Source organism: Vitis vinifera, chromosome 18, assembly GCF_030704535.1.
Source record: "Vitis vinifera cultivar Pinot Noir 40024 chromosome 18, ASM3070453v1".
NCBI classification, from domain to species: domain Eukaryota; kingdom Viridiplantae; phylum Streptophyta; class Magnoliopsida; order Vitales; family Vitaceae; genus Vitis; species Vitis vinifera.
In genome coordinates, this window is record NC_081822.1 from 22,944,267 (window position 1) to 23,016,355 (window position 72,089).

The 72,089-nt window shown below is 30.6% G+C and overlaps 5 protein-coding genes across 20 annotated transcripts; 3 read left to right on the top strand and 2 right to left on the bottom strand.

The window, feature by feature from the left end:
• The first annotated feature begins 14,524 nt into the window (after window positions 1-14,524).
• On the top strand, window positions 14,525-16,996 carry LOC132253140 (uncharacterized). Its single transcript, XM_059734548.1, has 4 exons — window positions 14,525-14,754; window positions 14,829-15,127; window positions 15,385-15,523; window positions 16,285-16,996. Exons 1-4 carry the CDS (start codon window positions 14,525-14,527, stop codon window positions 16,994-16,996), a joined length of 1,380 nt encoding a protein of 459 aa, XP_059590531.1.
• A 13,257-nt stretch (window positions 16,997-30,253) lies between these two features.
• On the top strand, window positions 30,254-47,241 carry LOC100250966 (type IV inositol polyphosphate 5-phosphatase 3). Of its 15 annotated transcripts, XR_009465073.1 has the most exons (13): window positions 30,319-30,494; window positions 32,696-34,847; window positions 35,000-35,159; window positions 35,329-35,400; window positions 36,475-36,547; window positions 36,689-36,793; window positions 37,143-38,076; window positions 40,153-40,337; window positions 42,184-42,292; window positions 43,430-43,572; window positions 46,139-46,373; window positions 46,598-46,691; window positions 46,928-47,241. XR_009465073.1 is itself a non-coding variant. In XM_059734898.1 (12 exons), exons 2-12 carry the CDS (start codon window positions 34,818-34,820, stop codon window positions 46,625-46,627), a joined length of 2,076 nt encoding a protein of 691 aa, XP_059590881.1. In that variant the 5' UTR covers window positions 30,254-30,494; the 3' UTR covers window positions 46,628-47,241. The 15 variants fall into 15 exon arrangements, 14 of the variants coding, with proteins under 14 accessions (XP_059590881.1, XP_059590877.1, XP_010665078.2 ...); XM_059734898.1 differs by having other exon boundaries at window positions 30,254-30,494; window positions 34,818-34,847; window positions 46,598-47,241; XM_059734894.1 differs by having other exon boundaries at window positions 46,598-47,241.
• Window positions 47,242-49,126: 1,885 nt separating this feature from the next.
• LOC100266259 (uncharacterized) lies at window positions 49,127-54,792 on the top strand. The gene is made up of 10 exons (XM_002265790.5): window positions 49,127-49,258; window positions 49,379-49,440; window positions 50,113-50,232; window positions 50,334-50,433; window positions 50,618-50,698; window positions 51,245-51,294; window positions 51,411-51,561; window positions 51,650-51,706; window positions 54,208-54,329; window positions 54,450-54,792. Exons 1-10 carry the CDS (start codon window positions 49,190-49,192, stop codon window positions 54,667-54,669), a joined length of 1,032 nt encoding a protein of 343 aa, XP_002265826.1. The 5' UTR covers window positions 49,127-49,189; the 3' UTR covers window positions 54,670-54,792.
• LOC100243934 (probable choline kinase 1) lies at window positions 54,756-57,970 on the bottom strand. Of its 2 annotated transcripts, none has more exons than XM_010666774.3 (8): window positions 57,836-57,970; window positions 57,235-57,647; window positions 56,467-56,588; window positions 56,177-56,372; window positions 55,906-56,023; window positions 55,717-55,764; window positions 55,184-55,284; window positions 54,756-55,093 (listed from the first exon to the last, which is right to left on the bottom strand). In XM_010666774.3, the coding sequence occupies exons 2-8, from the start codon at window positions 57,577-57,579 to the stop codon at window positions 54,947-54,949; spliced, it is 1,077 nt and encodes a 358-aa protein (XP_010665076.1). In that variant the 5' UTR covers window positions 57,580-57,647; window positions 57,836-57,970; the 3' UTR covers window positions 54,756-54,946. The 2 variants fall into 2 exon arrangements, with proteins under 2 accessions (XP_010665076.1, XP_002265759.1); XM_002265723.4 differs by having other exon boundaries at window positions 57,774-57,962.
• A 5,595-nt stretch (window positions 57,971-63,565) lies between these two features.
• LOC104882669 (probably inactive leucine-rich repeat receptor-like protein kinase At5g48380) lies at window positions 63,566-63,907 on the bottom strand. The gene has a single exon (XM_010666786.1). It carries the CDS (start codon window positions 63,905-63,907, stop codon window positions 63,566-63,568), a length of 342 nt encoding a protein of 113 aa, XP_010665088.1.
• Window positions 63,908-72,089: the final 8,182 nt, after the last annotated feature.

Genomic DNA, 72,089 nt, shown 5'->3' on the forward strand with positions numbered 1-72,089 from the left:
AGATCCGACTTTCAAATAATTCTTCAAAATCCCAATTTTCTTTCAAATCTAATTTCTAAAAGTTCTCATTCTTACATCTAATTCCTAAGAATCCAATTTTCAAATAATCTTTAAGATTCCGATTCTCAAATGAATTTCAAAAATTCAGTTTTCCTTCGAACAATTTTAATCCCTATTTAGTGATGCATGTGATATGTTTTGTGCTCTATATGGTGTACTAACCCTCTTTATTTATAGCGCATGGTGGCTCGTGGCCCAGGTATGTACCCATTCTCCCTCTAATCGTTGTCTATGCATGTCTCAATTCTTATGTGTGCATGATCATTCAGGATATTCATTGATTTACTCATCAATTGCCACGTCAACTTCATTTTATTAGTAGAGACCTGACTTTAGGGACTTAGAGGGGTGCTACAGTCTTTACCGTACCTTCCCGATAAGTAACCTGACCCCCGAACCCGATCCGGTTTTTCGTAAACCACCTTTTCCAAACTAAGGAGTCACACTTAGGGTTTTTTCTTTCTTATTTTGTTTACCCTTTAAAAAATAAAACAAAAGTAAGTGGCGACTCCAAGTCATTTTTCAAACAATAAAATCATTTTCGAAAATAAAATTGAGCTCGCCATCGAGTGGGAAACGCATGAGCCGAAATGCGGGGTCCACACAACCCATAATCTTAAGTTTCCAATATTTTGATCTTAAAAATAAATAAATAAATAAAATAAACTAATCCTAATTTAAATTTAAAAAAATTCAAAGAATATCTAACGTGGTCAGAACTAACTAATGAATATAGTATATTAATTTAGGATTAAAATCTTACTTGGAAAAATCTGAACCTCTAAATCTTCAACCTTACGATCTCCAATTCTCTAATTTTGGTTAATAGGGTTTTCTGAATAAAGAAGGCAAGAGGAAAATCTAATTTTTACCTAGGATTATTAATTGTAAAAGGACTTTTTCACCTTTAATGAGTTTAATTAATTAATTAATTACTTTATATCATTCATACTTTCATTCGTTCATGTACAGAGTATATATAGAGGGTAATCACCATTCTAAGAATGGGAAAAGATGATACAAGGAAAGAATAATATAAGGAAATAACAACTAATATCCTAATATCTCAACTTTCCTAATTTTTCAATATTCCTAATATCTAAACATTCCTAATATCCAAACACTGAATGACATAAGGAAAGAATGATATAAGGAAAGTATTCCTAATATCTCAACACTACCCCTCAAGTTGGTGCATAGATGTCACACATGCCCAACTTGTCTAAAAATTTTAAGAATACTTGACTTGAGACAGCTTTGGTGAGGATATCGGCCAATTGATCTTCTGATCGAATCTTAGGCAATTCCACAATCTTATCATCCAACTTTTCCTTAACGAAGAATCTATCCACCTCGACATGCTTTGTACGATCATGTTGTACTGGATTATGAGCAATGTCACATGCGGCTTTATTGTCACAAAACAATCAGATTGGTTGCCTAGATAGGTAACCTAAATCCTGTAAAAGGAGTCTTAACCATAATGTCTCACAAAGTTCTAGAGTCATACCTCTAAATTCCTCTTCTGCACTTGAACGAGCGACGACATTCTACTTCTTACTTTTCCACGTCACAAGATTACCACCTACAAAGGTAAAGTAACCAGATGTAGATCGTCTATCATCCACTGCACCGGCCCAATCAGCATCAGTATATACTTCTATACTCTGATGATCAACATTTTTAGCGAACAAAATTCCCTTCCCATGAGCATTCTTCAAATACCTCAAAATACGCATGACTGCATTTACATGTTGCTCTTCAGGATTATGCATGTATTGACTCACTACACTTAATACATAAGCAAGATTTGGTCTTGTATGAGCTAAGTACATTAATCTCCCCACAAGTCTCCTGTATCTTCCCTTATCGGTTGATACTTGATTAGACTCAACACACAATTTCAGACCTTCTTCTATCGGTGTATTAACAGGTTGACATCCCGACATTCCAGTCTCTTGTAAAAGATCTAAGGCATACTTTCTTTGAGACAGAAAAATTCCTTCACTTGATCGAGAAACTTCAATCTCAAGAAAGTATTTCAGAGGACCTAGATATTTCATTTCAAATTCTTTAGATAGATAATTTTGCAGAGTTTTTCTTTCTTCAGGATCATTTCCTGTAACTACCATGTCATCCACATATATGATGAGTGTCGTAATCTTACCATGTTGCTTTTTCAGGAACAAAGTGTGATCTGAATTACTTTGACGATAGCCAAAAGCTCTCATTGACTTTGTGAACCTTCCAAACCATGCTCACGGGGATTGTTTCAACCCATACAATGACTTCTTCAATTTGCACACCTTTTGACATTGCTTTTCTGACACCATGCATCCTGGTGGAAGATCCATATATACTTCTTCAGATAACTCGCCATGCAGAAAGGCATTTTTCACATCGAACTGTTGTAATGGCCAATCTAGGTTTGCAGCTAAAGACAGTAATACTCGAACTGTGTTGATCTTAGCTACAGGTACAAATGTCTCTGTGTAGTCAATTCCATAAGTTTGAATGTACCCTTTTGCTACCAATCTTGCTTTAAATCGTTCAATACTACCATCTGCCTTGTACTTCACAGTATAGATCCAACGACACCCAATTGGCTTCTTTCCTAGTGGACATTCTACAAGTTCCCATGTTTCATTCTTCTACAATGATTTCATCTCTTCATTCATGGCTGCTTTCGACCTTGGATCAGTTAAGGCTTCTTGCACACTGTTAGGAATAGCTACAGTAGATAATTGATTTACAAATGACTTATTTGATTCAGACAAACGATGGTTAGACACATAGTTGCTCATGGGATATTTGACTTTGGTAGACAATTCAGGTTCATATGTGGGTTTAGGAATACCTCTATTATGACGGTGTGGTAACCGTTTCATGAATGGATCGGGTTCCTAATTAAGAACACCCTCGACAGACGACGATTGGTTTGGTATTTCAGTGAAGACATCTTCGAACCCAAATTGTTGACCACTCATATCCAACTCACCCGCTTCTTGGTTCACTAGTTCAGATTGTCCAGATTCCTCCTCCTCAGAGATATGATAATCATAATCGAGAGTCTAAATTTCCTTATGGTACTCTCCCTGAAGTTCAAACTCGGATGAAAAATACATCGAATCTTCATGAAACACTACATCCATTGTAATAAACATTTGTCGAGTTGGAGGATGGTAACATCGATATCCCTTTTTGTGCAATGCATATCCAACAAACACACATTGCAATGCATGGGAAGTTAACTTGGTGCGTTGGTGTTTGTGTTGATGCACAAATGCCACGCAACCAAAAACATGAAGAGGTAGATTTGGGACGGTTGGGGCAACTATGGCATTAGTAAGAGCTTGGAAAGGTGTTTGGAAGTTAATTGAGCTAGAAGGTACCCGATTGATCAAGTATGCGGTAGCTATGATTGCTTCTCCCCAATAAGATAGCGGTATTTTTGTTGTTATCAAGGAAGCACGAACAACCTCTAACAAGTGTCAATTTTTCCGTTCAGCGATTCCATTTTGCTGGGGTATATTGGAACAAGTAGTCTGATGAATGATGCCATGTCCTTCCAAATACTTTTGAAGATCAGAACTTTGATATTCTCCACCATTATCACTACGCAGAACCCGAACCTTTGCATTGTACTGAGTTTCAATCATTTTATGAAATTTTTGAAACAACAAGTTCACTTCATCTTTGGTCTTCGTCAAGCATAATCATGTCATTCTGGTACAATCATCAATAAAAGTAACAAACCAACGTGAACCACTCAAAGTTGGGACTTTGGATGGGCCCCAAACATCAGAATGTATAACCATAAAAGAAGACGGACTTTTATTCAAAATTAATGGAAACGAAGCACGATGGCTTTTAGCCAATTCACAAATATCACTCTTTGTAAACAAACTAGGAAACAATTTTTTTAAATAACCAAAGGAAGCATGTCCTAGACGTCGATGCTACAACCAAATTTTAGACTTTTTCTTCTCCCCCTCATATCCATCCGCCATCAAGGCTTGTCGCAACTTATTTGAATCCTTTGACTGCAGGTCCAAATAATAGAGTTTTCCCCGCTTAATACCACAACCAATCGTCTGTCTTGTTTGGATGTCCTTAAAAACACAAAATTCAGACCAAAAAATGACAATACAAGATAAGGCTGCAGTGATTTAAGAAACTGACAAAAGATTGTAATTTAAGGATGGAACAACTAAAATAGAATCCAAATTCAAAGTATCAGTAAGAATTAAGGATCCTTCTCCAATGACTAGGGTTGTGTTACCATTGGCTGTGGAAACAATTTTTTGTGAGGAAGGTCTAAGGAGTGAGACCTGTCTAGAATCAAAAGTCATATGATCTATAGCGCCAGAATCAATTATCCATGCACTATTAATAACAGGTGTAGAAGTATTTAAAAACTTACCACCATAATCTGTAGCGGCTACCAATGCAGAGGCTTTCTCATCAACATTAGCCTCTGTTTTTATTTCGACAACAGCTGCAGTCGAGGCTTTCTTGGAATCCTTCTTCCATTGATCACGATTGTGATCCCACCAGTCTGGATATCCTACAATTTCAAAGCAATGACTCTTGGTATAACAAGTCTTATTACAGTGAGTGCATTTGAAGGTTGACTTATCAATATTAGGGTCTGTCTTAGGATGGTTGATCTTGGATTGGTCCTACCAATTTCGGGTTGATTATTGTCGAACTACCATAGCTGAGGTGTCAGGGTTGTCAGATTCTGCTTTCATACTAGCATGACGTACTGCTTCTCGTCGAATCAGTGCATGCATTCTTCCAAATCGGGAAGAGGATCTTTGCGTAGAATCTCTCCTCGAACTTGCTCAAAGTCACCACCCAATCCAGCAAGAAAGATGTGCACCCGCTGTCGTTCAATGGATTTCCGGTATGCTGCAATGTCCTCAGGGTCTTTCATGACTACCTTATCCTAATGATCCAATTCATAAAAAATTTTAGTTAACTCTCCATAATATTCAGAAAGAGACCTGTCGTTTTGTTTGGCAGTGAAGGCTTTTTTATTCAAAGTGAAAACTTGTAATTCATCACTTCCATCATAGAATGCCTTTGATAATGCACTCCAAATTTCTTGAGCGGTGGGTAAGCGTAAGTAACGCTTCATAATTTCTGGACTCATGGACATTAACAACCATTTCTTCACCTTTTGATTCTCAGCATACCATTTTTCATATCCATCTTTTGACTCTTTTGGTAGATTTGTCTTACCTTGAATGTAGGAAATTTTTTCCCGTTTGGTAATATGCATCTCCATGAGTTGTGACCAAACATCATAGTTTGATTCAGTCAAAATAATTCCTGAATTGAAAGTACCTTCATATTGAAAAACAATAGTATTTTTTTCACTCATTTTTTTTTTCTCTCGCAAAGGAGGGACGATGGTTGGCCTTACTGACAAAATATCCAGGATTTCAATTCCATGGCTCTGATACCATCTTCAAATTGATGAATGGTAGTTTTTCATTCATACTTTCATTCGTTCATGTACAGAGTATATATAAAGGGTAATCACCATTCTAAGAATGGGAAAGGATGATACAAGGAAAGAATAATATAAGGAAATAACAACTAATATCCTAATATCTCAACTTTCCTAATATCTCAATATTCTTAATATCTCAATATTCCTAATATCTAAACATTCCTAATATCCAAACATTGAATGACATAAGGAAAGAATGATATAAGGAAAGCATTCCTAATATCTCAACAAAAATTTGTTCCAATTTTATTTTTTCATTAATTTTGAGCCCAATTTTAAATCCCGATTACATGTGTTTTTTTTTTTTGCCGACTCACCCTTTTAATTCTTAATTTTTATTATTTTGTAAATTGTTTTACTTTTATTTTTATTTGTTATTATTATTATATTATATTATATTATATTATATTATATTATATTATATTATATTATATTATGGTATATTGTATTTTTATATTTTATTTATCACTTTCTCTCTACTCTCTCCTCTCTTCTCTCTCTTCCGCTTTCTCCTCATCCTATCTACCCTCACCTACCCCACATACCCCCCACATCCAAGGCCCCCCCAATCTCCATTCTTCATGTTTTTTTTCCTTTTATTTTTTATTTTTTCCTACCCACTTTTCTCTCATTTCTCCCCATTTGGCCCTCCACTTTCTCCCTTTTTCTTTTTGAGATTGAATGACAGCCCCCATTCTAAGAAACAGCGGGTGCCCTCCCCCCCTCCTAATATCTCTTCTCCCCATTTTTTATTTTTTATTTTCCCTTTCTTCAGCTGCTCCCCCATTTTTTTGGGTTTTTTTTTTTTTCCTTTTTTTTCTTCCCTCCCAAACACCCATAGAATGACCGTCCCCTCTTCTAGTTATTTCCCATACTTCTTACCTTTTGGTTGAAACCCTTTCTCTACCCAAAGAAAAACTCTCACATGGACCCCATTTTTTTACTCAATTTTTTCTCATCTCCCTCTCCTTACCTATTCCCAACAGTGGTTGGCTCCCCCATTTTCCCCCATTCTTCTTCATTTTTTTCTTTCCTCAACACCACACTCCACTCACAGCCAACTCCCACACCCAATCGACTGCTCATCTCCTTATCTCCTCTATTCTTTTCTTTTTTTCCTTTTTTTCTTCAATTTCTCTTATTCCTACCCACACACTGCCACTCACGAGACCGCTCTCACAGCCCATTTTTCTTTTTATTTTTATTTTCATTTTCTTCTTCCATTCCAACACACCCAAATCTTCCCCAAACAACCACTGCCTGCCATTTTCGGCACCCTTACATCCCTCTTTTTCTTATTATTTTCATTTTTTATTATTATTATTATTATTATTATTATTATTATTATTATTATTATTATTATTATTATTATTACTATTTTCTTGATTTGATTTTAATAGTAATCGTTGTTGAAATTGGGTTTGTGTATTTATGTTTGTTTATGGGCCTTATGTTTGGGCTTTGTTAATTAATAGGAAATTTGGGTTAATTTATTGTTGATGGATTAATTTGAAATTTGTTAATTTGGTTTTGTGGTTATATTAAATTTGGTGATTAATTTGGGATATTTGGATTATATTAATTACATATTATTTATTTGGAGTTGGGCCTATTGTTAATTGGTTATTTGTTTGGGTTTATTAGATTAAGCTCAAAATATTATTTTTTTTGGCCATGTGTATTATTAATGTGGACTTGTTAATTGACTATTTGTTTGGGCTTATTAGATTGGGTTTGAGATATTATTTTCTTTGGTCATGTGTATTATTAATGTGGGCTTGTTAATTGATGTGAATTTTGGGCCAACAATGTGGGTGAGATTTGTTGGATGATTTGAATATTTAATATGAGCTTGATCTAATTGAATTATTTAATTTTGACATGGGGTAATTGTGGTGTATATTAAATTAAGCTTGGATTATGGAATATTAAATTTAAGCATAATGGGATTTATCTTAATTTATCGTATTTTGGGTTTAATTAATTGGGCTTATATTTTGGCTATTAATTTGGAAATGTTAGATTAGGGACTATGATATGTGAAATATTTTTATTAAGTTATATTTGTTAATTTGGGTCCATTTATAATTGGTGAAATTTATTAAACTAATTTGAAGTTTGAATTTGAGCTTGAATAATTATTTTGGACTATACACATTTTTAGATATTTACATTTGTGCTATTTTTGTTTTTGCATGAGCCCATTCTACAATCTTGTTGGCTGAGTACGAATTTATGACACGTGTAACTTGTTGTAAGTTTATTTGGGTACATATTTTATTTTCCACTTTTATTTGGTTTTATTTTTATTAGTTCTTATGAATATTTGTTTGTATATATTTATTGAGTGTGTACAGAATCAAACATCGAACAAACTAGAAATTTTGTTTAAATGAGAGGAAGAATTCAATAAATGTGTTTTGATAAAACAATAATATTAAAATATTATTTTTAATAAAAGAAAGTTTTTTTTTTATTTATAAAAATTTAGAAAAATGCATTTAGAAAAATCCAAAAGAGTTGTTTTTAACAACATCATCCAAAAATTTATTTGTTTAATAAAAATTATCTAAAAATTGTTTTGTAAATAAAGTTGTTCCAAAAATTAATTTTTAATAAAATTGTTCAAAAATAATTTATTTTTTTTTTATAAATTCTTTTTCCTTAATTAAAATAGGATTAAATGTGTTTTTTTTTAGAAATAGAGGATTTAAATCTTTGTTTTTCCTTTTAATTAAAATTTCTTTTGCAAATAAAGTTATGTCATTTTAAATAATTTGTAAAAATCACTTTTTTTTTAAATGAAAATGAATCTAAATAATTTTGTAAATAAAATTGTAAAAATTCATTATTTTCTAATAAAAACGAGTAAAAATAATTTTTGTGCCCAAATTGAAATTTTGTAATAAATTCTTTTGATAATAAGTGTAAATAGTTTTTTGAAAATTGAATACAAATGAATTGAGAAAATAAATTAATTCTTTTTTGTAAGTGAATAAATTGAAATCATTAATTCAAAATCATTTTTAATAAAATCCTTTTAAATTTCTTTAAAACTTTTTTTTAATATCTTTTATTTATTTAATTCAATAAATCATTTTGCATAATTCTCTTATTATTTATTTTGTATATTTTTATAATTAGATTTTATCACTGTTTTTGTGTATATTGATTTCCATCATGACTTGTACATTGATTATTTTTCTTTCTTATTTTGTTTTTCCCTTAAAAAAAATAAAACAAAAATAAGTGGCGACTCCAAGTCTTTTTCTAAAAATTAAATTTTCACCAAATAAAATAAAAAAACGAGTTTCGTCATCGAGTGTGAACGCATCGAGCAAAATGTGGGATCCACAATTCTTAAAATAAAATAGTAATAAACTTAAAAGTTTAGATGATTTAAAAAAATATATGACCTATAACACAAATATAGAAACTAAGTTAATCAATTAATTATGAAAAAAATATAAATTATTTAAAGAAATGTAAAAGATAATCTTATATTATTATAATACATTATATTTGATTTATCTATTAATATAATCTTATATTATTTATTAATTAATATCATATTTAAAAATTTCACTTTATATATTATTTTAACTAATTTTAAGTTATTTATAAATTATTTAAAATAAATAACTTACAATTAAATTATGATTTTTTTAATAATGAATATATATATATATATATATATATATATATATATATATATATATATATATATATATAGAGAGAGAGAGAGAGAGAGAGAGAGAGAGCTCTTAAAATTAATTTAAATGATTTCATTAGTAAAAATAATCCTAGGGACTTCACTTATAAAACTTGTAAAATTTATTTTTCAAATAATTATTAATAATAAATAAAATTAAAATTCAAAAAAAATCATTTTATTGAGAATGATTAAAAGATATGATACCAATAATTATTAATTGCTAGAAATTAATAACTCAAATTAATTTTAAATATTAAATTATTAATATTTAAAAAATTTATACCGAACATAATGAAAAAAAATCTTACTTTAAAAAAAAAAATCAAACATTAAGGTGGTGTTTGTTTTTTGACTGAATAGAAAAAACCAAAATATTTGATTTTTTCTATTCAGTTAAAAGTACTTTATTGATATTCACTAATATAATTAAAGTGAACTTATTATCATTAAGTTTAGTTTAATTATGTTAGTTGATGTCAATGAGTTACTTTTAACTGAATAGAAAAAGTCAAATATTTTGGCTTTTTTTATTCAGCCAAAAAACAAACACCACCTAAATGATATTCTTCGTATTTGATAAAGTTACTAAAATAATTTTGAGTTAGAAAAAATTATTTGAATTAACAATGAGACAAAAATTGTAAATTACTATGAAAAATAAAAATAAATTCATGTGAGTTTCAACTTTTATCCAATATAATAAATTAAATAAAAGTTTTTTAAAATATTAAATTATTGATATTTTATGAATTTAATATTTATTTTTATAATGAATAATAAAAATATAAAAGATATAACTATAAAAAAAATATATATAAATAGTATTTGAATAAGAGATTAAATTGTGAAACCAACATCACTGACCCACGTGCACCCGCAAGTGTTTAACTATTAGACCATATAAAAGCATGAAACAACTCCTCCATATATAGCCCATATCATGGCATCAAACATTATTAAATGAGTTACAATTTAAACAATAAATAAATAATAATAATCACTCATTTGTACTTTAAGCAAAATCTTAAGAGCTAAAAGGATTCCGTTGTTTTCCCCTCTTACACCATATGTTTTCTAGTTCAATTAAGTATAAAAAAAGCAAACCTAACATAGGAATGAAAGAATCTAACCCACTTTTTCTAGTCCATGCAAAAATTTGTCATTCAATAAAAATTTGTACAAAAGATTTTGAGAAAGGGGTTGAAATAAAAGTAATTAAGCAAAAAGTGACCAATAAAAAGAATGTGATAAAATTGAAGAAAAAGAAATAATAATATGTTTTGCATCAAATCAAAATAATTTGAGCATTAAATGTTTCAGCTCCATTTGAGACCTATCAACATTCAAATCATAGATTAGTTGTTTAGAAACTATTAGAAAATAACCAAAACTTTAAATCCTTTTGTTCCTAACATAAGGAACAAATCAAACAAAAAAACATACAATAATGAAAATTTTTGGTTTTCCTTATTTTCCCTTATTTTTTAAGCATCCAACAGGCTTAAAAGATATTCCAAAAGAAACACTTGAGGTTGTAAGTTCTTAGCATTACTAAAAGTGAAAATGGAGGGAGTGAGGATTGGATAATGAAAACCACCATTACTTGTAGGGATAAAATAGATTTTTCTACACAAAAAGGAAGAGTAAGAAAGTGATAGCCACAATAGTAGGAGAATGAAAAGCCATAAAAAGGAAGAGACATGGAAAACAACTATATAGTGTGAGAACAAAAAGCCAAAGAAGAAAAACGAACATTATGATGGAAAGGTAATATATGAAAAGACATCTTTTACATTATGATAGAAAATTAATTTTTTTTACATAAAAAAAAAGGGGAGACATGGAAAGACTTTGAAGATAAGAAAAGTCAATGCAATATAATGTAGAGGTAATATCTGAAAAACCATCTTCCACATAACAACAGGGAATCAAATTCTTAATAGGATGTTTTCGGGAAAGAATGTTTTACAAATTGAACCAAATTTTAATATAGCATAGAATAATTTTTCCATCAAATTAAAAAATATATAAATAAATAAATAAAATGATCGGGTTATTTAGAAAGTTTTTGGTGTAAAATCAAGTTTTAAAACTAGAGTCTTTAGTCTTAACCCTTGACCTAGAAGACTCTATCCGGTTAGAAAGGGGTATCACCTTGACACAAAGTGATGTTTTAAAATCTTGAGTTTATTCTCTGAATTTTTGAAATAGTTGATCTTCAAAAACATAACTTTCATGTAATAAATGTTTTCACACTATAAACTGAAAGTTTTAATTTAAATAAATATTATAATAATATCTAATAAATAGTTTCACGTTGTATTTTGAAAGTTTTTATTTTAACATAATAGTATAATAAAAGCATTCACACTAGTTTTGGTTTTAAAACTTTGATTTTGAATAAAAAAATTTCAGGTTCTTGCCATAGCCTTGATTGTGAATAATTATTTATATCTATGTAAATAAAATTGATGGGAAAAGTTAGTATCAAAGCTTTATGTATATTGTTAGTATATTAATTAGGAAAAGTAACTGTTGATTCAAATTAATTTTCACAGTATCAAATTTTATCTTACCCCATTAAAAGTCTGATTATATTTGCTCTATTTATTTATTTAGTCTGCATGTTCATTTAGTTTGATATGAATTGATGTCTTTTATTCCTTATCTTCCTGGTATATATAATTTAGATTATGATCGTGTAAAATAACTTAATAATAGATTGTATGCTCAACGGAAAGAATTTAGAGAAACTTATGATACATTACATAATTTAAGGACTACTGTAAAATATTTAACCATAGATATCAAAAACCTAACTTCTCGTAAATATTTGAACAAGTACGAAATAGCTATATAAGCCTTTGACGAACTTTTTGCTACAGAAACCCCAATTAAAAGAGAAATAATAAAATATTATATCGATAATTTATATGCTAGTTCATCTAATTAGAAAATATTAAAAACTAATGAACCCCTCATCTACAAACCCAAGAGGTAAAACAACTAAAATTTGTAGTAGAAACACAGTTAAAAATAACAAACGTAGTATTACAAGAACATAAGGAACAAATTCAAGAAGAAAACCAAAATAATATCAATTGTTTAGAAAAAATCCAAAAAAGACAGAAAATCCTTAGAAAAACTAAATATAGTCTTAGGAATTAGAAAAGAAGTTAGAAGACTTTAAGAACCATAATCTGCCAAGAAATAACCTAAATTATATTAAAGAACAATTAGTTAGAGATGAAAATTTTGTTTGTGAAAAAAATAGAACAAATAAAGTTAGAACAACAAAATTTAAAAGAAACATTAGAAAAATTTAACCAAAAGGTAGATAAACTTTTAGAACAAAGAAATACAAAATCATTGGAAGAATAAAAATTAAATCATCTTTTAAAATAATTTTAAAACTTTAGTTTAGGAGAAAAACCAGTAATTAGAATAGAACGAAAAATAAATCCTTTTGAACCAAAAAATTTAGCAATAAAACCATGGAAATAGTAGAAGCTATAAACCCTAAAGATAATGTAAAAGAATTGATTGAAGAAAAATTAAAAAATGCAGTAAAGGAAGTAACACCTTACAAAAAACAATTAGTTTCAAATCTTAAAATAACTAGATTTTTAAACTAACATACTATAATTTCAATAGGAAATATTGTATATTTAGACTTAGTATCTCCAAAAACAAAACATAAACTATTAAAAACCAAAACCGATAAATATATGCATTTAGGGATAATTTTAATAGGAATAATATGACTTCATCGTAAAGAAATTTGAGCACTTATAAATATTAACCTTTTAGATATTAGAAACAATACAGTAGAACGAGCTCTTTTAGCTAGCGCAGAAGTTAATATGAACCAAAACAACGCAATCATTGGTTGTATACCTCAATTTTAAATAGATCTTAAGGAATTCAAGGAAGAAATAAAAATAATTATAAATACTAAAGGTTATGATATGGAATTAGGAAGTAAGAACCTTAGCATAGCTATAGGATTTATAGGAAAAACCAATAATGCTCTAAGCTTAAAATGTATGATGGAATTTGATGATATAGTAAAAACCATTGGAAATAAGACTGTAAATATGATAGAAGCAAAACTCGTAAATATAGACTATTTGTTATGACGAGAGTGGGAATTACCCCAAATAAATAAACTAGTAATAAAATATCCAACATCTAGTAGTTTATATGAAAATCAAGATGGAAGTGTAAGTATAGCCTTTGGAAACTATATAACTATAAATATAGAGGTAGAGTCAGATGGTGAAATGGAATCTATAAATGTTATAAAAGAAGATATTTTAATAAACATCGAAACATTAGAAAACCTATACAAAAATTCAGAACTAATCAATATAATGTTAGAAGGATTCAGTAACCCAACATTACTAGAAGAACATGCAGATCAAGAAAACTTTGTTGATATAATGTGCAAAAACTATACAGATGAGCAAATAATAGAACAACTTTATAAAACCAATTTGATAAAAAAAAAAAAAACTTATAGATATAGAAACAATAAATCAATTTACTATTCAACCAAAAGCTAAAGAAAACTTAAAAATAGTCTCAAATTAATCAATAAATACAATAAATGAAGAAAAAGAATTTGTAAATGTAAAAATTGAAATAATAAGATATAGTAAGTCGTACAATAAGCCAAAAGGACCTCAATGGAAAACTAAAATAGAACCTTCTAGCTTTTTACAACCAATATATGAATATGGAACAATATTAGATATAGACAATACACAAGACCTTAAGAAAACCATAAAAAATTGGGAACAATCCTTAAACCAATAAAAACCTTTTATTTGGAACTTTAGTACCTCAGGAAGACCAACAAACATTAGTTCAACCAGTAGAATTAGTCCAATATAATCAACAAAAACTAATATTAACCAAGTATATTTCAAATGTATCAATCATAATTAACAACATAACCTTAGTGTTACTTCAAACTTATCTTGTACCTACTATAAGTTTATATCCTTTCATTTTAAGTTTAAATTTTGTACATTCTTTAAAATGAGGGATAACAATACAAAATAACCAAATCAGTTTTCATCCTAAAACCACAACAATTGTTTATACAAACATGGAAAATGCGTCAAATAAAAATCATAATGTAACCTCTCATTACGATAATGATAACAGTCAAAGTAACAGTAACGGTGACAATGACCATAATTATAATGGTAAGGTTAACGATGATGGTGATGGAAACGGTGTCGCGGACGGTTACGGTAATGGTAACGGTGACGATAACGGTAATGATGACGGTAACCGTAACAATAACGATAATGGCAATGGTAACTATAACGGTTACAGTAATGGTAATGGTAGCGGTGATGGTAATGATAACAGTGACGTTGATTGTAACAGCGACGGTAACATTGACTGTATCAGTATCAGTAACGATGATGGTGATGGTGACAATAATGTTGATAGTATCAGTAACGGTGATGGTAATGGTAACGGTAATGGTGACAGTAACGGTAACGGTATGGGTAACAGTAATGGTAACGGTATCGATAGCAGTAACGGTAACGGTAACGGTAATGACAATAGTAACGATGATAGTGACGGTAACGGTGATGGTGATGGTGACGGTAATTGTAACGGTACCGATGATGGTGACGGTGACTGTAATGCGTACTGTAACACTGACGGTAACGGTGACAATAACAATGACGATAATGATGATGGTTACGGATACGATAACGATGACGATAACAATGACAATAACAGTTACGATAACGATAATGGTAACGGTGATGGTAACGATATCGATAATAGTGACGGTAAAGGTGACAGTAACTATAATACCTAGCACTAATGAATTAAATAGGCAATAATGATTATCTTAGTACTTAACTTTAAACGTGCTTAATTAAATGTTAAAACTAGTTTAGTGTTAATCCTGTTTAATTATGAATTAAAGTTTGATTAAGGTTAATTAAGATTAGTTAATGACTTAACCATGCTTATTAGATTTTTAGGGGTTGATTATAGTTTTGAAAACCTAAAGAACTAATGGGCAATTAAGGGTTTTATTTTTGATAACTTGAAGGACTAAAGTGCAAAATTGGGAAGTTGGAGTTAGTGGAAGCCAAATGGCATGCCAGCTCCTACTTGGGTGGGCTGGTAGCAGGCCACATGGCTGCCACCTCCTACTTGGCTGCATGGAGAGCCCTATATAAGGGCCTACAGCTTGTTTTACACCATTTTAGCTGCAACAACTTGGTTTAGAGAGAGAAAGTGTAGATTTAAGGTAAGCAAGTTGTTTAATTTAGTAATTTCAGTTTATTTTTATTCCTAATGGTATGCTGAAACAAATTAACAATAAAATTTGTGTAAAAGTTGAGTGTAATTAGCTATAAACATGTTTTAGTTAAAAATCACAATTAATTAGGGATTAAAGTATTTTAGCTTAAGTATTTTATTAATGGTAAGATCAACATAAATCTTGTTTAATTTGGTTTAATTGAAAAATAGATTAGTGAACATGTGATTAATTAGGTTATTTGGACACTTGAGATTTGTTAATAGGTTAGGCTTTAAGAAAATCAAAGCAATTAGTGTTTAGTAATTAATTAGGGAATACTATAGCCAATAAAAACCTTTTATTTGAAACTTTATTACCTCAGGAGGACCAGTAAACATTAGTTCAACCAATAGAATTAGTCCAATATAATCAACAAAAACTAATATTAACCAAGTATATTTCAAATGTACCAATCATAATTAACAACATAACCTTAGTGTTACCTCAAACTTATCTTGTACCTACTATAAGTTTATATCCTTTCATTTTAAGTTTAAATTTTGTACATTCTTTACAATGAGGGATAACAATACAAAATAATCAAATCGGTTTTCATTCTAAAACCACAACAATTGTTTATACAAACATGGAAAATGCGTCAAATAAAAATCATAATGTAACTTCTCATTACGATGATGATAACAGTCAAAGTAACAGTAACGGTGACAATGACCGTAATGATAACGGTAAGGTTAACGATGATGGTGATGGAAACGGTGTCGCGGACGGTTATGGTAATGGTAACAGTGACGATAACGGTAACGATGACGATAACCGTAACAATAACGATAATGGCAATGGTAACTATAACGGTTACAGTAACAGTAATGGTAATGGTAGCGGTGATGGTAATGATAACGGTAACGTTGATTGTAACAGTGACGGTAACATTGACTGTATCAGTATCAGTAACGGTGATGGTGACGGTGACAATAACGTTGATAGTATCGGTAACGGTGACAGTGATGGTAACGGTAATGGTGACAGTAATAGTAACAGTATCGGTAACAGTAACGATAACGGTATCGATAGCAGTAACGATAACGGTAACGGTAATGACAACGATAACGGTAATGACAATAGTAACGGTGACGATAATGATGACAGTGTTGGTAACGTTGATGGTGACCGTAATTGTAACGGTAACGATGATGGTGACAGTGACTGTAATGCGTACGGTAACACTGACTGTAACGGTGACAATAACGATGACGATAATAATGATGGTAACGGATACGATAACGATGACGGTAACAATGACAATAATAGTTACGATAACGATGATGGTAACAGTGACGGTAACGATAACGGTATCGATAATAGTGACGGTAAAGGTGACAGTAACTATAATACCTAGCACTAATGAATTAAATAGGCAATAATGATTATCTTAGTACTTAACTTTAAACGTGCTTAATTAGATGTTAAAACTAGTTTAGTGTTAATCCTGTTTAATTATGAATTAAAGTTTGATTAAGGTTAATTAAGATTAGTTAATGACTTAACCATGCTTATTAGATTTTTAGGGGTTGATTATAGATTTGAAAACCTAAAGAACTAATGGGCAATTAAGGGTTTTATTTTTGATAACTTGAAGGACTAAAGTGCAAAATTGGGAAGTTGGAGTTAGTGGAAGCCAAATGGCATGCCAGCTCCTACTTGGGTGGGCTGGTAGTAGGCCACATGGCTACCACCTCCTACTTGGCTGCATGGAGAGTCCTATATAAGGGCCTACAGCTTGTTTTGCACCATTTTAGCTGCAACAACTTGGTTTAGAGAGAGAAAGTGTAGATTTAAGGTAAGCAAGTTGTTTAATTTAGTAATTTCAGTTTATTTTTATTCCTAATGGTATGCTGAAACAAATTAACAATAAAATTTGTGTAAAAGTTGAGTGTAATTAGCTATAAACATGTTTTAGTTAAAAATCACAATTAATTAGGGATTAAAGTATTTTAGCTTAAGTATTTTATTAATGGTAAGATCAACATAAATCTTGTTTAATTTGGTTTAATTGAAAAATAGATTAGTGAACATGTGATTAATTAGGTTATTTGGACACTTGAGATTTGTTAATAGGTTAGGCTTTAAGAAAATCAAAGCAATTAGTGTTTAGTAATTAATTAGGGAAACTATAGCCAATAAAAACCTTTTATTTGAAACTTTATTACCTCAGGAAGACCAGTAAACATTAGTTCAACCAATAGAATTAGTCCAATATAATCAACAAAAACTAATATTAACCAAGTATATTTCAAATGTACCAGTCATAATTAACAACATAACCTTAGTGTTACCTCAAACGTATCTTGTACCTACTATAAGTTTATAGCCTTTCATTTTAGGTTTAAATTTTGTACATTCTTTACAAGGAGGGATAACAATACAAAATAACCAAATCAGTTTTCATCCTAAAACCACAACAATTGTTTATACAAACATGGAAAATGCGTCAAATAAAAATCATAATGTAATATCTCATCAAATTAACAAAATAGAAGCACAAAAGGATATCATAATTAATGATTATTCAGAACAATTAAGAAATGCAAATAGATTTTTAAAAAAACCTTATATTAAAAGCAGAAAAAATAGGAATTATAGGAAAAGATCCCCAAAAACATTAGAATAAAAATAAAACAACTTGTAAAATACCAATTAAAGACTCGGACTTAACAATAAAAACGGCAGATATAGCATGTAACCTTATAGATACAAAGGAATTCAAAATTCAAATAGAAGAACTGTTGCAGAATAACCTCATTAAATCAAGTTTCAGTCCCCATAGATCTTTAGCCTTTTTAGTAAGGAACCATAATGAAGAAAAAAAAACTATGATGGTTATTAATTATAAAAGATTAAATGATAACACATATGATGAAGCCTATAAAATTCCAAACAAGGATTCTTTAATTAATTTTATTCAATGATGTAAATACTTTTCTCAGCTAGATTGTAAAAGTGGATTTTGGCAAATTAGATTAGAAGAAGATAATAAACCATGGACAATGTTTTCATGCCCCTATGAATTATATGAATGGAATGTAATGTCATTTGGACTAAAAAAATGTTCCTCAAATACTCCAATAGATGATGGATAATGTTTTTGGTAAATACTCTTTTGTTCTTATATATATTGATGATATTCTTGTTTTTTCGCATTCTCTTCAGGAACATAAAAAGCATTTAGAATTTATTTTTGAAAAATTAATTAGCCATGGATTAATAGTAAGTAAAAAGAAACTGAAATTATTTAAAACCCAAATAGAATATTTAGGATTAGAATAGGAAGATGGACAAATAAAATTGCAAGATCATATAGTACAAAAAATAAATAATTTTCCAGATAAATTCGAAGATTTAAAAACCCTTCAAAGGTTTTTAGGATTATTAAACTATGCTAGACTATATATTAAAAACCTTAGTAGATTAGCTGAACCCCTTTATAGTAAAACAAAAGACATAGGACAAAGATATTTTAACCAAGAAGATATTAAACTTGTAAAAAAAATAAAAGAACTTGTAAAGCATCTCCCAACCTTACATTTACCCTTAGAAAGTGAATACAAAATAGTTCAAACCGATGCTAGCTAAATAGAATGTGAAGGTATACTTTTAGTAGTCACTAATATAGGAGAACAAAAAACTTTGTAAATATTGTAGTGGAACTTTTAATGATTATCAAAAGAACCTAAGTTCTACAGATTTAGAAATTGAAGCAATAATATTAGTCTTAGAAAATTTTCAATTATTTTTAAACCAAGAACAATTTACTTTAAGAACCGATTGTGAGAACATTAAAAAATTCTTCGAAAATAAAAATTCTTCAAAATTGTCCACCAAAAGATGGATAAAGTTTTAAACCTCTTTAATTGGTTTCAAACCTAAATTTGAACATATTAAAGGAAAATATAATATATTAGTAGATTGGTTAAGTAGACAAATAATTAATAATGTTGATAATGCTAACGATTGATTTTATTTTACATGAACATGGCTCAAAGAAAACCCACTAAAGTTAGAACCTTTCAATTTGGAACCATGTCTTAACAAAGTGTTGAATCCAAATTTGAGGTTTAACTCTTTATATTCTCAAAACCTTTTTGAAGAACATAAGTTATTGTAGATAACTTTTGGTCTTTAAAACCACAAAGTTTTTCAAACCAAAATTTAGAATATTCTTATGGAAAAACCGTGTCAACCTTAGCTCAACATTTACAAAACCCTCAAAACCAATTGATTGCTTTAGAAACTCAAAAATTTCAAAACCTCAAAATCCAAGAAAATCAAGAAAGACTGATAAAGAATTTGAAAACTAGTACAGTGTCAACTAGTCAAACCAGTTTTCGAATAGTCAACCTGAAATGCTTAGTTTAATTAAGAAATCAGCTCTTATGTCTTAACAATATGAAAAACTTGTTGTTAAAAACCTAATTGGAGCTGATAACTACTCTTTAGTTGAAACCTTCTTTCTACAAACCCAATATAACAAAGTGTTTAAAAATCAACAACTTTTGTATAAACATTTTAGAACCAAAAATGTCAAGATAAAAACAAAGTATATGGCATATCATGACCCTAAATTTTTCTTTGTTAAATATTTAGCTTATGTGAGTATGTCTGTTGTAAATAAAGAAATTTTTTATTTAGTACCCTAGTTCATGGATCATGGAATTTTAAAAAATATTTTTATGAACCATGTATCTCAAATCCCTAAAAATTTCCTAGAAAAATTAAAAGATATTTTAACTTATCTTTTCAAAACCAAAAAATAGATAAACATTTCTTTTGAAACCATTCCACCTTTATTTCAAATCGATGGATCAATAGTGTCAATCTATCACCATGTTTATATAAAACATAATAAAGAACCACTGATTCCTCAACAAAAACTAGAATAGGAAATGACTCGTCCAAATGAATTTTCAGAATTTTTTACTCGTTTTAGAGCCCTATGATCTTAGACCAACCCGAACTAAATTATTTCATCTCATTGAAGAAACAAAAACTATGTCCATATGGAGAAACAAACCTTTAGAACACATTATTGTTCAAAAACCTCTTATTACTCCTAAAGAACAAGATTTTATAACCGAACTTAGTGTAAAAATACCAGAACCATCTTCTTACCTCAGCGATGACGCATTATTTTGGGAAAACCTTGACAATGAAAGTTATTATAATCTGTAAAATGCAATGGAACATTGATGTCAACAATGACGACATTGAAGCAATAAATGCGTCTCCAACTACAAGAATTTAATGTAGCAGTAGAAGTTCAAAATCAATAAAACTACGTATACTACATGTGATAAAGAAGAAGCCACCAGATGGATGGTAAAAGAAGAAAGAAAAGTCAAATGTCATAAGTCTTTACCATCTTTGTATTTATTGTTAACGAAACCTCTGAAGACTTTGTAAATTTTTTTTTTTTTTTTTTTTTTTTTTTTGCCATCTATCAATTGCCAACAACTCAAATTAAATTCCGTTTGTCATATTGTAAATGTTATGTCTATAAATAAGTTGTAAAGTGAGAAAAAAGAAGTAAGTTGGAAGCAAGTTAGGAGTGAGAGATCGGAGTGTCAGTTATATCTTCAGCTTTGTAAATTTCTACGATCAAAAATAAGAAGTAAGAAATTTTTGTTAAATTTTGTTCTCATTTTATTTCGAATTCATTTTATTTGTGTCTTTTTTTCTTACCCTTAGAGAGTAAAATGAGTAAAAAGATAAAGTAGGGAAATGAAAATTACTTGAATCATATTTCAGTTTTCTTTTACTAGTTAATATATGCAATATACATAGATTATTCATATATATAATGTTTCCATCAAATTTAAAAATAAAATAAAGAAAATAAAAATAAATAAATGAAATGATTGAGTTATTTAAAAAGTTTTTGGTGTAAAATCAGGTTTTAAAACTAAAGTCTTTAGTCTTAACTCTTGACCTATAACTCGTTTTTATCGAAAAATTGGCGTGTTAGGGAGAGTCTATTTGGTCAGAATGGAGGTATCACCTTGACACGAAGTGATGTTTTAAAATATTGAGTTTATTCTCTTATTTTTTAAATAGCATATCTTCAAAAACATAATTTTCATGTAATAAATGTTTTCACACTATAAACTGAAAATTTTAATTTAAATAAATATTATAATAATATGTAATAAATGGTTTCACACTATATTTTGAAAGTTTTTATTTTAAAATAATAGTATAATAAATTTTAATTTTTTATTCATATAAAATAAAAATAAAATATATTTTTCATAAAAATTGTATTTAATCATTTATATTAATTTTCTCTTAAATTTATTAAAAATTAAAATTTTTGCATATTAAAGTTGCACATTGACAAACATAATTTTTGGAAAAGAATGTACCACTTTTTTTATGAAAAAAAGTAACACTAAAGTGTGTTAAAAGTACCATGAAAGCGTGTTACTTTAATACGCTTTAGTGTTAATTTTTTTCATAAAAAATGATGCCTTTTATATCAAAGGGTAATACTTTTTTTTCTAATACTTGTGTTGATTGATGTACAATGTTAGTATACAAAACAATTAATTTTTAATAAAATTAAGAAAACTAATTGTAGACCCGGTTGGCTGGGGGCCCCAAGGAGCAAGAGATTGCTTCTTTTTCTTTAGAAAAGTGAGTGAGAGTGGACGGGAGAGGACGGGAGCAGCTGGGTGGAGGGGGGAAATAAAAAAAAGAAATCTAGGGGGAACAGAGAAGGGGGGTGTCTGAATTTTATTTTTTTATTTTATTTAATTGTTTTCTTTTTATTTCTTTTCCCCTGTTAATGGCTCTATTTCGTGATGACGATGGAGTAATGTCGGAAATGGACGTTTGTGTCGAGTCTTTGGAGGTGGACGAGCCAGATTATATGTTCAGGTTTGCACTTTCCCGTTTCTAAGTGCCGGTGGTGACTGCGGATGGGGCTCTTTATTATGCCAGTAGTGGCTGGGAAGTTTGATGAAACAATGTTGGTGCTTGAAAAGATGTTGGCAGAGAACTTTATGGAGAAATGAATTTTGGAATGGGTCCCACCAGCATGATTTGCATTTGATGGCATACATAAAGCATAGGTTGGCATGTTTGGGCTATGCATGGCACCCTACCTGTCATCCTCCCAAGTATATATATATATATATATATATATTTTAAGCATATATATAAAAATTCCATGCCAAAAATAATTTCCTTCAAAATTTAGTTTTTTTTCGAATTTAATTTCCAACTTAAAAAAAAAATTCAACTATTCATGTTCATATATTTAATTATAATTTTTCGTTATTATTATTACTTTGTTTATTTATTTAATTGATTATTTTTAAAATTTTATCCATTAACAAATTCTTGAAAATCTCGGTTTCTAAATTTAATTTCTCATTTCAAAATTTCCAAGCTTCACGTTTATTTATTTAATCATTATTATTTTCATCATTATTACTTCGTTTATTTATCTACTTACTTATTTTTTGAAATTCAATTTTTTTAAATAATTCTTCAAAATTCCGATTTTTAAATCTAAATTCCAATTTCCGAAATTTCAATTTTCATATCAATTTATTTAATCATTATCATTTTACTCACCTATTTATTTGTTTATTTTTAAAAATTCAACATTTAAATAACTTCCAAAATTCTCATTCTTAAATTCAATTTCCAAGACTCCAATTTCTTTCAAAAATTAATTTTTAAAACTCCATTTCTTAAATTTAAATTTTAAAAATTCCAAACTCTCAAATAACTTTTAAAATCCCAATTTCTTTCAAATTTAATTTCCAAAACTCAAAATTTTAAATTTAATTTTCAGAATTACAATTCTCACATAATTTTTAAAATTCCAATTTATTTCAAATTTAATTTTTGAAACTCCAATTCTTAAATTTAATTTTCAAAATTCAAATTCTCATTATTTCCAAAATTCAAATTTCTTTTAAATTTAATTTCTAAAACTCAAATTCTTAAATTTAATTTTCACAATTTTTACTTCTCAAATAATTTTAAGATTTTCAATTTCTTTCAAATTTAATTTCCAAAATTCCAATTATTAAATTTAATTCCCAAGACTCCAATTTTAAAATAAATTTCAAAAATCCAGTTTTCTCTCTAACTGTTTTTAATTCCATTCGGGTTTCAAATAATCTTTTATTCCTCTTGATTTTACATAAGCATGAATGTAATTTTCATAATTTCAGAATAATGGAATTTATGAGACTAATTAGTGCAAAATAGATCGTGTTTTGGTGGGGGTCCCACATACGTGATTTTATGATTGATTTAATTGCTATATGTGATTGATCTACACTAATCTATGATACACACACATTTATTCTGTGTTTAATTGCTAACATTTGTTTTCATTGAAGTAAATTGGTTCATCACTCAGGTATATTCTTTGCATTTCCTATTCATTCAGTTATTTTTGTTACCTTACCTTCCCGATAAGTAACCTGACCCCCGAACCCGATCCGATTTTTCTCAGATCACCTTTCCCAAATAAGGAGTCATATTTAGGGTTTTCTTTATTCTTTTGTTTACCCTTTAAAAATAAAACAAAAATAAGTGGCGACTCCAAGTCAATTTTTTCAATCAATAAATAAATCAATTTTTCAAAATAAAAATCGAGCTCGCCATCGAGTGGGAAATGCATGAGCCGAAATGCGGGGTTCACACTAATATAAATGATTAAATACAATTTTTTATGAAAATTAAAAATTTTAATAAAGCAAAATATTATAACCACAAACGAATTTTTGTCTTCTTTAATTACAAATATTAAATATTTTAACTAAGAAAAAAATTTATGTCCTAAATCTCAACTATGATTTATGTCAAGCTAAATTCATAAGCAAAAAGTTAAAACTATATTCTTCAACTATGATTTTTATATGAAAATTTAAAATTAAAAAGGTAACTAATAAAATAATATGACAATATAATAAAATTTATGAAATAAATAAATGTTTTATTTAGTAGGAATATAGAAAATTTTATATTCTAAATCTCTAAATTTATTCATTATGTATTTATTTTTATATTAAATTGATTTTCATTAATTATCTATTATATATTATTATTTTATGTTTAAAAATATTCATAAATAATTAAAATCAATAAATATAAAAAGATTAAAGATTAGAAAAATGACATTAAAAGGATTTGATCAAGCTAACGTATTTAAAAAAAAAAAAAAGCAAAAAGTAGATGGGGATATTATAAAGGAGGAGGAAAAAAACAAAGAAAAAGATTCTATTATGACACCGAAGACCAGGCAATGATCACAATAGTAGAAGAATGAGAAGCCACAAAAAGGAAGACACATGGAAAACAAATATACGGTGAGAGAACAAAAAGCCAAAGAAGAATAAAGGTAATATCTGAAAAGACATATTTTATATTATGACAAGAAATTAATTTTTTTAGATAAAAGGGGAAAAACATGAAAGGTCTTGGAAAATAATAAGAAAAATGAATGCAAAATAATAGATCGAAAAAGACATATTCCACGTGATAAAAGGAAATCAAATTCTTTATAGGGGTATTTTTGAGAAAAAAAATATTTTATAAACTCAACATACTTTTAATACGTATAAATATAGATTATTATTATTATTATTAAAATATGAGTTGAGTCAAGGCCACGAGGGCTCCAAAACTCCAAATATCATGGATAATACGTATGTTCGACATAGTAAATTAATATTATAAGTTGATAATCTTCTTGAGTGTTATCTACTCCGATGAGTCAATGAGTAGTGACATGTACTTAGAAGACAACTTAATTATATGTATGCAGTTATACAAGTGACAAAAAAACTATCAAATCATGGGTCATACTCTAATATTTTAATATTTTTTCAAATCACTTACACATAAGAATATTTCTAAAAAAACATTAATTGATAATGCCCAAAAGTTGCATCTTGCTTGGGCCTAGAAGTAATGACCAAGCCCAACCCAAGGCTAGATGAGGAGAATTATCATTTAATTAAAATACGAAAATTAATCAATTCCTTGGATTTTTTTTTTTCATTAAACAAAAATATTTATATTTATAAATTTTCTAAAAAGGGAAAACCATTTCAAAAGTAGGGCTCAAGAAAGCAATGGATACATCTCAAGCACATTCCAAAGCCATTTCGTTGCGCCCCCACATCACGTGTATCACCCCATTGCTTTTGCCCCCTCTTCCTCTAACCTTCTAGGTGGTAGCCCTACAAAAATGTCATCCCATGAAGAAGATAAGGACAACACAAATAAATAAATAAATTAAATTAAATTAACATTAATTCATGTCGAATCACACAACCAAACAAAAGCCCATTTCCAATTAATCATAATTTTCTGTTTTATTCCAAGAAAAAAAAAAGAATATTATGAATTATTGAACTAATTTCGATTTAATTTGGATTTCAACAGAAAGCCCATTAACAATAATTGTCCAATTGACCAATGTCACATGCCTTGTATATATAAAGTTCAACATCATGGTATTGGTCCGTCACCCCATCAATTTTTTATTTTCTAAATCATATTAATTAATCAATTTTTTAGAATCCCATGCATGAACCTACCACGATTAATTTTTAAATAAATCACTATCATATCGGACATTTTATTATTCCAAATATTCTCCAATCAAATCAAACCTACTTAGAAAAATGAAATTAAAAATAAAATAAAATCGACTATGTATGACACTTGTCCCAATGTTGCATTATGGCTTACCTGCCCAAAAAAACTAGAAACATTAATAATTCATGCGTTACGTTTAAATGAAGACAAATGGTAGCTTTCATGTGAGACCTACGTATAATTTTAAGACATTAGACGATGAATTATTGTCTTATTCGCCTATTAATTAATTAATTTTGACTTTGGTTTAATTTAAGAGGCAAAAGAAAAATAAAGATTCTAATGGTTTGGAATTTATGCTTGGCATGTGCAGGTGGCATTGAAATAGAGGATTGTTGTCACCCAATTTATTTGTTTAGGTGGGTGGTTTATTTTAAATTTTATTATTTAATGTAGCACACTTATAATCTTGACACGTAACGTTTACATGATTAATAAAATTAATCTAAGTTTCTAAGCATAATGTAAATTATTATTATTATGTGGGTCCCATTTCTCTTCATTTTTTCTCCATCTTGGATGGCATAAAAAAAAACTAAATGACTACATTGAGAAATAAAAATCAATTTTTTTTAAAAAAAAAATTTAAGTTTTATTTTATTAAATATATTTTGGATCAAAGTTATTTTGTTATTATTTTTATTATATAATTATTTATAAATTAAAAGAATTTAATTTATTTACTTGGGTTTTTACGTATAAAAATTATTGGTATTTATTGAAAGCACAGGCAAATGTAGGTGACTATTCATAAATTTTAATTAATCTCATTTATGAAAATGCTAGGACAACGAGTCTCCTATGCTGATATTTTGTTTCAATATTTTTTAAATTTTTAAACAACTTACTCTTCATTGATGATTCAAGATTGTTGTTGACTCAATCGGAAAGCTACAGGTAAATACAGCGGTTGGAACTGCTCCAGCGTTTATCCAACACTTTATATACAATTTTTAAAAATAAAATTTATTTTTAAAATGATGAAATTATGCTCTTTCTCAATCTCCAAACGTTGACTCATTCCTAACCCTAATCTCATTTTTCACCTTTTTGGGTGAGGAAAAGGACAAGGAGAAGGAAAGGAAGGAAGATCAGATAGAAATGTTTTCCAAAAAGAGAGAGTTTCCCAATGAACAACTTTACCACTCATGGTTCTGAAGAAAAAGCCCCTTACTTTATGCAAAAAAAGAAAGAAAGAAAGAATGGTTGTAATCAAGACACAACATAGGTTGGTTGGAACATGTTGCTGCCTTTCAAGAATCTTCAACCATCTCTTTTGGTTACCATAAGGGAAGGGAAAGAAAAGAAAAGAAAAGAAAAGAAAAGAAAAGAAAATCGTGATTCATGATATGGTGCCCCTGGCATGAGAGGCCGGGTTTAACCACAACTGGCAAACGGCAAGTGGCTAGTGTCATGTGACAACCAGCTTAGGACCACTTTGATTGTATTTGTATAGAGGTGTACATAGGTTGATTGTGCTTTCCGGAAATGGACAAAATGAAATTTCCTTCTCTGCACACTCAAAAAATAAATAGACAGACTAAGTGCTTTCTATTAGTATATGATATGACTGGAAAAGGCGGGTGTATAGTAATGAAAGTGAATGGAATTGACAATTCCTGGCAAATAGTGGAGGATGGAATAATTGCGAATATAATCCAAAATTAAAAAAATAATAATAATTGATGTCAAAGCAACATAATGAGTGTTGGGGGTTTGTTTTCTCACTTGCAATTGAAATGGTTGCCAATCAAGGTGGTGTTTTTTATTATTTTATTTATCATATCATTTTTAGCTTTTCTTTGTTTTGTTCAATTGAAATGGGTGTTGGATTATTTTTTTTACTCAAAATAAAGCCAAATTTACTTTTAAAACTTTATATTAATTATTAATTTAAAATTAAATTAAATTAATATTATATGTTTTAATATGCTTCATAATTTATATTTTTAAAATTAAAAATAGTAATAATTTTTTAAAAAATTGTTTAAAAATTTTAGATATTAAAAAATTTTATCACCACAAATTTTAAACTTTTTCAAAGTAATTTTTAAAGGTATAATGTAAATAAATACTTTTTATATAAGAGTTTCTATCTTTTATTTTTAAAAACAAAAAAATAAAAAATATATTTCAAAAAGACACTTAAATTTTATTAATTAATAAAATTATGTTTGTTATAAAGTATCTTAAATTCCTAATTAGTATATATATAATATTATATTTTCTTTTTACTATAAGAAAACTTATTAGAAATATCTCGATAAATATTATAGGTCTCATATCACAATATATGTTTGTAGAGACTATATAAAATTAGTAGAGATTTGAGGAAAAATGAGAAATACCTATCGGATTGAGGGACTTATGATTCAATGTGTAGATACAAAGAATAAGGAATTATGAAATGTTTTAAAAACTCAATAGTTATATCTGGTTTTGTCATTTATAATATTTTTTTATAATAAAATAAAAATATTTTCTTTTATCCATGGATATATGCATAGTTGATCAAACCACGTTAAAACCGTATATACTTTTATATTGAATGTCTTATTTTTGTGTTTTTTATCTAACATTATTTGCATTAAAGTTTCCGCTGACACATCAATCACAAGTTGAGTATAATCGATATAAGTTTAATTTAAAATAAGGATAAAAAAACAAGCATAAAAAGTAAATTCATAAAATTTTCAAAACATCTCCATCATAAATCCATAAATTCATGTTTGGTACATAATTAAAACCCTAATAATCATCAAATTACCAAATTCATCATTATAAACTTTTTGTAATGTAATGCATTTTGATATTTTGGGATGTTTAGAATTTTTTTTTATAGGGACAAGTTAAAATTTATGATTTGAGCTTTTCAAAAATTGATGTGGAACACTCCAAAAAAAAGTACCAATTTTCATAATAAATAAATTAGTGTGATGTGTCTGGGTTTGCTGCACTCAATTTTAGGGCATCATTTAAATTTTTTTTTTTTTTTTTTTTTTTAACGTGTTAGGCCGCCGACCGCCTCATTAGTCACACCAAAACTAAGTGAAAGCGAGACAAAAACAATAAGGGAGCCATGTTTTACTTGATTTCTAAGGCAAACTTTATAAATAATATTAACAAGAGAATTTTACTCTAACGTAATTCCCTTTGTTTTTTTATAATGCATTGTATTATATAAAAGCTTTATATTAAAAGTAAAATGTGAAGTATCCATTTAAATATATTTTCTGCTTCTTGCTTTCAAAATCAGAAATTCCCGTTAATTTTTATAAACTTTTTTTTTTTAATTATAATCGTTTCAATATATTATCAGATAGATTTTGTATAAAAGTCAATATTAAAGCTTTCATATCTTATTTATTAATGTATAGATCATAATAAGACGAATTTTTTGTACCCATTCAACCTCATCCCTGATGGAGGAGCTTAATATTTAAAAAAATGAATTCAAGGTGGGTCTAAGATTTTTTATTTTTAATTTGAGGTGATATTGTGTTATCCCATTCCACCCTAATTATATATAAAATTAATCGAATTTAATTTTTATTTTTGTATTTTTAATATATAATAATAAAAAATAATAATTTTAAATAAAAAATTATAATATTTCAATTATTATAAAATATATTTATTTTAATGTAATTTAAAAAATTAAAAATAATTTTCTTAAAAAAAAAAAAAAAAAGTTAAAAGGGACAGGCTGAGACGAACATAAGAAATTCGCATAGGTACCCATCCTGTTTAATATTTTTTTTAATGGGTAGGGTATGTTGTCATCCCTATATTTATGAATCGTAATTTTATTTTTCTTTTTTCACATCATATCTTCAGAAATCATTAGTTTAGAGTTAAGCGGATAAATTTTAAATTACTGGCAAGCATGTTAGATTAGCGTTACCTAAAACAAGAAAAACATAATTAAGAAAACACGAAGACATAAAAAAGGGATTCCCACTGGTATTGGAAAGTGGATGGATGGACCACAGACCACTCCTTTTGACCCAATTGTTGGCGATATAAATAAAGCAAGAAAGCCATCTTTCCGTCCAACCAACCAACAAATAAGCCAAGACACAGAGCAAGCAAGCAGGCAGGCAACCCAGCCTTCCTCCTTCCTTCCTTCTTCGTTTCCATGAGACAAACGCAGCTACCTCTCTACCTCCTCACCGCCAGTTTCGATTTCTTTTCGCTTCTTCTTCGCCTCTAAGGTATGCATCTCTCCTATTTTCTTTTCTTTTCTTTTCTTTTCTTTTCATGGCAAGCATATCAGTTAATGATCTCATCTCTGTCTGCTTATCTTTCAAATTTTGTGTTTGCCTATCAAAATAACGAATCGGAGAAAAAGAAGTCAAACAAGTTACTACGAACTCTGAACTTTTTTTTTTTTGTCTGTCCTTTTTTTCCGTATAATTTAAATTTACTTGTCTTGCTTTTTTTCATTCATTGGTCCCTTTATTTTTCTTTGCTTTGAGCCCATCCGATCTATCAGCGTCTAAATTACTGTAGTTTTTCTTCTTCTTCTTCTTCCTTCTTTTTTTTTTTTTCTTTTTCTTTTCTTTAATTAGTTTCATTGAGGCTTAGAGCGAGGTTGAAAATATTTTTAATAGAAATGTTTTATGTGATGATTTTAAGGAAATCATTAAGTGTTTCTCTATAAAATATTATAAGAGTACATTTAAAATATTAAAAGCGCTTCTTAAAATTTCTACTAAGAGCCCGTTTGACGGTGATTATAATAAAAACTTTTTTCTTAAAAGCGTTTTTCATAGAATTGAACAAACGCTTCTTAAAACGGGGCCTTCAAACCTACCCACAAATAGTTATATGATGAACCCAATCTAATACAAGTGGTCCAAAAGAATTGCCTTAAAAACGCTTCTTAAAATTTGCTCAATTGGTTATAAGTGATTTTTCAACATAATTTTTAAAAAATTTTAAAGTGTTTCTTAAATTTTATTAATATTTAATTTTTTTTAAAACATTTTTTAGGCTAAAAATTCTTCATGGTCCAAAAGAAAAGAAAAAAAGACTGGATAAGATGCAATGCAGCTGTATTGAATTCCATGCTGCCTCCATCAAAATCCACTGACCCACTAAGGTGGTTTTCAATTGATATATTAAATTAATTGCAAGAGCCCACTATGATGAAAAAGAAATTAGAAATATATATATAAAGTTAATAAATATAAAAATTAAATAATTTAAATATATATAAAATTTTAACTCATTTTAATCATATTTTTAATTTTTTTAATAAAATTAAATATAATAAAATCATTTTCTTTAAAAACATAGCTTTTTTTTAAATAAAAAAATTGGTAATATTAATTAATATTAAAATTATTGTTTTTTATTTTATTTTAAAGATGAAATTAAGGTGATAAGAAGAATGTGAAAGTTAAGTGAGATTGGATTTTGATTAGAAAGGAAGATTAGAATCCTAGGCAGTATCCTCACATGGCATTCGACCCCCCACTATCCTCTCATGTGGGTTCCAGATCACACATTTAGATGTGCCTACTTTTCTTTTCTTTTCTTTTTTTTTTCTTTTTTTTTTTCCTTTTAAATGTAAAAATAACAATTTATATTATTTTCAAATACTTAAATTCATTGAGTTTTTATTGATGAGACTTATTTTAAAAAGATAATAATTTTTAAAGATTATATAGAAGTCAAATAGTCAAATTAATAACAGGCAATAAAATTTTATTATTCTTTATTTATTTATTTATTGTAGGAAAAGCAATTATATTTATGATTATATGAGCCATTTTAATGGGGAAAAAAAGTTCAAATAATTGCAACAAAAAAAAAATGATAACTATGAGGGCCTTAACATAGCTGAATTGGCTTGAAATGCAATAAGGTGGGTGGGTATTTTTTTTTTTAACTTAATTTTATATAGAACTTAAAACTAAATAGTGTTTAGTAAGTATTAAGTTGTTTGTTTATGTTGTGTTTATTTTTATTAAATATTAAAAAATTGATAATTTATTTTTTTATTTAGTAAAAATAAAATATTTTGGTTTTTTCATTCAATCAAAAAAATTATAATAAGTTATAAAAAAAACAAATATTCTCATAGTGTTTGTTTTTTGACTGAATAAAAAAAGTCAAAACATTTTACTTTTCTATTAAGATAAAGTTAACCTGATGATATCATCAAATCTATTATCTTATAATTAGGGTTTTAGGCAATTGAAACTGGCTTGATATGCACTATAAGTCAATTATTTTATAATTAGAATTTTAGGTAATTAAAAATAGATTTGATCATAAACAGAGTAGATGTTGTTGATTCATTACCTAATAACTCAAAATTTTCAATAAAATTAATACTTTAACACAATAATAAAGTTTTATTTTATTTAATAAGTCATGAGTGATACTATTTTTTATTATTATTTAGGTTACGCGTGAATGTAAAAGCAAATGCTCTTTCGGTAAGGTCGGGAATGCTCTTTAGATAAGGTCAACAAGACTTACATTATTAGTCTATTATCTTAAAGCTAAGGAGTATTTCTAATAATTTTTAAAATAAAATTAATTAGAAAACATAAAAAATTAATCATATTTAAAATTCTAAATAGGTAGACCAAATAAATAGTAAATAGAAAAGTCACTTTTGTATGTTCCAACCACATAGATGATAGATCCCAAAACGTATGGAGCCATAAATGGAAGAAAAATGAGGATGGTAGAGGAGTGGTGGGGGGCTTGTGATCATTGCATAAGTTAGGTGGGAAAGTGGGGTCATTTTGTTGGCCTTTGTACCCCAATTTTCAACCTTTTGGATCCACGTTTTGATTTTGCTCCGGATTTTTTATTTTTTATTTTTAAATATAGGATATTTTAGAAAAATTTATGATAATCCAAAAATTATTTATAAATCAATGAAATTGAATTTTTTTTCTTTAAGATACGAGTGTATTTAACCAAATTTTTACTCAAAATTTTTTAAGTAGAAGTGTTTCCTCTATAAACATTTTTAGGAGAATCACCCTTCAACACCATAAATAATTTTTTAGTTTTTTAGGACCCGTTTAGCCATATTTTTTTAAACTTATTTTTAAAAACTGTTTTTTGTTTTTTAACTTAAAAACAGTTTCTAAAAACAAGTTTTAGAAAACATGACAAAATGAACCTATGTTTTTTTTAAAAAAAAAAATAGGTGAAAAAAGTTCTTACTTGTCCACTAAAAATTGTTTTTTTATCTTACTTCGTTTTAAAAACAGAAAACTGTTTTTAAATCATACGATCAAACAAACTCTTATATTTTTAAAAATGTTTCCTAAATCTTACGAAACACTTAGTCAAAAATAATTTTTAAAATTTAAGCGGTTACTAGAATTACTATAGAACGGACTCTTAGTTTAAGATTTTATTTAAAATAATTTCATTTTTTTTTTTGTTTTAATTGAGAGTTGAAGTTAACTCAAAACCTTAAATTTTTAAAAATAATATTAGTAATATTCACCCGATTCTTCTTCGATTTCTTAAATACTTTATTGTCTTTTTTTCGTAGTCTGTCTTTAAATGAATAGATTTTAAATTAAAATAAAATTTTTACAATAATTAACATTCCTCTTTATTTTCGATTAAGCTTTTTTTAAATCATAAGTTAGCTTTGATAAAAATTTAAAAATATATTTTAAATTACTATAAATTTTAAATTATTTTTATAAATATAAATTACAAAGTATAAAAAAATCCGTCCGTCTCCGGTTCTTATCAAGCCGTTATGCTCTTTTTTGGAAGAAGTCCATGGCGGTCGGTTGTGGCCATAATTGTTCTAGTTTCGGCGTGGGTCTCACGGTCTCACCTTTCCCATTTAAGACTTACATCCAAAGTCCTGAAGTCAAAGTTAGGTACATATTAATAACATTTATCAAGAAATAAAAAATAAAAAATAAAATTAATGATTATGTCGGCTTGAAATTTATTATTCATCAATTGTTTTTGTTTAAATTAGAGAAAATAATTAAATTATTTAAAAATTTATATATTCTCAAATTATTTAATTTTTACATTAAAAAATTAAATAAAAGTAAAAAGAATATATGAAAATAATTTGCTAAATATAAATGTTTTTTTTCTTTATTTTTAATTTTTCTCTAGGGTATTTTTTTCTCAAATTTTCTCGAGAACCAAACGTATTCTTCAAGATTTTGTCTGATGTGTTTCTAGATGATTAAGTAAAAAAGTAGTAGGGAAAAATGCTGTAGGGGCCACTTTGGGAGGGCCAAAGTTGGAATTAATAAAAATTGGGTGGCTTAAATTGAATAACTGAAATTAAGAGTCAAATTCGAATCGGTTGGGAATTGCACAGTGGTCCTCACATGCCCACTAGGACTACCGTTATTTTGCGACCCAGGTGGTTAGAGCTTAACCTACGCACCCTCCTCCCTCCATGGCTTCTTCATCTTCTACAATTTGGTTCTAAGGCTTTTTCTTTCACTTTCATTCTTTTCAGTTGTTTTTGCTTTTTGACTCCCTTTCGCCCTCCATAGCATCCTCTTTTTTTTTTACAGATGAAGAACAGTTCGAAGCGTCAGCCTGAGGTAACTCATCTCTCTACTTTCTCTCTCTGGGGTTCTTGAATTTTTTTTTTTTCTCGAGGGGGCATTTTCGGATGCTTGAATGGGGATTCTTTTTGCTTGGGATCGTGTGTGTTTTTTTGTTTTATTCTCTGGGTAACCGGGCAAATTTGCAGAGAAGTTGGGCTGAACTCTGTTGTTTGGGTTGCACGTGCCTGCAGGCCTTTTGGCCGAGGATTGTGATGCGCAAATGGCTCAACATCAGTGCCAGGGAGTCAGATTACAGTGCAGATACCGAGGAAGAGGACAGCGACTCCGGGGATTCCGATACTGAAGGTGTGTTAGCCAACTGCGTCATTTTAATTTTTATGCTTCTGTTTGGCTTGTTGGAAAATTTGGGTTTCGGCGGTTCTTGTGGATGTGACTGTTATTATTGGTCTTTTATTTTAACTTTTGAGGAACCCCATTTGGGATTTGGGTCTGATTGCAAAGTGGTTTTTTGCAGATTTTGGTCAATGGGGGAGAGAATCTCGGTTTCGAAATGACCGAGGGGATGGCGTTTCAATTGATCCTAATGGTAATGTGTGTAGTTTGGAGCTTGGGTTTTGGTTTTTAAAATTTTGGTGTTAATTTATTTACTTTTTGGTGAATTTCAGTTTCCATAGTCTTAAAATAGGTTCAGAATGTAGTATGGTTTAGGAGAGGCACTTGTATTTTGATTCTGAAAATAGTAGAATTTAATTTGGAGATCATTACAGGGTCTGTTTGGTCTCTTGGAATTTAAACCTTCAAATTGTAGGTCCAATTGTAATTCCACCATTAGGTGGTTTTATTATTATACCAATGGATTGCAATTTAATTTTGATCCGAAATTAAACCTGAATGTATGTAGGCAATTCCACAAGAAGTGGTATTTTCTTGAATTCCACATAATTCTGGGCAAAGAAAACTCAGTCCATAATAATTTTAAATTTTCTGGGACAATATTTAATACCATTAATCACTTATAGTTTTATGTATCTGAGCTGGTTCATTTTATTTAATATAGGGCATTGCAGTAGCTGTACTAAATTAATTTACTGTGGGAGTAAGGTACTTATGCATAAACATTCTTTCCTTATCTAGTTGAAGAATTCTTCAAAATAGGACTGACCCTTTCTGGATGATACATTTTGATTGGCCATTGTGGTATTATCTCTTTACTTTTAATTTATGTAAGTAATTCGGGAACAGTTGTATATATTTCTATTCAGGGAGAGATGCCTGGGCTCCACGTGTAAACAAACTCGTTCCATAGCATTAGATATGAGTCAATTTAAAATTCATTTGTATTTTTTCCTTCCTGATGATTCCATTTTTTATGACAGACTTGTGATTTCAAAGTTCCATGGCAATTGAAATGAAATATTTTCATTTCCATTAAGTTTCTAAAATAGCTCGTGTTTTTATATTCTTTTGTTAGCCTTTAGCCTATTATTCACCAACCACCATTTATAGGCATCATCTATGCTGCTTAATCTCAAAAGATGTAATTTTAATTGCAATCTTACTCTCTTGCATTTCCTTTAGTTTTGAACTTTTGTCAGAATTACTTTTATACAGTGCATTTTTCAATACATCTACTTATGGTCTGAATTTCTTGGGATCTCAGATGCTCTACCAAGAAGTAGAAGACGGAAGTCGGAGACTTTCAGGGCTCAGTACATAAACACAAAAGAACTCAGGTATGTCGCTCCTCCCTCATATTTTAATGATACAAGCTGACCTTACAGTTTTTGAACTTGCTTAGCAGGTGTGAATGCCTCTGTTTTGTTGAATCATATCAGTCAATGTGTTTTCACTTCTGTGTCTTTTTATGTTCCTAGAATATGTGTTGGAACATGGAATGTTGGAGGAAAACTTCCATCTGAAGACTTAGATATTGATGAGTGGTTGGACATCGACAATCCTGCTGACATCTATGTGCTGGGGTGAGTGTTTCCTGGATTCATTTTGTAGATTCCTCTAGTCACTTGTGATGATATGCTGTTTTTTTTGTATTCAATTTTTACTGTACATATATGTGTGATATTTTTTACAATGAGACTGATACTGTCGCAACTAACTTATTTTGTTTCAATCTAGTTTTCTATGTGATGTAGTTTATGATTTCTGCATTTATTTTAGTAGATTCCAAAATGTTGTGTCTTTTTAATCTTTTGTATATATTGTGTCTACCTGCAAATTCTTATAGTACATATAAACACACATTCACACTTACAAACATACATAGATACATACCTCCATTTTAAAATGGTGATAAAATGATTACATTTACAGTTTTCAGGAGATTGTACCTTTAAATGCTGGGAACATTTTTGGTGCTGAAGATAGCCGCCCAGTTCCAAGATGGGAAAACATTATTCGTGAAACATTGAATAGAGTTCGACCTATGAAGACAAAGTATAAATGCTATAGTGATCCTCCTTCTCCATCAAGGTTCAAGCCATCTGATGATGTCCCAGACATAGAAGAAGATATACTGCTTGAAACTGATAGTGATGGTGATGAGGTAGTTCATCCATTGGATGAAGAAACTGTTGGTTTTGATGAGACCGGGGATAGACCAGTCACAGGAGACAAAATGTTCATGGATTCGGAAGTATCAGACTCTACTGAGGGTCCCAAATCAGACTCTACTGAGGGTCCCAAATCAGACACATCTATGGAACAAGATCTACAGAGGCAATTTTCTTCTCCAAAGAGGCTGGATAGGTTGAATTGCCTTCGGACAGAAGATTATATGGGAAATGCAGGTGCCCAATCCAATGGGACATTAAACAAGGTACTCAGTGGGCCATCTGTTGCCCAATCCAATAGGATATTAACCAGAACATTCAGTGGATCAGAAAGGATTGGTTTGAGCTGGCCAGAACCTCCATTAGACTTGCTAGCTCAGCGTGTTTTAGAGAGACCGAATTCCTTTAAGGCGATTAAATCTTTCAAAGCGTACAGGTCATTCAGAACATGTAATTCTTTCAAGTCATTTACAAATGATGATCAACGAGTGCCACCAGAAATAGCCTTTCTTGCACAACTTGACCTTGAATCACTTATGCACCGGAAAAGAAGATCGTGTTTTGTAAGGATAGTAAGCAAGCAAATGGTTGGGATCTTCCTTACTATATGGGTTCGAAGAAGCTTGCGTAAGCATATTCAGAACCTAAAGGTATCTACTGTTGGAGTCGGTGTTATGGGCTACATTGGTAACAAGGTCTGTTTCTTTTTGTAATTCTTGTCTTGGGGTTATTTGAGTATTTGATGCTAATGTCTAATTTGTTCTGTTGGTTTTCTCTTTCTCATTTGCCCTGATACACAATAAGTTTGCAAAGTTGCTTATTAAGTTATAATGCACAATATTATTTAGTTGTTGAATGAACAAAACAATCTTAATTGGTAGTGAATGATAACCTCCCATATATTAGTCTCATAAGAAGGTGTGGTGCATTTCTTGCCATTTTTTCAACACCTGCAATATGAGCAGAGATCTGAACGTGAAAAGAATGAGATCAACAATTACAAAATAACACTAGCTCTGTCAGGATAAATTTACTAATCAGGAGATACTCCAAAAAAATTATAGAATTCATTCATGAATCTTACTTTGGTATTCCTCTTTATCCAGGGTCATATTTTCTGTTAGGCCATGCACCAACATTTTGTTTTGTTAAACCCGCCTCAAAAGGTTGTACCATTAGTCAACTCTTCTGCACATAGAGAGGGAGACAGACAAAGCTGACAGACAAACAAATGGGAAACAAATAAGACTTCTAAGAAACAGAAAAATAGGGCCCTGATTCCATATCAGACCACAACTTCCCATGAAAGAATAAGCTATTGAGAGGTGAAACAACAATGCATATCAAGCCAACACTTCTGTCAGTACATCAATCTCTTTTCTTTTTGGTTTTTCTTTCATCCCAGTGACACCTCTATTCTGAATCATTTTCACCCCTTGTAATGCTATTGCTGGTCTTTGTTACATATGGTCTGGTCTTCTTAATCAATTCTTCTCATCTTGTTGCCACTTGGTGGCTCCAAATTTTATTGGCTAAATCTAAATCTAATTTTATCCTTTCTTGTCTTCTGCTCTATCTCAACATTCACTTTTCAGATAGGGAGGTTATTGAGGTTTATGTACATTTTTTTGGTTTATGTATGGATGATACATATTTTCATTCACTCAAGTAGGCACATCTATTTCACCCTTTTTTTAACATAAAAAAAAAAATTCATTGTATTGAATTAAGTAGAAAAAAGGACAAGAAATTCTTCCAAAAAATAAAATATCAGAAAAGTAGAAAAGTATGTCCCACAACAAACAAAGCTATCTGCCTGAACTGAGGGCAGAAAAAGCATTCTACTGTACTCCTCTAGGTGATGTTCAACAGTAATATTTCTAGCTTGTGAGCAAATGGTCAGGAAGGTGGCACATCATTTTAGGGCTTTAGCGCCTATCAACAGAAAAAAAAAAAAAATACAAACAAACAAACAAAATCATTTTAGAGTTTTATTCTATGGGTTTGGGGTTTGGGTGTAGATACTCAGTGTACAGGTTTATCTATGTGTCAGATTTGCCCATCCTTAGGTCCTAGGGTCTCAGGATTACCCATTTTGAATGAATATAAATTACATATGTGGACTATGATAGTTACTTTATAGTTTTCATATTCAATAGCACCTAGATTAATTATCAGCTTACAAAAGGCCTATTTTCAGGATTTGAAGTACATGGGCATATATTGATGTTCTATGCTAGTATACTTTTGTGCCCCATTGTTAGGCACTGTTAATTCAATTGATCTTGACCTATAAATAAAAAAAAAAGAGAAAAAAAATGATGAAGTACTATGCTAGTAATGATACTGTGACTTAAGAATGTCATGTTGGAGTCCTTGAATTGGTGATATTTGATAAGTGTTCGACATGGGTACTTTGTGTCCATGTAGCATATAACTTTCTCCTTTCTTGGAGATTATATCGAAGTATCAACCTTATCGAACACATTTAACTATCTAATGCATGCTACTGAACATCATACAAAAAATCTAGCTAGAACTCATATATAGGAGCCTCTCAGTTACTTTTCGGGTTGGTTAGTTAAGAGAAAGCAGATTTCATTTTTGAACTATCAAATTATGGCTTCTTATTTCCCTTGCCACATGGTTTAATTTTCTCTATGCAGATAATAACTACTAATGCCATTTCATTTGTGTGTACTTGTTTTCTTTAATTCTTCATTTATCATGTAGTAATTCTTTAAATAAGATGATGGTTCTTAAACTTCCAGGGATCAGTATCTGTCAGCATGTCGATATATCAGACATTTTTTTGTTTTATATGTACTCACCTAACAGCGGGTGAAAAAGATGGAGATGAACTCAAAAGAAATGCTGATGTGCAAGAAATACATCGAAGGACTCGTTTTCATCCCGTTTCTAGTATTGGGCTTCCCAAAAGCATCCTTGACCACGAGTGAGTATTTACTTGTGAAAATACCAGTTTTCTTCCTTCTTGGGCACCCAATTTAAGTTATAGCCCCTTTTTGGAACATCAATATAGGCTGTACCTTTCGTTTTTTTTTTGAGCATGGGAGAGTAAGGTCCATTTAATGAGTGATTCTACTTTTACCTTAATTTTTTTTGGTTAAAGGGGTCTTGTTTTTTATCAAGGCGAAATCCCTAATTCTGAAACTGTGGTAATAAAAAATTCTTAGTTTTTAAAAGAGAAGTAGATGTGCTTATTGATACACGACTATTATACTATGCATGATCATCTTTAAAGATAAATGCTTTGAGGCAAGTCTTTTAGTTAGAGCCTTTACTATAACATTTCATCTATTGTTTTGAGTCAATAAATTTTGCTTGAGGTCTCCATTCAAATGCTTTTATTTCACATTGTCATGCATTCCATATGTATCTTGTCTTGCCACACTTGTGCCTGGAAGGTTCTTGTCAAAAATTTTTGAATTCTATATCTATATCCAATCATCACTTGGAGAAGCAAAGGCCTCTCCAGGATTGATTTTCCTCCCTTACAAAAATAAAAGGGAAAATAAAGAAACTCTTTTTCTCCATAATTTTCTCTGAAGCATGGTTGACTTGAGATTATGATGAATTTCAGTAGCCTTAATCTGCCTGTATTTTACTGTTCACATTGTTAGATAATAGGATCTATATGGATAAATAGGCCTGAGCTGATGTGGCAGAAGTTCAAGTTAATTTATGGGCCCAAAAACTTTTTTCCTCCTAAGGATAAAAATTGCCATTTTATGAATGCTAGATTTTTGTCTTTATATCATTCAAGAAGAGCATTTAAGGTTGAATCTTGTTTTGATAATTGTACCACTCTTTGTTCATGTGCTTGGTCCATAATTCTGTATTCTTGCAATTTGGATAATGGTATATTCATGTTTGCTTATCATATGCATGTGTTCATGCATGCGTACATAAAAAGGGTTTTAGTCTTTTTATGAGATGATGTGCAAGGTTTCATGTAAAAGTCATGAATTTCTGAATTTATTTATATAAATTCATAAGTAATAAGGAGAAATTTCAAGGAATATAAGGAATTGAAAAGAAGGTATTGGTCTATCAGATTACTTGAATTTTTGCTTGATATTTTGACATTCCATAGCATAGAAAATCTAAAACAAATACATTGTTGCTGATCTTGTCTTGATCACATATATAGATTCTTTTTGTTTCAGGAATGTGTATTACTTTCCGAAAACCTTTTACTAGTGCAGAATTTCATTTGCTTCAAGTTAAAGGGATATCTCCTGATCTGAATTTAAACAAATATGTGCAAAAATCAAATTGGGAGTTGGTGTCACTAGAGCCATTCTTGATTGTAAACCACATAAAATTCTTCATAGTTAGAAATTGTCACCATCCTTCTTGGACAAATTTACACTAAGAATCCACCTTTATCAAGAAGAGAATATTAAAATACAACTAACTCTCATCAATCTTGAATTTTTCTTTTTCCTGTGAGATTTTGTTTACTTGTGGATTCTTGTCAATGGGACATGTTTCTACAAAATTTCGGCTACCTGTGTTAACATTCTCATGGGACTGGGGGTCACTGCCCAAGTTTAATGAACTTAAAAAGTATATATTACATCACACTCATCAGAAAAAACTGAACACATGCTACTTATGGCAGGAAACGATTTGTCTTCCTCCTAGCCTATCAAAATAATAAATTGTCTTCCTCAAGTATTACATTGAACTTCTGAAAACTAGATTCTATCAATCTCCAAATTTAGGCTTAACATTTCTCTTTTCCTCTAAATGGATTTAATTTATGTTCTTTGCAGAAGAATTATCTGGCTGGGTGATCTGAATTATCGCATCACCTTGTCCTATGAGAAGACACGAGATCTAATCTCAAAAAAGGAGTGGTCCAAGTTGGTTGCGACAGACCAGGTTTGTGAGTCTTTATTTTCCTGAGATAGTATTTAAAGAAATCCATTTTCAGCATTGGTAATATTTTGAATCGCCAATAGATGTTATAATCATAGTTTTCCACATAGCCTCATACTTCGATTCTTCCCCATATTTATTTTAATGTGGAAGGTTTCTTGGATTGCATATTTTTCATATATAGCATAAAAATGAGAAACAGCATGCAGAGGTCAATTATTTCAAATTGTGCGGTACTTCCATTGAACTGGTAACTCTTCTAAATAGAAAGAAGAGATCAAAGAAAGTTACAACAAAAAGAACAAGTAGAATTCAAATTTAAAAATTATTTTTAATATTGGTATCCATTAGATACCAAGTTGAAGTAAATGCAAATATTTGAGGGTGGTTCAGCTACGGCACTGTATCCTCATCCTTATTTATCATCTTATGTAGTTATATTTTGTATATAATGTTTGTGTGGCTTGTGGATTAGTTTTTTTCATCCATTTTACATGCAGATTTGTGTGACTATGTTCAGGTGTTCCATGTCTATCAATTTTTTATGCTGTAGCCTGATATATATCTTATAATTCCAGTTCACATATATGGTAACACTGAGTAGTGTATTATTTCAGTAGATGGATCCATATTGGGAATTCAATTAAAACCCAAAAATCACTTTAGGTATTCAATAAATGTATCAATAAAAACGGAGTAACTTTTTGATAGGTAAATTTTTGTCTCCATTGGGACTTGAACTTGGAACCTCCCACAAACGCTCCCAACCCTTTACCACTTGAGCTAGACCTCAAGGGCAATAAAAGCAGAATAATATATCTAGAGTATTTGTTGCTCAAAGATGTTGGAGAAAAAGAGAGAGAGAGAGAGAGAGTGGGAGCATTCTGCCAACCTCATGTTTTACTTGTGGGTGCTAGGTGTACCCCAGTTCTCTTATTAAATCGTGGAGATTTGGCTTGAGGTCTACATGATTTTAACTTTAGCTGTTGAAAATACTATCATCTTCTAATTCTGGAAGCTTGCAGTGACCATTCTGCCACCCTCATGTTTCTCATTAAATAGTTGAGGATAGGTTTAAGTCCAGTTGATTTGATTTCAGCTTTAGCTGTTGAATAAACTGAGATCTTCTTATTCTGGCAGCTTGTAAGAGAACTGAGAAAAGGTCGTGCATTTGATGGATGGTCTGAAGGGGTCTTAAATTTCCCACCAACTTATAAATATGAGTCAAATTCAGAGAAGTACTTTGGGGAGGATCCAAAGGCTGGGAGGCGTACTCCATCATGGTATGCTTTTATAAGTTATTTATTTATTATAAGTTCATAAGGGTTGATGTTTCCATTTGGTTGCTGTCCCATCTTTTATGGATATTTGCTTTAGTCATGCTTGTATCTGGTTACTGTTTTGGTCTTCTTCTTCAGTGAGTAACCATCTACATGAATCTGTCTCTTAACTTTTCCTAGTTTTGCTTATTTGTTTCCTTTGTAAATATTTTTCTTGTCTGTATTGTATCAGCATGTTGTTTTTCCTGGGTGTCAAAGATGGTTTTCATATGTTTGTTAGCTTGTTAAGCTTATTTATATAATTCTCAAAGAGGTTTATATTGATGTTTAGCCTTTTGCAGTAGGTAAGCCCCAAAAGAAAATTTTTATGCTTTTAGAGATCTTGCAAGGACATGCATCCCTACCCTACCTAAAAGCTTTTACCTAAATTTATAGGGCCCTAAATATTCTGTCAGCTTGAAATGTGTCAAATCAGACCCTACCCAATTACAATAAAATTGAGCCATTGAGAAATGCCAACCCAATCCATTCTAGTTCAGGTAAAAAAATATTATAAAAAAAGGAAAGAAATTAAATAATGTAGTTAATATATTAAAATAATGCAAAATTCATTCATCGTTATGTTAATCAGGTTGATGGAACCAACCCATTAGCAATGGGATGCCCGAACACGGTACAAAATCTTGCTTTAACCAACGATCCAATCATAACTGGGACAGTTTCAAGTTGGTTCATTTATTTTCAGGTTCATCAAGCTCCCACTTGATTTTTTTTTTTGGATGGGCAAGTGTCCAGGTTAGCAATTGCTATTTCCACTTGAACTTCAAATGTACTTCAGACAACCTCTTTTCATTGAGCATGGTGCTGCTTCACTAAGAAGAGCTTTTAGTCCTGAAACCTCTTGAACAAAAAGTACTTTCTAGATGTACCTTTCTGATTGGCTTGTTGAGTTGTCAGTGGTTGTAAGATTTTGGACATCTGCTTGAAGGATAATGAGCTGAGGCAAACTTGAATTATTTCAATTAATATCAAATTACTTTGGACCAGATCAACACAATGGGGATAAAAACTCAAATAAAGGACTATGCAATGGCTTTAAAGAAAGGCAGAATGTACAAAATAGGTATAAAATAAATAAATGTAAATAAAATGCTCTTATGCAAAGAGAAATGAGAGAAATAAAGGCAAGAATCCTAAAACATTATTTGTTAAACCAAAGAATTGAATTAAAAACACAGATTTCCAAGTAGTAAAAAAATTACCCCACGAGATGTAATGGAGGAATTGAACCCTTAGTTTGACTTAAAGATTTCAACGATGCAAAACATGTCTAAAAATCAACTTTAGCTATAGTTTAGTGTTTGTAGTTTAGTGGTGAAAATTCCATGTAGTTATAGTTTAGGGCCTGTAATTTAATGGTGAGAATTCCAAGTAGTTGTAGTATAGTGGTAAGTATACTCACTGTAAAACATGTCCAAAATCAACTTTGCCTTGATAGCCTTGCTCTTATGCCAATTGATGTAAGATAGTAGAGAGAAACAAAGTCGGGAGAGAAATAGAACTAGAAGAGAGATACTAAATAATTGTAAAATTATTAATGAGAAGTACAGTGATTAACATCACTAGCCCTATTTATATATATATATAGACAATCCTAACTTTTGTAGGAAACTAATTTTAATAATAATATAAAAAATTCTAATTCTAATTCTAATAAAACTTCATCACTATATAACAATAACACTAAAATAAAGAAAAACATGATCACTTCCTATATTTATGCCCTAATATAAGTGAGTCATTTAACATATTTTTCCCTTCAATTAGAATAATGTTTGATTTGAAATTTAACGATATAGCTCAAAATACTAATATTATATAACAATATTGATATGAACAGGCAAGTGGATTGGGGTCAGGCTTAAATAATCCAAATACGATACACATGTTACTAAATAAAATGATTTGAGTTCCTCAATTTTTCAAAAAGTGGCCTTAAACTAATTCAAATTTGAAGAGTTGGCAAATTAGGTTTAGACAAGTATAGGTTGGTGACTTGAGCAGTGTTTTGTAGTTGCCTATGTTTTAAAATTTTACTTGAAATAATTTAAATCCAAATGACGTAAAATAAATTTTAAAAATTATTTTTGGAAATAAAGGAAACAACTCAGAAATTTGTTTACTGTGATTGGGTCGTCTTTTGTTGAGCCTGCTTGATCAAAATAGAACCTGATTTAAATTTTTGACTGACGGGTCAGTTTCAGTTCAACTGATTTCTTTTTCCATTTAGTGTTTTGATTTTTATAATTAAAAGACTCCTCATACAATATAACCCAAATTTAATTTTGCAGTGATGAACAGAGGGAGGGGGAGGGAGAGTGAGAATGTATAATAACCCTACATTAATTATTAGAGGGAGGGAGGGAGAGACCTGGAATTTTAAATTCCATGAGTTCAAAAATGAGAGAGAGAGAGAGAGAAATGTTAGAATTGCTGGTCAAAAGATTTCTGTTATTGTTTCAATCAGTTGGTTGTATCAAATTTTCTATAATATGTGCCCTCTTTTCAGGTGTGACCGCATTCTTTCATATGGTAAGGGTATAAGGCTGCTGACTTATAAGAGAAGTGAGCTGAGGTTTTCAGATCATCGACCTGTAAGTGCTGCTTATATGGCAGAAGTTGAGGTCTTTTCTGCTCGGAAGCTACAACGGGCCCTCACAATCATGGATGCAGAAATTGAAGATGAGGAAATTCTAGCAGATACAGGAGTAGATGTTGGAATGAACTTCTTAAGAGTGGGAAAGGTGACTACACTGTTATGTACCTAAATTGCATGAATGGTTTTTGTTTAAAAAGAATATAGTTGAATAGTACGTCTTTGGAAACCATGTGAAGGTGATAAAGGACAGTTATTTTTAGCATAATTTTAAGTTACAAAAAGAAAAATGCGATCACTTCCCATGTCCATTGAAAGAAAAAACAGCATGATGCTTAACATTCTCAAATAGCTTCTGTTGTTTGTTTCTAGGAAGCCAAAGTCATGGAGGGTAAAGGATGATGAGAATGCTGTTTTGCATCAGAACTAGGATACTGTTCAAATTTTCTCGTCCAAATTAAAGGAGGTGTGGGGGAAGAATGATATATACATTTTGGAATGATTTGAGGGTCTTCAAATTGCAAATAGGTTGTTTCCTTTTCATTCTCACCGATCTATATTATCCGACCAATTTTTCAGATTGTTTGTTCAGCAGTCAACCTAGGGGTCTATGCCAGCCTATTTGCTTGTGTGCTTCAAATATATTGCTAGTAAGGTTTCTTTCTTGAAATCTCTCACAGAATCCATTGTCTCGTGATGCAGGATATATATGATTGGGAGCGGTAAGAGTAGTCCGCCTACAGTCTACAACAAACTTGAAGAGGGCCTTGAGCAAGAGCTGAAGCTCTTCTCGGATACTCTTGCCTCACATCCATTGATTTAATTTAGTGGGTTGGGTGATGGATCATGTAAATTACAGTGAGTGTGTAAAGGAGTGGGGTATAGATGTTTTCAGGGAGAGTTTGAGAGCAGATTAGTTAAAAGAGTAGTGTTTTGATCCATTCTTGTACAACCCACGGGTATTTGTTTGTAATTATCATGGTTTGTCTAATTCAATCACCTTGTTTTTTCTTCTAGTGAGTCTGTGATATTGGAAACTTGAGTCATTACTAGTGTATAAATAATATATATATATATATTTTTTTAAAAAAAAAAAGAAAACTGCATGGTTTGATTGATGAATGGAAACTTTTCCTCTGGTTGGTTGCATGCTAAAATATGAATAGCAGGTATCTTTGATCTGAAAGAGGATGACGTATTGAAGATTTTCATGAAAGCTTGAAGATTTTGAAGATTTTCTCCAAGCTTTCAAGATTTTTTTAATTGAATATTTGAGTTGAAAACTTGAAAATTTTCCAATGGGAGACTTTGAAGATTTTATTTGAAAATTTTAACACTTGGACAGAATAAATTAAGGTATTATTTGAAGATTTACCAAAGAATTTTGTGTTTCTTTGGAAGATGCTTTTAATCCACAATTAAACATTAAAATGCTTGGAGGGCATTTTTGTCTTTTGGAAGACTTTCCTAATAGAATAAAAAAAATAATATTGAGATTGTCTTTTTTGATTTTTTTCACACCCACCTGAATTTTAAAATTGTTTTACAACAATATATATATATATATATATATATATATATATAGACTAAAATATCCTTAAAATTCAATGCATACACCTATGTTCTTCCTCTATTTCCTTTTTCTCTTCTCTTCAAAACAGCAACAAGATTTTTAAAGAAAGTTATTGTTTTTGTTCTTGAACAATGAGTAAACAAAAAATCCAATGATTTTTTTTCAAAACTATTCGTACAAAAGATTGTTTTTTATTTTAATTTTTTTTTAAAAAATCATAAAATAGGAACCCTTTAAAATAATTAAAGTTTCGTTGCATGGTTCATTAAAAATAATACTTGGGTTGCTCAAAAAGAAATTATTATTTTAGTGGAGTTATTGATTTTATCAATAAATAAATAATTTATTAATTTATCCATAAATAAATATTTATTACTTTATAAAGAATATTATGTTTCCATTGTTTATATTTATAAATTTTAAATAATGGGTACCATAAAAAAATTAATACATAAAAGTCTGATAGATTCTAAAAATAGGATATGATTCTTAATTATATAAGATAAAAAGACTCATAAAAAAAAAAAAAAAAGATGTGATATTAAAACTTAATACCCTAAAAAATAAAAATAAAAATAGATAAATGATAATTATAAGAATGAATAAATTAATTAAAAAAATAGAAGTTATAAAAAATTACTCAATCTTATTTATAAGAAGTTATTTATGGATTTTTAAAAATATTATTATTTTTATACACTTAACGGAGCATAAGATTTTATTATTTAAACTAGGTTTTACTATACCCATTAAAAGTTGATATTTGAATAGTCTAATTTTTTTGAACGGGTGTGAAAAGTCACTTTTTTCAACTATTTTAGCCTCACATATTTGTCAAAATTTTCATAAATAATAAATCTAAATTATATTCGATGAAGCACTTAAAAAAATTCGAAAACAAGTAGTCTCCATGAGGAACGTCAACTCAAACTAACAAGTCTTCAGTGGGTTCTCTCACACTTGAAATAAATGATATTTTAAATATATTGGTAATAATTAGGCGGAGTTGCTAATAGCATAATTAGCATTACGTGAATGCATGCCCAATGTTTTAATATTACGTGAATGCATGTATAATCACTTTCATAAAACAATCAAAATTTTTATTTTTTTAGAAAAATTTGTGTCTAGGCTTCCTCATGAATGGGAGCTTGTTCGTATCTTTATATGACTTTTCTTTTGCTTTTAATTATGATCACTGACTCATATATTATAAACTCTTCGTATTTTGTTGATATTATAATTATTTGTTAGGCTATGTTTGGTTTCAAAAAATTTGAAAAAAAAAGAGACTAAAATTCCAAATTATCGACGTGGCACAACAGAACACACACAGTACGGTTTATTTCTACTTCCTTTCTTCAAACCCTAACAAAACCCAACACCAACAAATGCAAAACCCAACACTTCATATTCAAATTCACATCTCCATTAGAGAATCCATTATGTTCATTCTCAAGGTTTTTTTTTTTTTTTTTTTCTTTTTGGAACTTTTAAAATTGTAATTTTGCTCTAATTTTTTTCTTTTAATTTTATTTTTTGAATTAAGAAGTTGTAATATTATCCTTCCATCTTCACAGACATGGAGATCAATTGCTTTTGGTGTACACGGGTACAAGAATTCCACCAAAACTGGTTTCATGTGAGTTCGATTCAGTGTAACTTCTTTTGGGTGATTTGGAAATAGGAAGAAAGATGTGCTAGAGATGTATGGTGGTTTGATCATGAACATGTTTGTATGGGTTGCTTTATGTATCAGTTTTCTGTCAGCCCCAGAAGTTCAATGCTTATCGACTAAGATTTATTTCCATATTTTGAGCTATAGTTTTAATCTTTATTCCCCTTTTTCAGTTTATGGTAGAAATGGGTTTGTGAATCTGTTGCTTATAACATGCCGATTACCACTTGAAAATTGTGGTCAAAGTGGATGAACTGGCTGTTTGATTTTAGATTCCATAGGGCGCAATCTCATGATTAGTTTGTCCCATCCTCTTCAAGGAAAAGAATTGGAAGAAAGAAATTTTCAGGATTAAATTGCTTCCCTGAAGATTTTTCACTGAATGATTTTTAAGGACTGCCCCACTTGCATTAAGGAGAAACTGAATGACGAGGGTACAATCTTCTGTTATGAAAGTGGGTGGTGTTTGATTTTTTGTTGTACTTGAAGTTCCCTGATTAACATAGGTTTCGAGTATTTATTGGAGCTGGATGTTCTTGCTCTTCTTACAAAAGCTATATGTTGGAAATTTTAGCAACTTATGTAAATGGAGAATGGCAATTTCGTTCCCACTAATTTATGATTATTAAACAACAGGGAACACTCAAAGAATTTCAAGTCAGAAGATATGCAAACTCAAATAGAAGGGAAGAATTGCATAGTGACAGGAGCTAATTCTGGTATTGGTTATGCAACTGCTGAAGGTCTTGCTTCACGGTATGGTTCTTGTTTTAATTTCTGTATATTGTTTTGTTTCCTGAAATTAGGTTAAAACAATGAACTGTGGTGACAATGTTTCTTTATATCTAATGTAACAGTGGGGCAAATGTATATATGGTATGCCGTAATAAGGAGAGGGGAGAAGCGGCTCTCTCTGAAATCCAGTCAAAGACTGGGAATAGTAATGTTCATTTGGAGGTATTTGGATACCTTCTTGCTATGTATTTGTTTTTTGAGGACCCATCTATGTTTACGAGCTTTAATATTTTCACAGGAATTTGATGGACTAAAGTTGGGTAGTTTTACTTTGTATTGTTGCTAACTTGCAAACTTTGTTACTTGTTTCTTGATCTTAAATGACTTAATTAATTTTAGTTTGCAGGTGTGTGATCTTTCATCGGTTAGTGAGATCAAGTCTTTTGCATCCAAGTTTTCAAAGAAGGATGTACCGATTCATGTTTTGGTAAAGTTTCACATTTTGTTATTTAGTATAATCTCTGTTAGCACCCTAACAATGACCATGACAAGGGAAGCCTCATGGGGTAGCACCTTGCACCCATGAGGACTTAAGGCATGACTGGTAACACGTCAAGTGGCTTTCAACAAGGTGGTTGGATTGTGGCTACTTAGCCATTTTTTAGTGTTGGGAGTGACTGGATAGTTTTAAGTCTTTTGTTACTGGTTTAAGGAAGGTGGGCGCTAAGAGGAATTTTCTGGAACATTTGATGTGCATGGACCAGCCTACAGCATGAGGGAAAATCTTAGGCAGCAATGGTGTGCCTTGGCATCACACAGCCCAAGGACACAGCCAAGGATGCCTGGCATGTATCAGCATTGTTTCAAATGTTGGAGGGCTCACTAAGTGGGGACTTAGTGATGTGGGTTGAAAACTTTCTTGTGACAATGCATTGTCTATCTTGAATATTTTTTATGTATAGACTTTTGTTCCTTCTCTAACCTTCTACATGAATAACTGGAAATCTGATATTAGTAAATTTGCTGCCTTTAGGTTAACAATGCTGGTTTGCTTGAGTATAACCGGATTACCACATCAGAAGGGTGCATTTCCACTTCTCCACCATTTGTGTTTCAATACAGATTTGATATATATGTTATTCCTTTTTACCTGTGTTGAAGAATTGATTCAGTGCCTTCTCTATTTTTTATAATTTCAGATTCGAGTTGAATTTTGCTGTAAATGTACTAGGCACTTTCACTATGACAGAATCAATGTTGCCACTGCTGGAAAAAGCTGCTCCTGATGCTCGAGTCATCACAGTTTCTTCAGGTGGAATGTACTCTGTTCCCTTGACCAATGATCTTCAGGTAAGTGGTTTTGTGAATTTCTACTGAGCACACTCTATGTTTCATCATTGGATATGTATGACATCTGCAATTAATGATTTCAATGCAGTTTAGTGATGATAAATTTGATGGTGTGACACAATATGCTCGAAACAAGCGAGTTCAGGTCAGTAAAAAATTGATGTTCAGTACAAAATATCCAGGATTCTTCAGGTGATATGTTTCTCCATGCTAATTATTGGTTCTATATTTTGATGCTATGAAATATCTAGTTTCTAGTGTTGTGTTGTCAATACAAAGATACAGAAAATGTTAGTACAATTATTCCTGCTGATTTTCTGTTTGTTTGTTTTTATATATTTATTTATTTCTTTAAAATAAGATTGAAGTTAAAGCTGCTTATTTCAGCAAAAGCTTTTTATTTGAACTTAATGTAAATTTTGACTGCTTGTACTTCAGTGAATAAATGTCTAAATGTGATTCAATGAATTTGTTTTTTCTTTCAACCCCAGAGAGAGAGAGAGAGAGAGAGAGAGCACAATCTACTTTACAGGTTACCATGTAGTCTATTTAGCACTTTGGGTACGGTGTTCTTTTGGTTTTTCCTCCCCAAAGTACAGTGTTTACACTGTTTTGCAAAGCATGATATGCATATTTGCTATTTCCTAAATAACTTTCAAATTTTTTGCTTTGTTTCACTTTGATCATTTTCTTTTAGTTCTTGTAATGATAATTCAAAAAGAGAAAACAACAACATTTTAAATGGTCCATGATCTCTTCAATTGGAACTAAAGGTAAAAACGTCAAGCACAAGTCATGTTCTTATTTCAAGGAACAGAACAACTTGGAGAATCTAACACTTGTGTGTCCTCATTTCATAGCATATCTATTATGATTTTGTGCAGATTAAGTATAACTTTCCTTTCAGAACATATACTAAATTTTCATTTTCTTATTTATATTTTGGGGGGATTGGGGAAGGAACACCCCATGGAAATGAAAGGAGTTCATTGTGTTTTATGTAGATTTGAACATGTTACTATTGTGCAAGCATTTTTTTTTTTAATTATGAGGGTGAATCCAGTATCTTTTGATAGTTTTGTTGTTTTGTTTTTCTAAACATTTGTTCAAGTATATGTTCACTTTGGGGATTCAAAAAATGACCTTATTTCTAATCCATTTTGGTCATCATTTCGTGTGCAACCAACTTATGTGCTTAAAATATTTTATTCTAAACCATATGGACCAATTAAATTCCCTTGGGATCTCCAGAAGCAACAAATTAACTTTATCTGCTAATGCTGCTATAGAGAGACCAAGTTTAGTCGTGGAGTTTCGAAATTGTAGTACTTGATTTTTCCAATATGATTTGCTATTTGAACCCAATTTTAACTGCAGCTCTTTTCCACTGATGTCTCATTACAAAAGGTGCCACTTTAGCTGTTTCCTTGCATGTTTGGTGCCCATAACTGAAATATGTCGGATAAAATTTTTTTGTTGTTCTCCAACTGCTTAGTCTATGGTTTGGATTCCAGATCTGAAGGGATTCCTGCTCACTCCTTTTGTGTTCTGTAAAATAAACTCTTCTTGAAACTGGAAACACTGATTTCATAATTTATGTTGAATTTTTGTAAAGTTCTATAACCTGCATTGCCGCAAACTTCCATGAGGTAAAGACATCTTGTTGTTAGTTTGTTATACATTGTTGGTCCTTTCCCTAATAGCTTAAGCATTTGGGCTACCTGGTCATTGAATGTGGTAATAGAGCCCAGGTTCCTAGAGGTCCTGAGTTTGAAACTTTCCTGTTTATTTGTTCTCATATTTGTTTGTTTGTTTGTGATTGTTTCTCCGTCTCTTCACCTGTGGATTGGGGCTGTGCATGATGGAGGGCATTTGCTTAGTATACATTTTTTGTCCACTTAATAGTTTAAGCTTTTGGGCAACCGGTAGTTAAGCATATTTGTCCTTTATCTTACATTTCACGGACTCAAGAGAACCGGTGCCAAAATTTTCTAAGGAATATATCAATTAGTCCTTTTAAATACTGAGACACTTGGTTTCTTTTTTGTTTTAGTCCAACTCCGTTTATCTCCACTGAGAAATGGTAGTTATTTTCGTGTTTGTACATATAGTTAAGTGTCTGTTTAGATGCACTTTTTGTTTTTGTTTTTAAAAATAGAAAGTCGGAATAACTTCTATATAAAAAGAAGAAACTCTTTTACAAAAAATTTAAGTTTACCTTATGTCCTCGATTTTTTAAACAATTTTTAAAAAATGATTACTTTTTTATATTTTATATAAAAATTATTATTATTTTCTGTTTTTGAAAATAGAAAACAGGAGGTGTATCCAAACAGACATTAAGTTGTAGAGAGTTGCCTATGCTGTCTACATGCAATATTTTTTAGCAAAGAAAGATAATCTAGGCTTGTCTAACTCTTGATTTTATTAACATAGAATAAAGACCAAGGTGGTGTAAACTGTAAATTGAATCCTTTGTGGATGAATGATGTTTCTGATCTCTTGTTCTGACATTTTTCCTTGATCACTTTGGGTGTTTTCTACATTTTACAAGGAGTGCAGGCAAATAACAAAACATCATTGAAATTGAAAAGGCCATGGTGATTAATTTAGATTAAAATCTTTTCCTCTATCCTTTTTTATCAGGTGGCACTGACAGAAAAATGGGCTGAAATGTATAAAAATAAGGGGATTGGATTCTATGCGATGCACCCTGGGTGGGCTGAGACATCTGGACTTGCTAAAAGTTTGCCCGGTTTTTACAAATTGTAAGCATGTTTAATTTTTGAATATCATCCTAAAAGACCCCATCCCATTTAATGTTTCATTAATACACATTTTCTTAAGGTAGGAAATGAAATTCACTCATTGTAAATGATGTGTTCCAGGCTATCAGGAAATCTTAGAACGATTGAAGAAGGTGCAGACACGATCATTTGGTTGGCTTTACAGCCAAAAGAAAAATTGGTATCTGGCGCATTCTATTTTGACCGAGCTGAAGCTCCTAAACACTTGATGTTTGCGGCAACCAGGAGCTCTCATGCCATGATTGATTCCATCATTGGCAATCTCCGTTCTTTCTCTGGTCTTTCTGCTCTTTCCTCATAAACTGAAAAAATCAGGTTGCAATATTTCATGTTTGGGAAAAATTTTCTTATTCCATTGTTCCAGAAATTTGATGTAAAACTTAGACAGCAATCCAACTTTAATAGAAACATAGATTTGGCTGAATTGGTTGTTGCAACAATGAGGTTGATATGCCAGTGAATCAAACAATACACCCTATGACTTGTTCTGCATATCTATATTTGCTAACTATACTCCTCACTGAACGTAATTTTACATGAATTTACACAATCCAGTCCCAATGAAAAGAATTACAACTTCACATGGGAGATATAGAAGAATCATTGATGACACTATCAGATCTAGCTTTCGAGGAACCCAAAAGCAGGGGCTTTCTGAGCCAGTACTGCTGAAACCTCTGCCTTGCATACTCCATGTAGTTGAATTCAATCGTGTTTACATGACCCTGCAAATCAGTGATAGATTCAGGTGAAATCTCAGATTATACCCGCATGAATACAGTTGATAGTAAGCGAATGAACCCAGAAATGCATACCGAAATTATTCCCCATATGCCCCAAAATAGATGATTTGCAAGAGTGTACTTCTCTGCATCACAGGCTAATTTTTCAACTTCACTGTCACTTGGTTGGTTACCTATTCACAATGTTGGAGAAAGTAAGTATATATAGATTTGAGAAGGACCCATCATCTAAAGATATAAAACCAACCACAAACAAGTCCACCCCCTGTTTTTAGTCAGTAAACTGCATCAAAAGAGCGATAGTTGCTGTATCGTTTTTCCAGGAAACCAAACAAGATACCCAGGGTAACAGAAAAGGCGATGATCATTGATCAATCCACTTGGGATGTTGTTGTTGACAAGTATACGCGTCAATATTTCCTCCAATTCATATAGGTTGAAAGTCACCTCAGGATGCTAATAGTCAAGCATGAGATGTAAACGCAAACCCTATCTTGGTAGTCTACTTCATGACACCCACTCTCTTGACTTTAAAACTTTTTGGGAAAGCTTGAGGTTGAGAACCAACAGAAATTTCAGTAGGATGTGAAACCAGATAAACTAACCTGCACTGCTGAGGTATGTGCGGATGAATCTATGGCGCTCCTCCTGGTCTGTTTATAAATCAAAATCAGAAAAGCAATCAACTTACTTCCAAGCACGCTGTATGATCTAGTCAACAAGAAAAGGTAGAATGAAGGCAAAAATGAAGTCAATGAAACAGAAAGAACTCACTAGATGTTGAGAAATCTCACCTGGGTATTTACTATAGTCTAAGATATGAGGTGTATCTGTATGATAATTCGCTACCATTTCACAGAAGTGATTTGCTAGGTCATAGGCAACAGGGTTGTAACTTGCATATTCATAGTCCTGAAAAAATCATCAGTAAGCTCATTACAACATAGGCAAATGTATGTTGGTCTAAACAACTATCAAGAAAATCATTGGGCAAAATACAATCTGCAAATCACATTTCAAAACAGTATGATATCTGAATCAATTATAATGGAGTAAGCAACATACAATTATAGTGATTGCCCTTGTTTTCTCATCAATCATTATGTTTCCGTACTGCAAATCATTGTGACAAAACCCAATGTCTTGGTGGTCCTGTGAAAACTCCTTCTGCAGCATACTGATTTCCTCCTCCAGAGTATCCAAGCAGAATTCCTTTGCGTCTTTCGGAGAAGACAATCTTTTGGCCTCACCAACCCAGTTTCTGAGGAAGGAAAAAGAGGGGTTTCAAGTCAGTATCTGGAATTCCGTAGGGATAAACTTTCACTAACAGAATTGTCAAAAAAAATTGTCAGTACCTCATTCTGTCCCATAGGAATACATTCTTAGGCCCTGGCATTTCAAGCCTGTGGAACTCTCTCAACTTAGCAGCTACCAGAGCAGATATTTCGGGATCGCGAAGATCAGCAGCTGATAGTGTCTGAAAGTTAAAAAAGATTAGTAGCCACCCCATAAATGGGAAAGATTAGCAAATGATCTGTACAAAGTCTATAGTTTTTGGCCAAAGACTCAAAAAGCACATAAGGCTCTTGCTTGCTTTTCTGCAGAAGATATGTTTATGGATATGAACCTTATATGAATGGCCTGGTAAGGACACTGGTCTCAAGAAGATCCTTAAGAGCTTTGAGTCCCAGAGTGATTTGTTATCTTTTCAACCACAGTACCGAAGCCAAGAAACTACATAACAAGGACCTGATTACATAATGGAAATGCATAATATTTTCTGAATGGATGGAATCACAACAGCAAAACCCTCATTTGGAGTTCATCATATAAGGCAATTACTCAGAATCTTTGGACTTTGTTTAGAAAATAGATGGGTTTTTTCAGATGGAAATGAAAACCCCTCATTTGGCTGCTAAGAAAATTCAGAGGAAATGAAAACAGAGGGTTGAATTTTCTATCTTGTTTAATTTGGTACCCAAGAACTGAAAAAACACACCGGTTAAGCCTAATGACTCTATCATACCCTACAGAAATCATAATTCACTTTCTTTTACATTTTCTCAGAAACCAAACAAATTCTCACAGCAACACACCATAAAAGTTTTTCAAAATTCACACACCTTTGCATGGATAAACTCCTCCACACGCCCATCTGCAAACCTCCCAAGAAGGCGAGGCCCATGTCCATGCTCAGACATGCACTCAAAAGTCCTAATTTCATCGTCCCGATCGAAAAAAACCTCAACACCTTCACCATAGACCCGAACAAGAACGCTTCTTGTGCCTGCCTCAATAGGCCAATTTATCTGATAAATCTCATTTGTCATAGCACCCTTCAATGGGATCACCCGCAACTTTTTCGGGTCATCGACAACATCTCCCCAGCTTGATGCCAATGATATCAGCAGTTTCCTTAATTCTTCAGAAACACAACCTTTACTCAACCCATTATTCTTCACAGTCATCTTGTATGATCACAAAGATATATTTCTATACCACTATCTCTGTATGTATATTCAAGAAAAAGCTTCACCTGCAACATGAAAATGATGGAAACCAACCTCAGTTATATCTTAATCCATCATTCTATATAAGACATATTCTGAAGCAACCTTAATCAGAAAAAAATATTTATATACTATATAGTTCAAAAGATTACCAAAAAGAATCTGTTCGGAGGAAACGAAAGTGGAAGAGAAAACGAAACAGAAAAGGACTCACCCACAAAATTGCAGAGAGATGCCAATTCCAAGACCTTTTATAAGAAAAGCAAAGTAAGTCAGGCAAACCAATCTTTCTGGAGCGCTCACTTTCCTTTTGTCCAAACAGATTGTATGGGAATCAAATCTGCAGCGTTTATTGGGCTCTGATTTGTCTGTCATGGAAAAAAACTATGACGGGTCGTGATTTTAGATGCTTTAGCGCAATCGTATCGTGACGCGTAGCTAATTAGATTTTTTTCCTTGAATTGTCCTTTAGACGCGGAGAAAGCGCGTGCCTGAGTCACAAGCAACTGGGTATTTGACACGTGTGCACCAGTCAAATTGGAGATGAATCTTCAAAGTTTTGACCAAAAAAAAAAACCCATTTAAAATAAAAATCTAAAATCAAGATGGGGTTTTAAAATAATGTTCAATTTAGCCTGTTTCCGCCACATAAACATCTATTACATAAAACTGTGGTTAGTGGTTATGAATTTATTTTTTTTAATGATTAAAATCATAGTCATTAATAACAACTTTAAATTTAAGTTTAAAATTATAATTGCCAATTATGATTTTAAATTTTAATATATATATATATATATATATATATGAAATTATATTGTTTTATTTAAAATATATTATGTTTAAATAAATTTAATATCATAAATTTATTATATTATTTCTAGTTTTTATTTATTAAACTTATGTGATTATTTCTAAAAAATAATATGTGAATTTAAATAATTGATATTTTAATTTAATATAAAATACTTTTGTTATTTCTATTTAAAAAATTAGTTTTATGAATTATTAACTACTTACATATTAATAAATAAACAATTAAAATAATATAATAAATTTATGATATTTTGAAAAATGAACTAAAATATTTCATATGAAACAACGTAATTTTATATATATATAAAAAAATATAAATTCAAAGCCGTAGTCATCAACTATGATTTTACTTAAATTTAATTTATATATAATAAAATTTAAGTAATGAATAAAGATATAAATAAATAAAATATAATATATATATATATATATATAAAACAAGATCCCAACAAAATAACGAGATTAAAATATAAAATAAGGAGGAGATTTGGTCAACCCTTAAAAATAAAAATTAATTTGAAAAATAATTAATAATTAAATGTCTCAAAGTTTTTTTAAGACATTTAGGGTCGGTAGGTGAAAAAACAATCTGTGGCATCACCAAAGGGGCGGTAGGGGAAATTAGGGGTGGTGGGTAGGCCGTAGGCCCCGCAAAAACGACACCGTTTACAAGCAATAGAAGTCAACACCCTTGCTTAGTTTTACCTTTATCTCGGATGGCGAGCATCTCCATGTTCCCCCTTGTATAGAAAGCGCGTTAAGTGTCATTTTCTCATGTTCGCTATGAATTCTTCAACCACGTGTATGTGACTTCTTTATAATATATATATATATATATTTTAATATAATTAATAAAAAATTTAAATTTTCATTTCACACCATGAGTGATGAATAGATTCTTACAATATTTTAATCATTTTTAATTTTAATTAACCAATATTTAAAAAAATAAAAATCCATTCACACTATGAGTGATGAATAGATAGAATTTTTTTAATAAGCTAGTATTCGTCTTTTGTCACATGGTATAAAATAAAAATATTTATTTTATTTTTAAAGTTTCACATGTGACAACGAGAATCGAAATAGATATGAAAATGAATTTTAATCATAACCCAATACGAAAAAAAAAAAATTAACGAAAAAGAAATTTATTAATGCAGATTTGGAAATTTGAAATAAAAAGAAAATTTTATTTTATTTTTTTCAACTAATTAATAAAATATAAATTTTCAAATGATTTACATATTTTCTTAAAATATTTGATTTGTCCCAAAAAGGCAAACCTTTGTGAGAGGCCATTGGATGGATGAGACCATACATTGGTGAGTTTTATTGTAATGTCATTAAGGAATGATGGGACTTTTTTCTTTTACATAAGGTAGTGGTGCCCAAATAAACTATTGGTTCACTTTTAGTGAAAGGGACATTACATGTAATAGTCTCCTAATTGTGGGTAATTCTTGGTGACACTTCTTGACATTCCAATTAAGTGGCTAACTCCAACATAGGTTAATGGAAATAGGATGGACATGGATGTGGCTTATTTTATCATATAGAAACGAAAGAATCAAAATTCTCTATTTCATGCTAATTACAACCATGTATCTTTATGTACAAAGGCAAATCATATATGAGGAAGTAAATAAATTTTATTAGGGGTGCAATTTGGAAGGGTCGAATCTGATCCAACACGAAACTTGATCATGAGTGGATTTGTGCATCGCTTTTGGAATTTGGTTTGAGCTTATGTTAAAAAAAGCTAATTCAAACCTAATTTGAGTCGGGTTGTTAGATTGCCCAAATCCAGTTGAGCCTGAATTGAGTATTTGATAACAATATTTATATGCATTTATAATTTATGTTATTTTATATTATAATATTCCCCTCATATTCTTTTAAATAATTTTAAAATAAAAAATATCAAATTTAATTTATTACATGTTATTTTATTTTATTTTATTTTTATAAATACAAGCCATTTTTTAATTATCTCAAAATGAGGTATTACCTGTTATTTAAATTTTTGGCATCAATGTATAAAATATAACGTTAACTTGTACTAGATGAGTTTAACTCAAATCAACTTAAATTTAATTTATACAACTCAGATAACTTGAATAACCTTGAAGCTAACCTAAGATTAACGTAAGTATAATTTGAATTTAATTCAAACTTGAGAAAAATAGAGATTGATGAGGTTTATGTTAAAATTTTGAATTGGAGGTTGGGTTATACGAGGGTTTGATTTGAATGTTTATTATTTATTGATTCAAGTTGGGCTCAAATTGAATGTAAATGTAACTTCACCTACTCCAATTGCACCTAGAGATTGAAATTCAAGGTAACCTCCAAATCAACGATATCTTATCAAACCATCCTAAAAAATTAAATTGTTAAATGTTGAACCAACGATGTGTATGTATTTCAATCACGACAAGAACTAACACTTCAATGGGATATTATCTTATAATAGAATAATATTAACATCCTATATTTGAGAATTTACAAGACTTGGATCTTGTTTACCTTTATAAGACTTGCACCCATCCCAAATCCTTATAAATTAGGAAACCTTGTAGAGAGAATATCCCTATCAATTATTATTGTTTTTTTTTTAAGAGTTATCAAATTGATATTTTCTTTACCAATGGATTTATCGAGAACAGTTTATCCATAATCAATCCTTTCACCTTTATCGACTATATATATATATATATATATATATATATTTAGGGAAATACATCAAGCCACGAAAACAAAAAAAAAGGATTTTGGGAACTTTGCTTTTCGCTTTTCAGGTTCAATATAACTTGGGGGAAAAAATCACCATTTCATATACTATAATTGTAAATTTGACAAACTTCCAAAAAGACACTTGAAACTTCCACCTAGATCACCAACTTGGAAATAGTACATCGGCAAGCTCCAAGTTAGCTCTCAACCTAAGGTAATGACATGGATCATGATACACGACCAAGGTCTGAAATATCGTTTTTTTTTTCGAAGAAATATTGGCGAAATATTAGTGGTGGCTAAAATGATATCGGCCACCGATTATCGATCGACAAGAATATAAAAAAAAAATATTGGAACAAAGTTGGAAAAAAAGTCGGGCATGAGGTGACGCACACATTAGGTGGGGGAGAGCTTGAAAAATCAACAATTGTTTCTAAAATATTGATGATATATACATAATTTTTTAATTATTCATTTTTAATTTATCTTTTATTTTAAATTTATATTATCATTTCATTTTATATTATCCTTTTATTTTTAACGACTTTGCATATTTATCTCATTAATCCTATTTTAAAAAATTACCATCACTTCACTCTTAATTTTTATTTTGAAATATTAAAAATATAATTTTACTAAAAAATTGCTACAATATATATATAAAATAATGAAGTCTTAATATTTTATAAATTAAAATTAATTTGATAAGATAAATTATTAATAATTTTAATTATTTAAATAAATTAATGTTAATAGAAAAAGTTTTAGAAATTAAATCTAAATAAAACATTTTATACAAATTGATTTGATTTTTTTTATTTAAAATATAATAAAACATGTTGTAGACCCCTCTTTGGACCGGGGAGCTGGTTTTTTTTTTTTTTTTTTTTTTTTTTTTGTCATTTGGAGGACTGGGGGGACGACCTCTGCAAAAGAGCGAGCTACATGGAGCGCATGGCCAAGGACACTACTACTTTGTCATGGTGGTGGTTAAGATGGAGACATTTTCTGAATAGAGGGTAGAGGAGTAGAGGATGAGCAGTAAAACTAGTGGAGGCTTGGACGGGAAGAAAAAACAGAGAGGGAGGAAGAGGATTTTTAAGGAGACATGGAGTAGCTTGAGAGAGGAGGTTGGAGTAGAGAAGGAGAAAATGAGACTATGAGAGAGGGCTGTAGAGTTTCTAGCAAGAAATCAGGGGAACCAAAGGAGCCAGAGGAGGAGAAGCAGAAGAAAGCTATGATGTGGACTTCTAGGTAAGACCACTATGAGCTTGGCATTTTTCCGTATTCTTAATGTTCTATTTCATTTTTTGCTGGCCTATGAGCATTGTTTTGCTATTCAGTTTGGACATCAAGAGTTTCTTGGTTGTTTTGGCTAAATCTGATTGTTTGCATATATTGCTCTGTTTTGGTTCCCTTTTGTATTCTTGATTTTCTCTTATAAATAATTGGATTCATCTTTGGGTTTCAGTTTGGTGTTTGATATCATATTATTGTTCACAACTTGTCTTACCAGTTCTTGGCCCTTTGATTAAAACATGGAACATGGCTATGGTTGATTCATTTCATTTCCTTCCCTTGTGCTCTGTTTTCTTGTTATTTTTCCCCTGTTTTTATGTCTGTTTGTAGGGAGATGGGCACTGTAAATATAGAGCATTAAGAAGTTGTGGGTGATCATGAGACGAGGGTGTTTATGGAATGTGGGTTTGGGAAGCAGTTGTGGTTGTCTGACCATGGGATTATTGTGTTTGATCATTTCCTGGCTAAATCTACTGGAATTCAGACCATCATTTTAATCCCAACTGATGTCGGAGTTGTGGAGTTGGGTTCTGTGAAGTCATTACCTGAAAAGCTTAGAAATGTTGCAGATAAGATAGAGATATATATGTCCCATGCACATGCAATTTTAACCATGCATGGCCACCTTTCCCAGGCCTAGTACAAGCTTCTAAACTCTAGTAGCAGCCCGATGCAAGATAAGTATTGGAACGCTTCATTCAGTTGTGATTTGCACCCTTGTGTCAAGCTTGCTTCTAAATATAAAGTCGTCCAAGGATAGGATCCTTATATGACAATTAAGACAAAGGAGGATAAAAATCAGATGCTTAATGGTGTTGATAATGCCATCTTCGTCATCAAGCACAAGAGTTTGATGGAAGCGATTTTAGAGTCTTATAGTCGGGTTCTTCAGGATTTCAAACTCTGAGGTGCAACCCAGCTTGGACAATGGGGGTTTAGTGGTTTGTGAAAGATCACTACTTATTTACCGAAGTTCAAAGCAACATTCCCATCCAGCTTTTCATCTAAAAGTAGCTTTGGAAATATTCAAAACCTTGGTCTCCTTCAAGTTATTTATTACTCATTCAATGACATTACAAGGTAACTCAGGTCATAATTTCCATCCAGCGCAGGCCGCATTCGCCTTGCACCGTAGGGTCCAAGGTGTTTTCAATCCACGACCCCTAGCAATACTCTCATTCATTCGATCACTCACCCATTTAATCAACCCGCGTTGCTCTGTCTCTCTTTGGGCATCAGTATTGGGGATAGCAGTTGGGCTCTTCCCGGTCACCATCTCTAAAACCTTGATTCCATAGCTGTAAACGTTTGCCTTGGAGGTGATGAGAAGGTTGAATACCCATTTAGGAGCCAATGCATTATTTGGTTCCTTTGACCCTCGAGAAGCTAGAACTGTCAAACCCACATTCCTGAGTCGAACCACTCTATGCATAAAGCCTCAACCAAACCCACAACATCACCCTCACCAATCACTCTTCACCCACTGAACCCATCACCATACCAACCACCTTCAGTTCTTCCTCAACTCATCACCATACCAAACCCACTTCTTGATCTCACTACCTTCTCCACTCATTCCATCATTCGTTCCTCATAAACTTCTTTCCCATTTTTTCCATGTGCATGCAACCCGCATACATGACCACTTTGGCGCATGCATGACCCCTTTGGATACCTCATTTTCCAAGACTACAGTTGCATGGAAATTTCCGTCAATGGAAAGAAAGACTTGTATGTCAAGAATGTGTAGAGAACTGTTATGGAATGGGTTCTAAGAAGATCTACTATAGTTTGCATGCAATGCATTGCCTCTCTTCACAACTCATACACGTGGCATATGTCATTGTTGGTTTTGACAGGGAACAAGCCATACCCAAATTCTATTCATGCAGTGGAATATCATCGGCTATCATTGGAGTCGACATCTCTCATAAATTGGACAAACTAGAAGCTTTGCTTTTACTCTCAAGTTTCAACTAGAGGATTCCATTGAAATGGTAGACTTGAAGAAGCTTGCCTATGTGCTGGAATGGCCCATAATCCTCAATCCTTTGGTGTGTGGCCACTTCAACCTCTTGTAGTTGATGATCCAAACACAGTGGCTTCATGGTAACACGTTCAGCAGGCCAATTCCTGAGAACATTGGAGAATTAACTTCTTTAAAAGATCTGTATGGAGATGGTAAGTCAAATTAGGCAATCTGAGGCTACTACACTAGGTTACTCAACAGATCTTCAACCTACAAATACTCAAGTATATGATTTGGAGATGTGAGTGAAATTGATGGAGAAAGAAAGAAATGTCCTGGAAGCTATATGTTTTTTTATATTCTTTGAATTCGATTACCATAATGAAGCTACTACTAGACCCCACTTGTAAAGACTCCAGCACTATGACAAGCCTTGAATGAAGATGCGTTTCTCAGAGACCTTAATGACTTTGCTGGTACCATACAAGATGAGCATTGTTTTGATGATGACACCATGCATGACTGGAATGATACTGATAGCTGCTAGTGCTATATAGAACAATATGATTCATGGAACAAGGCAAGTGCAGGAAGATCCACAAAGGTTGAAAAGACAGTTCAGAACCTCTATTTTGTTAAAGGTCTTGCTCAGAAAATGGGACCAAAGGATTTTGCAATTTATAATAAGAAAATGTGATTGCCTCAAGTTGATCATTTGTAGCTAGGGATTAGAAACCGCCTTTAAGACAATAGTAATAGCTCCAAAACATGTTCACACTGGTAGGCTTAGAGCTTGAAGATCAAATACATATGTGTTCTATTCCAACACTCCTTGCCCTTGGGCCACACTCCTACATGGCCATGCATGGCCACCCTCAGTGTACTACCTCAAAGGGCCGAGTTTCGGTCATCTTAATTCTTCATCTTTTAATGTTAAAAAATTAACTTTTTTAAAAAAAATTCCATTCTCAAATAATTTTCTAAAATTTCAATTTTCAAAACTTTCATTTTCAAATAATTTTCCAAAATTCCAATTTTTAAATTTAAATTTAAAAAAAATTTCATTCTCAAATAATTCTTCAAAATTCCAATTTTTAAATTTAATTTTCAAAACTTCCATTTTCAAATAATTTTTTAAAGTTCAAATTTTCAAATTTCATTTTTAAAAATTCCATTTTCAAATAATTTTCCAAAATTCCAATTTTCAAATTTAATTTTTTAAAATTCCATTCTCAAATAAATTTCCAAAATTCCAATTTTCAAAACTTCCATTTTCAAATAATTCCCAAAATTCCAATTTTCAAATTTAATTTTTTTTAAAATTCCATTATGAAATAATTCTTCAAAATCCCAAATTTTAAATTTAATATTCAAAACTTCAATTTTCAAATAATTTTCAAAACTTCAATTTTCAAATAATTTTCAAAACTCCAATTTTCAAATAATTTTAATTTCACTCCAGTTTTCAAATAATTTTAAGTCATTTCTTTTCTTCTTCTTTCCTTAGGATTTAGAGTCACAAAAAAAATATCGTTTTTAATAACTTGCTACATTTTCCTTCAGGTAAGTACTTTCACAAATTTTCTTTGATTTTAAAATAATTTTCCATTTTTCTCGATTTTTTTTAATAAACAAGAATGAATTTTCATAATTACAAAACAATGGAATTTATGAGATTAATTCATGCAAAATCAATTGGGTTTTGGTGGGGACCCTACTTATGAGTTTTCTCCCTTGATTGTCAATTGTTATACTTAATGAAATTTTTTTGATCTTTGTCTTACTCTTTGATATGCATGTGATACTTTTATACTTGAGCTAACTTTGTTTCCATGATAGGACACTATTACTTGCTGCTAAGACACAATCTCACTCCCACTTTACTTATTCTCATGCATGTTTCGTTTTATTATTTGATCATTTCATTGGTATCCACTGATTTCCTTACCAATTGCAACACTTGCTTCACTTTTATCAGTAGAGACCTCATTATAGGCTTAGATAGGTGTTATGGTCTTTCTTCGTACCTTCTTGATAAGTAACCTAATCCCCGGACTCAACTTTGATTTTCCACAGACCGTCTTTTCCAAATAAGGAATCACACTTAGGGTTTTCTTTCTTATATTGTTTTCCCTTAAAAATAAAACAAAAATAAGTGATGACTCCAATTATTTTCTAAAAATCATATTTTTCACCAAATAAATAAAAAATGAGTTTCACCGTCGAGTGGGGACAAACGTGAAAAATACGAGTCCACAAATGTTTTAATAAAAATATTTTTATTTTTATTTTAAATAAATGAATATAAATATATTAAAGGAATTTAAGCTGAATTTTTTTATTATAAAGATTTGATAAATATTATCTTTAATCGTATTTATGTTAATTATACTTATAAAATAACTTTAATATGTGTATTTTTACTTATTTTTATCATTTTTTTTTAAAATTTCTAAATTTTTTCATGAATTTTGAACTATTTCTCTTCTATCAATATTTTTGTCAAAATATCCACTGATATTTTCAATATATTCTTAAAATTCAACTACTGATATATCTGTGTTTATTGATAATTCAAACCTTGTATATGTCACCATCCAACAAAGATAGTCCACATGGATTGGAATTTTTTTTTTTTAAAAAAAATATATTGAAGAGAAAAATTAGGCAAACCCTATCTTCTCCAAACATCAACCATTTTTTTCTCTCTTCCCTTCACCATCAAGACGACAATCTCTTTATTCTAACACCAACCATTAGCCCCAAATAAATGTCCAAACATTAACCCCAAATAAACTCTAACTCCAAAAAGAGCCCATTTTTTTTCTTTTCTTCACTTCACTACCAATGAAACCATTTCTCCCATTCTTTCCTCGTTTTAATTTTCCTTTCAAGAGAAAGAAATAAACAAATACAGACAAAGAGCAAATGAAGTATAGAAATATTGTAGTTGCATTTCACCTTTGAAGCCAAGGTTTTCTGGGTAATATATGTATTTATTAAATTTTATCATTTTTTTTTATATTTTGGTTTTTAATTTTTATTCTTTGAGATTTGAAAACTATCAGTTATGTGATTTATGTATTTTTGTGAATTCAACTTGATTATATTGTATATCTTTGCATTCAAAATGTTCATTAATAATTTATTTTTTTATATTTTAATTTATTTAAGGTTTATTTGTAATGAATTATGGTTTCAATTTTCAATAATAATGGTAAAATGAGATCTTGGTGACCCATAGTTTTAAAAAGCTCAAGGAGGCGCACCAAGGTGCAAAGTACTCCTAGAGACTGAAGCGCAAGACCCACCTAAGGTACGGACTTTAGTGAAGTGAGACGCACTATAATTTACATATATATTTTTATATAATATAATCAAATTTAATAATAATTTATTTGTCATAAGTACATAAATCATCAAATATCATCCAAAATTTCAATTTATTCAACAAAAAACATAAAAATAAAGAACTCCAAGCATAAAAACAAAGCATCATGATTGCTAATACACATCCAAATCCAAATTTTCTAAACTAAAACATGAAATTTGTCCACAATTAAAAAACATCATTAAAAAACATTTGAATAACAAATTTGTTCACAACAATCAATCATCACTTGTCCTCTAAATCAACCAAAGCATCATCATTATCATTTCCATAATCACATTTGTAGCCTTACTCATCTTCCTCCTTTGTTGAATCAACCATTTCTCCATCTCCATCTTCATCTATTAGTGAATGAGAGGGCAAATTTCTAGAGCTTAAAGTTATTCCCCTTGATGGTGGTATTATGCCTGAGCTTGCTCTAACTCTAGTTCTAGTATCAAACCTGGTCTCTTCAATTCTAGTAGCTCTAGCAACATCACCCCATGCCAAATTACCATCATCAAATACAAAATCATCTTGTGCACCTCCATGAAAATCCTCATATTTCATTTTTCCTATCAACCATTCATTGCTATCATCTATATCTTTCAAGGAAATCGGGTCAATGTTGTCACGTTCATTGTATCTTCTCTTCAGAGCTCGATTACACTTAATGTATACCAAATTATTCAAGCATTGATTATCTAACTTATTTCTCCTCTTACTATGAATCTGCAAAAAATTATAAGCTCATAAATATATTTTAAAGTTTTAACTTTGAACTTTTAAGCTACATTCAAAACTCCATTAAACTATTACTTGTAATTATTTTGGTTACTTACATTTTCAAAGATGCTCCAATTTTGTTCACAACCCAATGCACTACATGTTAGATTGGGGACTTTTATTGCAAATCTTTGCAAATTTGGAGCTAAAGCTCCATATGCAGCCCATCATTCAGCTGTAGTATAGATATTAACAATTTAGTGAAATAATTCACCTATTTTAGCAAAAATTCAATATAATAATTTAAACAAACAAAACTAAATAACTAACCTGGTGTTCTAGTCTTCCTCATCCTAATAGCTAACTTATTCTCGAATAGTCTTTGGGCATTTGTGTGTAAACTCACTTCGGCCATAACTTTTTATTGTTTAGTAGGGTTTTTTTGTCAGCCTTAAGATACATTTATACAAATCACTTATAATCTCTACATCATGCTCTATTTCTGGTTTATCATAGAAGAATTCCGGGTTTAAAAGGTACCCGACTGCATACAAAGGCCAATGAAGCTGAATCTCCTACCTTTTATTAATGATTTTGTAGATTTCTTTGCACTTCTCTTCAAACTGAGTCTTAATTAGTAGGCCTAAGTAATTCCCTTTGTCCGGTAAATCGTCTCATCATGTTGAGTAGCCTTGAGCGATTATAAATATACTCATTTAGTGATATAGCCCTCTCCAATGTCTTCTTGATGTTTGGTAGCTTTCTAATATCTTCCAACATCAAGTCAAAGCAATGTACAACACATGGTATACATGTCCAATACAAATGCAAACACTCTAATTCTAACAACCTCCCCATGTGACATTGTACATAATAAATTTACATAAGCTCTCAAGATAAATAATTCAAATTGTAAAATTAAATAAAGGGTTTATTACACTTTACCCCCTCAACCTATAACATGTTTTGCACATTGCCCCATCAAGTTCAAAATCGAGTAATGTATGCAATGTGCATTCTTTTAAAGACAACATTATGTTTTTAAACAAAAAGACATGTGTTCTCCATGTGACCAAGGGCAAAATGGTCATTTTTTTCTCAATTTGTAGCCCTCATCTTTTTAGTCAACCGATTGTTTCTTTCTCTATTGTTGTTGGTGAAGTCCCAAGCTAAGCTCTTCTCCCTTGTTACTCATTCCCTTCAAAGCCCTAAAATCCTAATCTCACAAAGTTGTTGCTAAAAACCCCACATAATTTCTCTTTGTTCATTGTTCCTCCTTATCAGTGGGGTGAAAATTTGCAAAGTCGCCAAATAATTTCTCTAACCCTAAAATCGCCAAAATTTTCCCAAAATTTACCCTAAAATTTCTCTCACTCTTCTGAAACATCAAACGAAACCTTAATGCTAAATTTGGCCAATTTTTATTCTCCTTAAATTTCCCCAAATTTTCTAAAAGATCAAAACATAACCCTAACCTTTTTTCCCGACATGCACCTATTAAAGAATTGGAATTCAAAAAGTTACTATTGAACTCCATGTCTTTTCTTCGATGTCAACCTTGCATTAGCTTTCTTGGGGTATGAGGGCTTTGGCTTGGGGCTTCACCAGCCAACAGGGAAAGAAATGATCAATGAGAGAGAAAATATGGGGGAAAAGAGAGTTGCAGATTAAGGTTAAAATGGAATGACCCTTTTGCCCTCACTTATTAAGAAAATGACCATTTTATCCTCGGTCATGTAGAAAGCACGTGCCTTTCCATCCAAAAAAATAACGTTGTCTCTAAAAAAATGCACATTGCATCCAATTATAAAGGATGAAGGGTATACTGTTCGATTTTGAATTCAAGGGGGCAATGTGCAAAACACACTATAGGTTGGGGGGTACAATGTAATAAACCCTTAAATAAAAATTCAAGAAATAGTATTTGTTACCTTCCATCACATAACTTCAGTGATTATCTATTATAACTTGAATAACATTCTCCTCACAAATTTGCTCTACCCATTTGTCAAATAACTCAATCATTTTTTCTCCTGTCTTAATCATCAAAGAAACATAAATGGATTGCATAAACATGGTTCCCTTTGAACAATTAACCAAAAAGTTCAACGAAGTTCTCTTTTTCCTATCAGTTCATCCATTCGACATTATTGAACATTCATTTTTTTTTCATTCCACCATATGATCCTTCATCAAATCTTTTGTAAGAGCCAATTCTTTCTTGAGATAATTAATTCTTATCTCATGAAGAGTTGGTCCCTTCATACCCACACCATATTGGCCAATAGCCTCAATCATTGGTTGGAAACTTGGATATGTGATTGCATTAAATGAAATAGCAGTCTCATACATCTACCTTGTGATAAGCATAGAAGCTCTTCCTCTTACTTCTTTTTTGTAGGCATCATTGATAATAGTTTGGTTCATCTTCCAACTTTTTTTATTTTGAACAACCATCTCTACTTTGAGAGTGAAAAAAATGATCCATGAGACATTTTTGTCTTGTTTATTATTATTATTATTTATTTTTTTATTTTTATTTTTAATTTAAGAAAACATCATATCACTACTTCCTCCTTGGTTATTACCTCCACTAGAAATGTTGGTGACATTCATTCTACTATTAATCTCCTCACCAAAATCTTCATTAACATTTTCGCTCCCTATATTATTCATTTGCTCTTTTTGACTTTTTTTGGAACTCATATACTCTTCCATTTTTTCTTTAACATGCTCAAGACATTTTCTACACTTTTTAGCATTTCCATATTTATCAACAAGATGTTGTTTGTGTTTATATATGTCTCATTTGGTTATTTTGTCACAACAAATGCATATAATGGTGTTCAATTTTTTTTCATTTGGCAAACGAGCATAATTTCATTCAGGATCTCTTCTTCCACTTGCACTAGAGTCTACTTGAGTTTCACTTTCATTATCCATCTTGTAAACAAATTATCTATACTATAATAAATAATTATAATTAAATTAAGAAAATAAAAATTGAAAAATAAAAAATAAAAATGCATATCATATTAATAAAAAAAGTGCACATGAGAGTGTTTTTTATTTGTTTATTTTTATTTAGCAAAAATTTCATGTCAAAATATAATATTTATTTAAAAAAAAAAAATTCCAATGAGAGTTATGATAAAAGAATGAAAAAAAGTGCAGAAATCTAAATAAAAAAAAAACCAAGGGCTCGAAAAGATATGTCTATTTTTCCTTATCTTCTTCGTTTTCTTCGCTTCTTCATAGCACAATAGAGGTTATGACAATATTTTGGGGTTTTATCGGGTTGAAAAGAACTAGATTAGGGGGCTAGAATGAAAGACAAGGCCAAAACGATGTTGTTTTGGTCTCAAGATTTTTTTTTTTTAAAAAAAAGATTCATTTTTCCATTTGCAACTTATCGTAGAAAAAGAAGACGATGACCAAAAGAAGAAGAAGAAGAAAATAAGGGATAAAGGCACACTTGTGGGTTATGTCATGCCTTGCACGCCTATGTGATGCCTTCGCGAAAGGGCATCGCGCCACGTGGAGCCTAAG

Coding starts and splice junctions, on each gene's coding strand:
- LOC132253140 (XM_059734548.1), top strand. CDS start 14,525: ATGGTGATGGAAACGGTGTCGCGGACGGTTACGGTAATGGTAACGGTG. Junction 14,755..14,828: donor ATGGTGATGGTGACAATAAT/GTTGATAGTATC, acceptor TATGGGTAACAG/TAATGGTAACGGTATCGATA. Junction 15,524..16,284: donor GCCCTATATAAGGGCCTACA/GCTTGTTTTACA, acceptor TGATGATAACAG/TCAAAGTAACAGTAACGGTG.
- LOC100250966 (XM_059734898.1), top strand. CDS start 34,818: ATGAAGAACAGTTCGAAGCGTCAGCCTGAG. Junction 34,848..34,999: donor GTTCGAAGCGTCAGCCTGAG/GTAACTCATCTC, acceptor GCAAATTTGCAG/AGAAGTTGGGCTGAACTCTG. Junction 42,293..43,429: donor AGTTGGTTGCGACAGACCAG/GTTTGTGAGTCT, acceptor TTATTCTGGCAG/CTTGTAAGAGAACTGAGAAA.
- LOC100266259 (XM_002265790.5), top strand. CDS start 49,190: ATGCAAAACCCAACACTTCATATTCAAATTCACATCTCCATTAGAGAA. Junction 51,295..51,410: donor CGGATTACCACATCAGAAGG/GTGCATTTCCAC, acceptor TTATAATTTCAG/ATTCGAGTTGAATTTTGCTG. Junction 54,330..54,449: donor TTGCCCGGTTTTTACAAATT/GTAAGCATGTTT, acceptor GATGTGTTCCAG/GCTATCAGGAAATCTTAGAA.
- LOC100243934 (XM_010666774.3), bottom strand. CDS start 57,579: ATGACTGTGAAGAATAATGGGTTGAGTAAAGGTTGTGTTTCTGAAGAA. Junction 56,589..57,234: donor AGGAGTTTATCCATGCAAAG/GTGTGTGAATTT, acceptor TTTAACTTTCAG/ACACTATCAGCTGCTGATCT. Junction 55,765..55,905: donor AGACTATAGTAAATACCCAG/GTGAGATTTCTC, acceptor ATTTATAAACAG/ACCAGGAGGAGCGCCATAGA.
- LOC104882669 (XM_010666786.1), bottom strand. CDS start 63,907: ATGCATAGAGTGGTTCGACTCAGGAATGTGGGTTTGACAGTTCTAGCT.